Genomic DNA, 71,100 nt, shown 5'->3' on the forward strand with positions numbered 1-71,100 from the left:
GATTTCATATCTCTATAATCTTTCATTGTGTGAAATTAAACCAATATTGTAAATTTTATAAGGGTATATCGACACTATGGCGGAAATTGCTGAAATATCTGTACCATCTAAAGACAAACACACACGCACGTGTGTGCAAGTTTACTTATGTCACTTTTGGAGACATTACATAGACTTACATTCATTTCCTGGAGACTTACCCTAACCCTAACATTAACCACTGACCCAAAAATCATGCAAAAGCATGTCCCCAATTTGTTGGACAAGCTTTCCCCAATTAACTGGTCTTTAATCTGAAATGTGTCCCTGAAGGTAGCCTAAGTTGAACACACAGCCAACTTTAAAGAAGGTTAAGTTACATAGACGGTGGGCAGTATGTGGGATGTTGGCATTGAAAGGTCGGCTACAATATTCAGAGTTTGTATGCAACGGTCAGTGATTGTGTTAAGGTGAATGTGTGTGTGTGTGCTTGCGCTTGTGTGTGTGGGAGGGAGGAATATCTTCCCAGAGCTACTTGTTCAGTGTTTCAAATCATGTTATCCTCCCACAAAACATCTGCAGGAAGGATATTTATCCAACAGAGGTTTCAAAGTTGTTACAAAATTTAAATTACGTTTGATGATGATGATTCCATTCACACCACGACAAAATATTTATTTTGTATTGTTACATAGTCACTGCTCCATCCTTATATCACTAATATCAGTTCCTCTGTGACTTAATTGCTCTTGGAGAGTTTAAAGGAAAAGTTCAACCTTTTGGGAAATACGCTTATTCGCTTTTGTGCCGAGAGTTAGATGAGAAGGTTGATACCGCTCATTTTTGTCTGTTTAATATGAAGCTAGAGCCAGGAGATGGTTAGCTTACTATAGCTTAACATAAAGACAGCAGCTTATTGCAGTTTTTAAAGTCACATTCAAGGGTAGCACAGCAATAAAGCAGTGACATTATTTTTGTTGTAATGGAATTGTGGTTTATGCTACATAAATAAATAAAAGCTAATTTTACAAAGACAATGGTGAACGCTAATTGTAATGCTACCTGCTGTTAGTGATTTTTATGGTCAATATATAATGAGTGACTAAAGAGTTGAACCTGAGATGTGTATGAAGTGTTTTGGTTCCATTAATGCATTTTGGATGTGAGATGAACTGTTGTGCTGAGATGCATGTCGGTAAAGAGAACTGTGTGACGAGGTTTGAGAAAGTGAATTCCTGTAGAGAAATGTGACTGAAAAAAAAAACTGCAATTGATATATATATATATAAGCCGCTAATCTGTCACCATCCTGATGCATCATCATCATCTTCACTACCAAAGCTGCCAAAGAGCCATTTGACTCCACTAATTTAATTATTAACAACATCCAAGGCACAAACCCCAGGGAGATGATGCTGTAATTGTGTCTTGAATTCCCTTTTCTATGTGGGGGTTGTTTTCCCCTCTAAGAGTCAGTCAAACAGAATATCTTGCGTATTTTTTCCTAAAATTGTTTTAAATGTCTCACACTTGTTCTCCAATAGTTTTTCTGCCTGTGAGTGTTTACTAAAAATGTGACAACTTCTCAGTCACAGTACTGTAGACAGACTGTCAGCTCTCTGGCAGCACCTCTGACTCCTTACTGGCTGCTGAACATGTGATGTCACTGCCATCTGTCATCAGTACAGTACACTGCATACAGTCAGCACTTCAGCAGTTAGATTTACTGATCTTAAATCACAGTTTTGAGATAATGAACATGGTTCAAAATGAAAGAACGGAGCTGGTATTGCAATTTAGCCCTGCAAGCCTAAATTACCAAATGAGAAGAGCAGGCCATTATCGCTGTAGATGTAGTGTTTCCATGGCGATGGCACAATGGTTTTCTTTGAAGTGTTTGTGAGAGAAAGAGCACCTTATTACAATAGAAAAACAAATACAATTGTTCAAGGTTAAAACAAAATGAAGACATAAAAAGAATAAACCAGAGAACACACAAACACAATCTTAAGATTTAATAAATGCATATTTTTGTTGTAAAATAAAAAAAAGTCATTTCACAGAAGATAAGAAGGACATTTTTCAAACTTTGAACTTTTGGAACAATGAATTTTAACAAACCATAGAGGAATATGAGCGTGAACGTTCATTCTTGACCTCGGAAACACTAGTTTGACACCAAAATCTTAACTCTAGTTCCCCTTACCATCTAGTAGAAAAGGCTAGTAAGTGGACCTTGAGTTAAGAGTTTTTGTTGTCAGAACATGTTTGTCTCTAATTACAGTTAAAACTGAATCCAAAACTGGAGATACAAGGTTTTCACATGACAACAGGGAAATCTAATCATGTACACAGTATAATGTAGAATTAACTTCACTTCACAGTCTGTCCAGAATGTCATTTACTGTAACTTTTAGAGTTTACTGAATACTTCTGGTACCCTCACTCTTTGCTATTCTTTGCCGACCATATTTTTTTTTTCTATATTCACACTTTTGAACCTCCTCCAGCTGCTTCATTGGCACGTCAGCATTAATGAGAAGCCTCCCTTCGTCCCATCAGGCTCTGTCAGGGTGAAATTTTCCATGAAACCACTTAAAGGCCTGGCACACCCCTCAGGGTCTCTGCAGGGGGAGCCTGGTGTCGGTGTGACAGTATAAGCAGGGAAGACATGCATGAAAATATGACTCTCAGGAGGAATTTGTGATCATTCCTGAATTAAATAGAAAATAGGGGCAAGTGACTAACTACAGTCGCTGTCATCACATAAGCTCCATATGTTAGAGATCAACTTTTTGAACTATGTGAACCACAAAACCTATAAATCATCCTCACACTGCTCTTAAGTCAGAGGAGTCTCTGCTGCTCAGAGACAGAATTAATAGAGCAAGCAGCGCTGGAGGTGAATACTAAATCTGTGTGTGAGCCGTTTAAATGCAATATGTATGCTGACAGAACAGAGATATTTCTTGATGTTTAAAGAAGACAAGTTGCCTCAAAGATTTCCAGTTGTTTCTAATGTACCTTAAAATCTGAACAGCATTGTACTGTAACATTTGCTAATTCATGTTCCCCAGAGGATGCATCCTTTAGATATGATATTTGAGTAAATTCAAGCTCCCCAAAGGAATAACCCTTTAAAATTTTGTGGCCCTCACCAGGGGTGTACTGGAGGATAAATGTAATGCATGAAAATGCCAGTTTCCCTCCTCTCTAAATCTCTCTAAGGTGAGTAAGCTGTCTCTAACACTTAGGGCTGCTACCTTAAACATAGATTTTTAGTTTAGTTTTAGTTTAGTTTGCTCAACTTCCTTCAGTAGTGTTGTGACAAAGCTTTACTGTCCAAGTCACTGGTAATCCTCTTCCTGTGCTTGGCAGCAACAGGAAATATTAATACCTGTCTGGCTCTGTTGTGTTTTACGGTCACGGGGGATTCAGCTGCTTACCTCCGCCCCTCTGTCGCTTTCAGAAAAGGAATTGAGTTTTATTAGTTCAATTTATATCTGCTGTACTTTGTGCTTTTTAATGTCACAGTGTTTGCCAGTGATGTTGATCTTTCCCATGTGTTGTCCAAGTCATATAGGCTTGGGGAGGTTTGCATAGTTTGGTCATCATTACAGCCTTTTCTTCAAAAATACAGTTGCTATATGAAATATATAGTTCATTTATAGTTCATTTGTTTCACTTTTTCAAATTCACATGATTGATGTTGGTTTCAGTTTGGCTTGGAGGGCATCTTCATTACTTGGAGTCTGCTACTTGTCTTGTATTTTTTGTACTTAGGATGAAGTGACATCTCTCTCTGGTGGCCTCTCATCCTTAATATGACTATCCATCTCTCTTTTATTGCAATCTACGTACCTTCCATCCCTTTCAAGGAATTTACCTTCCCTAAAAGGATCTAAGTGCCAAATACAGTCCGAGATGTAAGTAAAGGATTGGGTTATTACTGCACCAGGCTCAATGTCACAGTCTGCATTTGCGTACTCAGTTATGGCGGGGTGAGTCATTAGTCATGTTGTTTCACTTCTGAAATAATAAGACATTATTCTCCTGTCTTCTTTACGGCGCTATATCAAAGCAATGTGTAGGATTTTACTGCACAGAGATAAAGACTCTGCTTTATATACAGAAATGGCAAAGTCTTGCATACAATGTGGATGTCCAGGACCGACTATATTTAATATGCAAAAGCAGTTTGAATTTTCAGCCAATTTTCTGCCAATTTAAAAATGCAGATGCAAAGTCCATCTCACATTAAGTTTCATTTTACATTATGCTGAGCTAATGTAGTACATGTAGTCTGTTTATGTAGTTACATTGCAAATTATAAGTCAGTGGAGTTCACATTTTAATTACAATAATGAGCTGCGAAATGGAAATGAAAATGTATTATTTAATTTTGATTGTGTAGAACATGAATGAATTAATCTTACTATAGACAAAGCTCGACTTCCATAAAGCAAATGCCTTATAGATTTATCACATGCTCATGTTATGAAATGTTATGTATGATCGTGTTTCCACTGTTCCTTTTTAAACTGTCCAATGAAAAGCCTCCTTTGCATGCAAACAAGCAGAAATCCCATCATTGAAGTAAAAGCCCGCTCCTTCTTTGAAATGTCTTTATTTTGGTTATTTTATTGCATTCAAGATAAACAAACAGTGGTAAAAAAGTACTCAGATCGTTTGCTTAAATTAAGGCAGAAACACCAGCATGTAAACCTTTTAGTGTTAAATATATTACATTAGAGGATTATTATTACGCAGCATTTCAATTTAGCTTGTTGAGTAAAACGAATTTGAACTATTTCAAAACCCTACGCACCCATGGTCCACCCCCACAAGTATTTTTTTAACAACATATTTAATATTCTTTGCCTTATGCACACACAAAAATACATAAAACTGTATAAAACAAGTTGTTTCTCTGATACAAAACATTATTTTCATAAACTGGTAATCCCTAAGAGAACATGTCTAAATTGAAAATAAATTATCAAATAATATTTCATTATTTATTTCAGTTACTGTCTACAGAGCTCATAGGAAACATTCTGCAGGGATCATTCATTCTTCTTCTTCATAATTTATCAAGTCCATACATTTCACAAAAGCTTTTCAAACATATCAGGTTTCCCTTTTAATATATAAGTAATCTTTTCTAGCAGACGTATGTGTGTGTGTATGCAGGGCCTTTAATCTATACATATAAAATGCATCATGTATATATAATTAGATATATATCAGTTTATCAATTGTTTTCTATGTGAAATCAAAGTAATTGGTAACTGTAGCCGTTAGGTAAATGTAGCAGAGTAAAAAGTACAATATTTCCCTCTGAAATGTAGTGAAGCAAAAGTATAGAAAGTTATACTTACGTATATACTTGAGTAATTGTACTTAGTTACTTTCCACCACTGCAAACGAGCAACTGGTCAAAGCTGAGAAATTAACTTTTGACCCCTTTAAGGTATTCGCTGCCTGAGCGACCCATAATTAGCTGTTTCTGTAACTGGGAAGAGGTAACTTTGCGGACATACATTAGTCAGCGAGCATGTATGTGGGTGGATGGATAGGTGAAAGGTTGGGTGAATGTGACCTTTACTTTGACAGAGTACAAGTGAGGTCTCTCTTTCTGTCTGTAGTTCTATTTTTGTACAGAAACACATCATGGCAAAGGGATGAAAAGAAGTAAGAAAGGAACAAAAAAGAAAATTAAGGAGGAAAGGATGCAAATGCTTCTCTCATATATCACCATTTCAGCACCTTTGTTTCTCTGCTCTGTGTTTTTGTGTTCAGGGCCAGGATGAAACCTTCATTAGTTTATGTCAAATGACCCAGCAGAGTATTTCAATGTAGGGAACAGCTCTTGTTCAGCCTCAAGAGCACAACACCCACAATACTCAATACAAAAAAACGTTTGTCTTGTGAGTTATAGTTATTTGCTTTATAATGTAATATCAACACATTTCCCATAGGTCATCAATGAGGTCACTGTAGGATTGAGGGAGAAGAGAGGCACTAACACTCACTGTTTGTCCACCTCATGATGAGTGTTAAAGGTCAGGGGAAAATAGTGTCCTCCTGTGTCATCTCGAAATATATAAAAACAGGACAGTCACACACTCAACTTTAATGAAAATGTGTTTTAATGCATGCCAGTATTAGTGCTGAGGAAAAGTGGCTCTGTGAGCTCAAAATGCATTTAAAAGAACACTGCACTTGAAGCTTTTAAATATTCCCTCCTGTAATGCACATTAGGTGTATCTTTCCATTTTCACATAATGCTGGAAATCAGTGTTGCCACTGTTTGTTTTCTGTTTATTTGGAATACAGAGTATTAAAAGTTGTTGTGGTTTCGACAGAGCCGTGTGATGTGATGTGCTCATACTTACCACATGGGCTGGAGTATCTGCGGTAACATCAGAGGCTAGTATTTACTATAAATGTTCCTTCTGTTCAGATCAAACAAGCACAGTCAACTTAAAATCCCCTTGTTGGACTCCACAGCCTGCTGGGGAACACACCACCTCAGTTCAAATGTTAACCCATTGAACTGTTTGCCTGATGCAGAATGTGTTGCTTTTCATAACACGCTTTTCACAAAAAGGCCCTCTCGTTCTGCTGAGCACATTTTAAATCCACTGGAAATTTTACAGCCAAGGATGAAAGTCTGTCTCGGGAGAACACTGATTAACATTTTGCCCGCAGAAAGGTCATCAGAGCTACATTTCAATAGACATAATCCCATCTGAGAAAAGACCCATCTTTAGACCATCTCCAGTACTCAAAATGACAAAAACTGATTAAAGCTGGGGCCAACAATTTCAAATTTGTATTTTAAAATGGAAGTACATGGAGTGCATCTATAGGGCTGCTCCAGCCAAGAATATTCATTGTTATTTTATAAAGAACTGTGTGCAAAAAAGGGGAAAAGAGAAACAGAAAGAGGCGGGGCGGGGCAAGTCGGTGTGTGTGTGGGGAAAAGAGAACTGAAGGAAAAAGCAAGGTGAGCAGATTAAAGTAGTTTGTGAGTAAACACAACAATACGGTGGAGGAATAAGTAGAATTAAAATGGCAAAATAAAAAATTATTTACTAGAAATAGGGTAATGTATTCTTTCAAATATATATATAATATTTTCAATAGTCAAATATATATATATATATATATATATATATATATATATATATGAATATTTTTCAGGATTTTTGTCATATCGTCAAGAATATCGTTATCGCAGAAATACCCTGAAATATCGTGATATTATTTTAGGGCCACATCGCCCACCCCGACTGTGTAATGTGAAAGGGGTCACAGACAGACAAAGTTAGCAATCAGCTGGTGAAGAAACACCAGTGGGATGATGTTTCTCTGTCTGCCCAGAATATGTAATAACGATTTTATAATATATTATATATATATGTCGAGGCTGTGTGTCTGTCAGCCTGTTGAGGAGTTTTTCTGCCCCCTAGTGGCCAAAAATCCATTCAAACAGCTATTAAATGAGATAGGCTTTTGAACAATATGCACCACATACAAAAAGGGAATAGATACGTTTCTAAATGGTATTTTTCTGTTATTTGAAAAATATTGCTGTATTTAAAGTTGGATATTATTTTCATGGTTCATTTGAATGTTTATAGCAAAATATACAAAGCATCACAGGCGGGGATGAGATTATTATTTTGAGGAACTGCAGCTGTAAACATGAGAACAGTTTTCTATTTTTCTCTCTCCACATGCAGCAGCACCTACCAGCTAACCCGTGTGACAGGCTCAGGATGTGGAGTCTAATAAGCAGATGACTCAAGAAGCCAAAACTGTGGAATATCAGTGGCAGTCTGACTTGTGATTTGTACTTTATAACACACAATTTTCAGTGCAAGAAGTTTGTCTACATGTCCGCCTCAGATACTCTAAACAGTGACAATATTTTAAAACGTATAAAAGTTTGGGGTACATCGTGATCATGTTTTACTTGAAGCAACTTGCCTCATTATTTTTTCTTCCTCATCACCTTTTGGTTTCCAGAGACATCAACTAGATACCAGCTGATGGTTAGTGTGTAGGTGAGACTCTTAATTACTCCAGATTCACACTTATCAAACGCCCTCACCCAGCCTCTCACAGTTCATTGCCACCCAGCTGAAAGATCAGGGTGTTAGTCACTTTAAAATGTACTGGGTTTGGTCAACCTTGTCTAATGACAGCTGCTCGACTGTGGATGTATGTTCTCCGCTCACACCAGGTTCTGGGAAGCATCACACGGTCGACAGAAAGTACAGCAATGTGAAAATGACAAACGGTTTGTTGCTATGTGGGATGCAGGTGTGTCTGTGTGTGTGTGTGTGTGTTTCATGTTCTTATATCCCGGTGGGGACTTTAACCTGAATGCACACTAACCCATGGGTAAGACTTGGTTTTAGGGTACAGGTTACAATTAGGTTAGAGTTAGGGTTAGGGTAAAGGTTAAGGTTAGACATTTAGTGTGTGTGTGTGTGTGTGTGTGTGAGTACTGTTAAAAAAATATTGAGATTCAAAAGAGGCGGACTTCTCTACGGCCGATATCTCCAAAACTCAGCAGCTCTCACCAAAACAATCTAGATGGATAAACAACACTACAGGTAAGAGGGGAAATATGTACTTTTGATTTTGGGGTGAACTGTCCCTTTAAAAGAAAAAAACATTCCAGTTGTGACCTTATAATATTTAAAAACAACAATAAAATAACCTTGTAGTCCCACGTCTTGCATATTTTCTAATTAGTAGCCTACTTTAATCCAGAGTTTGGCTGGAATAGGAAAAAATACTAAAAGGAATAAAATGAAGAGTTGGACAGTTCATTTCCTTTATGTTGTGCATTTTTCTACCCTATAGCATCTCCCACCATTACCCATCATTTCATTATTTACACATGGGCAGCAGTAGATCATCACTGTGACCTCACATAGAAAAAAAATGTTCTTTACATCCACAACCACAAATGCAAATTCATTGGTTCTAAACCATTCTTCCCTGTTTTTAAGAATGAACTCAATGACTATGCGGATGCTATAAAATATTCAAAGAACTCTAAAGCTATGAGGACTGTGATATTATACGCTACCTTTGTGATCTCGCATGACTGATATTGGAGCCTCTTTGACTGACGTTGGTGCTATGATTTAGACCTTTGAATGAAGAGCCTTGCAGTCCTTGGATACTTTCCTCCCTCTTTGCCTGAAGCCCGGGGCCTTATGTTATTGATGTTGTGTTTTGCGTGTCTTTGTTTCTCCTATATGTATTGCATATGCTAGGCTATATATCCACAGTGAGGGCGAAAATACAAGAAGCCGAATTATCCGGCCGATTTTACACTTCTGTGTGTAATTCATGTTGAATTTAGCTTGAGAGTAGTGCCGTTATTGGGAAAAAGTTTTCTATTTGCGGATGTGTTTTTCACACAAATATGACGTCGCCAGTCATAATACCAGCGATTGGTCAATGCAGCCACGGGGGCGTCCCTTCGCGTCTTCCATTGGATGCTGTGTTAAATGTCCTCCTCCTGATTGGCCAGCACCGTCGCTCAGCTATTGGCTGATTTCATGCACTGGCAATTTGAAAATCGGTGTTGGCGTTCATAGACAGGAGAACAGTAGCACAGGGTGAAGGAGAGAAAGACTAAGATTAGGACGTACTTTATTTAAAAACAAAGGTAAGAGCTGGATTAAAACGTTTCCCGTAACTACATTTAAAGTGTATGTTGACCATGTGGTCAAGTTTAATTGCTACATTATAATCTATCACGATGTTATGTAGCACAGCTGCGGTTACTTTACACTGTTCCAGTCCAGGCTGTTAAAACACAGTTTGGTGTTTCATGCATCGTCGTCGCACTGTAATGTTTTGTTTAAACCTTTATCTGAAACTGCCTGAACAAAATGCTATTCATGAATAAAAGTGAACTCTTGTATTTGGCAGAAAGTTGCTGCAATGTTCGCCGGGGAGGACGGTGCACAGCTGCAGTGCTGTGTGACGGTGGAGCAGCTAAACACCTCCGGCCAGGCCACCCGGAGGCAGGTCATCCGTAAAGCCTCCGTTATTCTGGGCCGGAATGAGTTCCAGGAGATCATCCTCCGGGTCCACGACGGAAAAGTCCCGCAAAGTTACCGTCTGAAAGAGTTCAAACTTTTTACCAAGTTCGCAAGGGATGGAAAGTGCACCGTCAAACTGCTCCCTGAAAACATCCAGGTGCTCATGTCCAACTGCCCCCCCGACCAGCTGAACCTCTTCCTCAAAACCCTGAGCATCAAACACCAGGCCTGGCAGAGCAGCAAGCCTCTGAGCGACCGAGAGAGGATCAAAGCCGGTCTGCCACGCAGCTTCGAGGCCATCAGCCCCCTGCAGCAGAAAGATGTCCAGAAAGTCAATGAGCTGAGAAGTAAAGTGTCTACCAAAGGACTGGCAGACAGCACCAATAAGACGACTGCCGCAGGAACAGGACAGCAGGTCAAGAGGCCGTGGAATGACTGTAACTTCAGTCCAGTGAGCTGAACACACACACACACACACACAAAACATCAAGGTGTCTTACCTGTAGCAGACTACTGCACCAACATCTCCCCTTCCAGGTCGATTCCATACTCTCTAATTTTTGTATCTAATCTGTTAAATGGTGTGTCACCGCCTGTGTGTTTGATTATTTCAGGTGAAGGCCAACCCAAGTAAGAAGCCCATCCTGGCTCTGCCATCACGTAAGCTGAATAAAGAACAGGCAGCTGTCCTCAGTGCTGTGCTGAGTGGCAGGAACGTCTTCTTCACTGGAAGTGCCGGTAAGTGTGCGACAATAAATGAAGTTACATTTTCAGTGTCGATACTCTTGCGTATGCATATTGAATAACTGTCTTCATATGAACATTTCCTCAAGAGAATCTCCTTTCATGACATGTTTTATGGTGTTTTTCCCTCTGGCGATAAACAGCTTTATAACGGTGTGAAACTGTCTGTTCTAATCTCATTTGAATGTGGTTTTTGCAGGTACAGGAAAGTCGTTCTTACTGAAGAGAATCATGGGATCTCTTCCTCCAAAGAGCACCTTTGCCACAGCCAGCACAGGAGTGGCTGCATGTCACATTGGAGGAACAACATTACACAACTTTGCTGGTCAGTCGTTGTGTCTCTGAGGAGATAAAATAGACACACAAGTGTGTCTCTGGAAATGGCACATAATTAGTGGTAAAAGGTGTTGTTTTTTTTTAATTATTTTTATTTTCCCCCCGACATCAACAAGTCATATTGTGTTATACAAATTGGTCAATTTGCTGGTTTCAACAAAGGCTTATCCTGAAATTAGGCAGTACTGTTGACTGACGTATGTCCTAATAAAGAAAAGCAGGGCAGCAACTAACAGCTTTTTTCATTATTGATTTAATCTGCTGATTATTTTCCTGAGTAATCATTTAGTGTTCAAATGAATAGTGGACAAAGACCTTTCACAATTCCCCAGAGCCAAAGGTGGCATCTTCACAGTTCAGAAACTGATTTAAAATCAGCAAATCCTCACACTTGAGAGACTGGAACTAGTGAATGTTTGGCATTTTTCCTTGAACGACTGAAACAATTACCAAAACATTTTTAAAATTAAATGAATTCATTAAATGAATATCTATCAATGGGGCGCCCGGTAGCTCATCTAATAGAGCGTGCGCCCCGTGTACAAGGCCAACTCCTTACTGCAGCGGCCCGTTGCTGCATGTCACCCACCCCTCTCCCACATTTCCTGTCTCTCTTTCGCTGTCCCGATCAAATGAAGGCAAAAGACCCAAAAATATAATCATAAAAAAACTAAATGTTTCAGCCCTACATATCAGTATCTTTAACTTCAATACAAAGAAAAAGGGAAAAAGGTCTATTGTATCTCTTTCTTGCTTGGTGCTTACTCTTTTAAAGTAGAGCTGCAGCCTTAGACTCTGTTACAGTGTCTGTGTGAGGCTGTATTTCAGATTATGAATCTTTAATATAATGGAGTAGGAGGTGTCAGATGTCTCTCCACATGAACAGATGTTTTTAATTAAATCTCAATATACAGTAGAGGGTGCGAATTGAGTATTTGGATGGGTGTTATTCATTTGTGTCTCGTCTGACCATCTGTCTTTCCATCCTCTGTACCCGTGCTCTTTCCAGGTATTGGCTCCGGCTCTGCCCCGCTGGAGCAGTGTGTCGAGCTGGCTCAGAGGCCCGGGGTGCTACAGCACTGGACGGGCTGCCGACACCTCATCATTGATGAGGTGTCCATGGTGGAGGCCCAGTTCTTTGACAAGCTCGAGTCGGTGGCCAGGTGAGCGATGAAATTCAAAGCTGAACATCGTGGCCAAAATCAATTTAAGAAAAATCACCATATGATGCAACAGTTTATCATAAGTTTACAAAGTCTTTAGTAAAGCAGTTACAGACTGTTTTCTGTTGGAGAGCTTTCTCGTGTGTGTGTGTGTGTGTGTGTCCAATTATCGCTAAAGGCAGGTGCATATTTGTTTCCTAGGTGGCCGCAGCTGTTAAATTAAATCACGTGATTTACAGTTGGTAGAATCTATAGACATAAATCAGAGGTTTCCTAAACCAAAAAAAGTCTTTCATTTATGCATAATGATGATGATGATGATGATTGAATGAGTATCATCCCTAAACTAACCACAGAACTTAATGATAAATTTGACAATTCTTAACAGATTTACACAAATTATACAAATAAATGTCTTGTCACTGGTGATTAATATGACTTAACTCATTAAAGCTCTTCCAGACAGCTCGTGTTGGGTTAACACGTAACCATTCATAATTCAGAAATCTGAAACAGTTTTTTTGACACCATGACGACAGTGTTTATTACTTTCAATTTGCTTTTGAATAGTTCCAGTTAATAGATAATTTCCTGGGTTTTATTTGTGAAGCTCAACAGCACTCTGATGTAAGCTATACTGAGTGACACATTGCAGATTTAATGAGACTGCATAAAATATAAAAATCCAATTTACTGTAGCTGTGCCCTTTCTCTCCCGGCCACTGCTGCCTTGTGATTAAATGTCTGTACTGGTGACATTGGAACAATTAAAACACCTTTTGTAAACCATAGTTTAAACTTATAAAATGTTCTTTAAGCCTTTTTTTTTCCCTAATTAATTTTTACAAGTTTATTTTTTTCAAATGTGATTTATATTATTAGTGTGATGTTTTATATTATTAGAAGCAGTAACAGTAGTCCGGAATAAATAGAAAGACAGCCACTTGGTAAGAGCATTGATGGCTCCGTGTTTGGGTCGGGGGGGGGGCTTGCACAAATGGACCAAAACCAACAAGTTATTGTGTCTTATGTAATGTTTTCAGGCTCTCAGACAAAAAACAGACATCACCTTTGGTCTTAGGAAATAGTGACAGGCATTTTTCACTATTTTGTCCTCCCTTTTTTTTTTTTTTATATATAGGTTAAAGGATTAATTGAGGAAATAAATGTCAAATTAATCGATAATGAGAATAATCCTTAGTTGCAGGCATATATTCACTATATTAATCTTCAGTCGCATACATCTTCTCACTGTGCTCTTGCAGGTCGGTGAGGAGGTCTACTGAGCCGTTTGGAGGCATCCAGCTGATCGTATGTGGTGACTTCCTCCAGCTGCCACCTGTTTCTAAGGGAAAGGAAAAGGCCAGATTCTGCTTCCAGGTCAGACCCTCGTGGATCCTGGAAGTTCTCTATTTGTTTATTAATTTAATAATGCCTGTGTCAGTTAGCTGATAGGGTTTAGGACAACTGGGTAATTCACACTGAAATACCAGAAAACTGCTCTATTGCAATTCAATACAATTACCCTCCAATCAATCCTGCTTTTTTTTTTTTTTTTTTAATAAAGCAGATTATAATGAAACTGTTCATTCAACTCTGGTATATTCTGAGATGTAGTTGTTTATGGGTAATATTAAAGTCTAATAGTTAGTGTACTCCACTTACATAAATAGTCTTGTGAGTCAGTACTGGACTGAGTTATTTACACTTACTAATGATGGTCATGTTGTTCCCATGAGTCAGCCTACAGACGATTTGCTTACTTACTGAAGAGCACTAATGGATGTTCTTGAACAAGACTCTCCCCTCTATGATCCTTCAGGCCAGGAGTTGGCGTAAGGTCATCCAGCTCAACATGGAGCTAACAGAAGTGCGGAGGCAAACGGAACAGTCCTTCGTCTCGCTCCTGCAGGCAGTGAGGGTGGGCAGGTAAAATAGTTAAGGATGCACGGTATTATTTTTATTTCTTCAGCCAATACCAATAACTGATAATTACCTGCTTCTCATGGCTGATACCAATAAGATAACCGATAATTTCCCATTTTTGTATTTTAAAAAGAAGTAAAACCTGCAGTTTATGCACACCTGAGGGTAAGAGAGGCTAAGATGTAGTGAACTAAGCTCTGACCTAGCCAAATCTAACTGACCTCACTATTGTTAATACAACAAAAACAAAGAACAGTTCTGACTCTTCAAATGTTCTTTTTTTTTTCCTAGTAAAGTACATCAAAATCTCTCTAGTCTACACTGTGTGGCTCTACCCAGCTGCAGCAGTTTGACGTCATGAGCGCGGTTACAGCTGCTGCGCTTGTTAAGTCATTGAAAGCAATGTTGGCTTCATGTTCTCGGCTCTATTTATCATCTATTAAGGTTGTCACGATAGCAGAATTTAAAAACGTCAGTACAATACTAGTATTAAAAACGATACTCGATACCTCTTTCGATACCACAGCAAAAAGAAAAAAATGCACACAAAGTAGGATTTTGTTTTTTTTGTTTTTTGTTTTTATATATATTAATCTGTACCCAGTGCTGGTACAGAAAGTCAGTGAGCACATTGAGGAACAGACAGATTTTCTTCCCCAATGTTTCATCTGTGCAGCCTTGGGTTGAAAATCTGACTATAGATCTGTTTTGTTTTTTTAGCTTGGGTACTTTCGATACTGTCGAACATATAATTAAAGGAGATCGTATACTTTTAAACACGTGGTATCGAAATATCAATACTTATTTATTACTTATGTATATCGTAAATCCTTAAAAAATGTGTCCATCTTTCAAGCAATTTCATTGCCAGAATGTATTTTTATACAGCTAATGTGATTGTAATGGTTTTAATAGTTTTATACCAAATGTACAGTATGTGTACATTTGATGTGTTGTCTAGCTATGTATTATTACATAAATTCACTTAGACATTGCAGGCCTTTCAGGCACAGCATTTTTTTATTTTGCAGAACACTTGTGCTATGCTGCAAAAAAGTTTTTCTAAATGAAAAGTTCAATCAAGTTCTGTCTTAACACCATTCAGGGTGACAGAGGAAGTCACCGCTAAGCTGATGGAAAGCGCCTACCATCAGATCGAGAGGGACGGCATTCTAGCGACCAGGCTGTGCACACACAAGGACGACGTGGAGCTCACAAACGAGAACAAACTCCAGCAGCTGCCAGGTCTGAATTCTTCTGTTTGATTATATCTATTTGTTCCAGCTTGAAACAAGTGTTACTTTGTTTGGTCAATCCAGGTGAAAATTGGCACAAAAAAAAACCTGTTAACCATGGCTTGAGCCATGTATAGCTACGAAAGCGTTGAAACCTGTTTCCTCTTGAGGTATTATCAGTCTCAGCTGGACGCCACTTGTTTTCTGACTCCTGTTGTTTCCTGTTCTGGTATACTTTTATTTTGCAAACCTTAACTGCATCAGGGAACTGTGGGGAGTGTGTTGACCTACTGTGGCAGCAGTTTAAAAGTTTTTATGTTTTGGGGTTTTTTTTGTTTGTTTTTTGTTTTTTGTTTTTTTTAGACTATGTTTCAGGCAAGGCTGAACTATCAACATTCATATTTTGTATATGACACTGCCTGCTTTAACATTATTAGTCACCTGTTTAATGAATCTCTCCCTGTCCCTTAGGGTCAGTGCGTGTGTTTGAGGCACTGGACAGTGACCCAGCCCTGGTGAAAACTATAGACGCTCACAGCCCCGTCAGCAGAATGATCCAACTCAAAGTGGGAGCTCAGGTGGGCCTGTGGGTGCAGAGTGTACTTTTTATTCTCCCCGATCCTCCGTACCTACTGCAATGTGGCACGCAGCATTGCACTTTGATATGTCGACAATACTGCGCTCTGCTTGAGTGTAGACGTGCTTTCACAGTTTTGGTGATGCTTGTTGTTTTTAAGGTCATGCTGACAAAGAACCTGGATGTCGCTCGAGGTCTGGTGAATGGAGCGCGAGGGGTTGTGGTGGCTTTTGAGTCTGGAAAACATGGTGAGTATTTTTATTTATGGATTCAATCATCTTGAAATATATTGCAGAAATATTTGCTCCGAAAAGCCAGAATTGATTGAAAATAATATATTGTAAATATAACCATAATGGCAAGAGGATGCAAAGGATTACTTAAAGGAATAGTTTGACATTTAGAAATTTTGCCATCTTGCTCAGTTGGATGAGAAAATTGACTCTGTACAGTAAAGATGAAGCTGGAAACGCTTAGCTTAACATAAAGACTGGAAACAGATGGCAAAACAGCTAGCCTGGCTTTAGTTAAAAAATGAATAACATGTTCCATCTCACTTATATCCATACACAAACAGAACTGAAAAAAGACACAAGGTTTTACAGGGTGCATGTGCAGGACTTTTTTATTAGTATTATTTATTTTATTTTATTTGTCTTTCTTGGCCAGGTGCAGTGACTTGTTCCAGTCTTTATGCTAAGCTAAGCGTCCCCTGACTCAAGCTTCATATTTAGCGTACAGACCTGAAACCTAGTATCAATCTTCTCGTTTTACTCTCGGCAAGAAAACAAATAAGTGTATTTCCCAAAATATCAAACAAATCCTTTTAAAGTGGAAATATTTTAGGCTATTGTCAGTTCTTTTGTTTTATTTGTAGTATACTTCTCAGCTATCATTTTTCAGTGTCTTGGTATGTCAACAGCCATAGCTGCTAACTAGAACGGTCTAAATGATCATTTCTCCAACACCTACAATTTAGAGCTGCCTTGGCACTGCAGCCACCTGTAGCTGCTTCCAGTAACATGAAAAACATCACTGGAGAATATTTAATTAAATTTTCATGTTGAATCGGCAGGTCAGGCAGAAACACGGTGATGAAAACGCCACAGATTTCAGTCTTTTCAGTAACAGTGGTGGTACATTTTTGTCCATCCATGTACTGACTCGTTCCCTATTTCCTCAGGACTCCCGCGAGTGCGTTTCCTGTGCGGCGTTACAGAGGTGCTGAAGCCGGAGCGCTGGGTGTTTAAGTCCGGTGGTGGGCTCCACCTGAGTCGACAGCAGCTGCCACTCAAACTGGCCTGGGCCATCTCCATCCACAAGAGCCAGGTTGAGTACAGGTTCAATCACAGCCACACGATGTATTAGCTACAACTCTCACAAGAATACTGAGACAAATGCTCACCAAACCTCTAGGATTGCCATTACTTTCTTTTCCTGGAAGACATTGTTCACTGTTGCCATAGGATGCCAGTGTTTTTTATGTGGGTTTCTCTTGAATGAATAACTCACTTGATGAATGACTATTTTAATTTAATTAACCTGAAACTAATTTATTATTTTTCTGTTGTATTGCATTTGTAGTCACCTCCGACAGCTAAAAATGGCTGACAGTTTCATTGAAGTGTCTGTGCTGGCCTTGAAGCTCAGTCATTGTCTACATGATTGCTTGTCATCCAAGGTTAAGATCAACAGGAGAGGGAAGATGAGAGCATTGTCAGAAATACAGACTGTGTTCAGATAAATAGAATCATCTCCTTATAACCTTTTACACAAGAGAAGTTTCTACGAATTCACTAGTAGTATTCTATTATCAATGACTCATTTCAAATGGATTTATTTCTGACACCAGCACAGTAGTGGGAACATAAAACTTGCAAGCATTAGGTCACTCTGCATCATTTAGCCTTTGTCATGTAATTTGATGTCTCTTTGAAGTTTAATTTGCCGTGGCTTTCCAAAATTGCTGTTTGATCATCATCCGACTTCACGCGTATTGTATCATCATTTTACGCGCATTACAAAATATGGTATGTTGTTGGCTTGTTTTTTGTATAATACCTGCTAAAACAGTATACTAGTGTGTGTGTGTGTGTGTGTGTGTACATGCACATACACTGTATAGAATCGGTATGGACTCTGGACACAGCTTTAGTCTTGTTTTAAACAGTTTCTCTGTTCAGTGTGCATGCTGCCATTTATACCACTACTTTTCCCAATCCTACTTTCCATTGTGATGGATGGCCAGGCACACTCGCTCGCTCTGCCATTTAACAGAGTGCAAGCATGTTAATCTGGTTTACAGGTGAACACAAGTTGTCGTTGGATGGTATTATCAAGCAGCACTGATCTACACTCAGTCTTGCCTTTTACATCTTAAATCGAAGTTCACACAAACACCTTTTTTTTTTTTTTTTGTTTGTTTAAACTAGTATATTGTATTAGTTTGTGATGGAAAGAACAATGGCACAATTATTAATGTTAGGAGCGTTTGAGCATTAATTTAGATATGCTGTATGTCTTTTTATAAAACTTGGCTCACTTTGTCCCCAGTGGAATAAAATGGGCAGTAATTTGGAGAAGTAGCCACATTTAAGAATTTAAGACCAGGGTACTGGACTGGGGACTGGCACCAATCTGTGTGCTATCTAATAAAGGCAAAAAATAGTATCCGGGGGAAAAAAGTTTCTACTGGCAGTTTCAAAATCATACAGCAGGCTGAGAGAAACTCAACAGTGCTATCTGATGAAGAATTGCTATAGAGGCCTGGTCAGGTGAACATGAACCCAGTATTACTACTACCCACAAATGAGCTATAATTGTGTCATCACCAATCACTCAGCTTTCTTGCCAGCAGCTTCCGGCTCTGCTTCCACAGCATCTTCTATATCCTGGTCTCAGACTCTGAAATTGGTCAGAGAGGAAAAAGGGTCCCTCTGGATAATTGAGTTCATTGGTCACGACCAATGTGTCACAAATGTTTGATCTACGACAGAGGAGCTGAAGCACTGGGAAATAAAAAAGAAATCCCACACCTGCATCCCTTCAGAGGAAATGAGTGGATGTAAAAGAATTATAACACCTGAGAATAACAGGGTGGGGGTGGAGATATTGCCTATGTGGCTTTGAGTCTTGAAATAACTGCCCTGTCAGCAAAAGCAGAGTTTTGATGTAGGTGACTGGTTTGCATTTAAAACTCATACATGCAAGTAGCTTAATTGGCTATCTGCGTGACACGGTACTAAAAAACATATTTTTCATATACTAAAGAGCTGTGAATAAATCCTCTTGTTTTTGGACACATTTTATTAGATGACAACAGTGACAAAACACAATGAAACATAGTCCAAAAAACACATGTAGAAAGTTTAACCAATAACATACAAGAGAAAACACACAAGACGGTGCAACATTGTCACACAAAGTAGGGAAATGTTGGAATAAATTTTAAAAAACCAGAGAAGTTGTCAAAGAGGAGAGAAAAAAAGAAACGAGAAGCGAAGAGAACGCAGGGCTGGATCAGAGATTCAGAGTGATGGGAAAATTTAAAAGGACTCGAGGAGAGACATTCATTGATTAGTGAACAACAATCAAATCAGTTGGGTTTCCTCTTTTTTTCCAGTTTTTCAGAGCGGAAGTGGAAAGCCTTTAGACTAACAGTGCACCTTGACATTGTAAGAGTTTCTATGAGAAATTTTTTATACAGCAGTTAAAAATGCCAGAGCACAGTATTTTTCAAACCTTACTGGACAAAACCAACGCAACTCCAGGGTTTTGTTCAATGTAATTAACAACGATTACTGCCTTCTTTGAGTCCTTTGACACTATTTATTGTCACACTCTGAGGTGATTAATAAAATGAAGCCCTCTTCGTGTGCTTTTGACATCCTGCCTCTGAGATTTATGGATCTGTCAGTCCCTATATTTTCGCCATAATTAACATGTTACTAGTGACTGGATCTGTCCCTGCTTATTTTAAGAATGCAATAGTTCAACCCCTTCTGGAAAAACCCTCTTTAGACCATAGCTCCATGGATAACTTCAGACCAGTTTCCAAACTGCCTTTTCTTTCTACGGTTGTAGGAAACAGTTGTTGCTGACCAATTGATTGCTTTTTATAACAGAAACGGACTCTTTGAGACATTTCAGTCTGGATTCAGGGCAAACCACAGTACAGAGACTGCACTCCTAAAAGTGAATGATCTGCTGGTTGCCACTGATGCTAGAAAATCTTCAGTTTTAGTTCTTTAGTACTGTATTTGATGCTGTTGATCTACCCCTGGGGCATGTCATCCGCAGGCATAACATGAGCTTCCATTCCTATGCAGATGACACTTAATCATACCTCTCTTTTAACCGCAATGATTATTTATTTTTTTTTATCAAATGAATACATCAACTGCATCCTTGAACTAAAATGCTGGATGGCCCAGAACTTCCTGCAGCAAATAGTAACAAGACAAAGGTCATTATAATTGGCTCTGGCACAGAGCTTCAAAATATTTGGGCTCTCTGTCCCAAAATATATCCCAAAACTGCACAAATCTTGGTGTCATCTTTGACAACAACTTCAGCTTGAACAAGCATGTTAATACAGTTGTCCAGTCTTGCTTTCTGCAGCTTAGGAGAATCTCCAAGATGAGTTAATTTCTATCAAGCAGAAATCTAGAGACCATCATACATGCTTTTATTCACTTTTGTTTGGACTACTGTAACTCTCTCTTCCCTTGCTGATGGCTTGTGCAGTAGGTTTCAGCACCTGATCGTGGTGCCAAGTGTATCGGCCCTGGCTGAGTGCTTTTGGGCAGGAGCTCAATATGTGCTCCAACAACCCTCTCGCTGAGCACACTTTGCCCCAGCTGAAGAGGTTTGTTGGGCTAGGCAAGACGTTGTACACCACCTAAATCAGGAAAGTGATGCGGTGCGGCTCTGCCTGCTAAAGATCCGTCCATGTGACTCTCCGGTCCGTGGCTTGCTCCCACATTGTCCAGGCCCCCTGCTGGCTCATACCAGCAGCTCTGCTCGACCTCCCTTCCTCCACTACAGCCCTCACAATCTCCTGAATCAGCCTTTGCTTCTCCTTCCCCTTACTCTTCCCGAACCATGGCGTTGGAAACATTTCCAAGCCCGCTCTCCCACGGGTCACTACTCCCACTGGTCACTACTCCCACCAGAGCTCTGTGGCGCAGTCGTGACTCCACTTCCAGCACCCTTTCCCCGACTCTCCACTTCCTTCTAGTCTTCACCACCACCTCTGCCTGGGCCACTCGAGTCCCTGTACATCAGCACCTCTCTCGTGTGTCACCTTGAACTCCTCTTCCAAAGACTTTAAGGGCAACTGGAGCTTCATGTTGTTCCCTTAAAGGGCACCTTGGCAATATACCATGCTGGTGTATATCCACGCCTCGAACTTTCCTGGGAGCCCCGACCGACTACGCTATGAAGGACAGACCAGTATTTTATTTTGTAAAGCACTTTAACTTTGTTCCGAAAAGTGTGTGTGTGTATATATAAATGTGTATGTATATTATTTTTAAATAAATTAATTCATTGTCAAATACTGGAATTTCTTTGCATGCTAGCATGTTAAGTCATTCTGACCTGTCACCATTCGTTCTTAGGGAATGACACTGGACTGTGTGGAAATCTCTCTGGCGCGTGTGTTTGAGAGTGGCCAGGCTTATGTGGCCTTGTCTCGGGCTAGGAGCCTGGAGGGTCTGAGGGTCATGGACTTTGACCCCCGCGTGGTCAGAGCAGATCCAGATGTTCTCCTCTTCTACAGGAGACTGAGGAAGGAGAGGCTGCTCATGCAGGTGAGTGAAGAGATCTTCCTCATGTCAGTGTCATTACCTATAGACACACACTATTGAATCTTGTAAAATAACTTCTTCAATCTGTCTCCATTGCTCTCTGCAGGCTTCAATGGATGATTTTGTTGGCAACCGCAACAAAGAGAACTCAATGAGAAGGTGAATTCATCTACATCTTCGGTAACATTATGCACTGTGTGCATGAGTTATCTGCATGTTATCCGGTTATATTTCTCTTGGGACAATTTTGGTTTTCTTCAATGACTGCAACCACAGACTTCTACATTCAACGGCTACCTCACAGTTCCTGTTTTAACTGGCAGTAAAAGTCACACTGCCATCTTCTGATCATTACTGTAATTTTTTTTTAAAGAGCTTATTTTTATAATTCCTTGAATTTTAAGTTATCATGATTGTTGGCACGTATTCAAATAAAGTTTTAGTCAACTTATCTCTGTGTTGAGTATTGTTTTGCCAGTGAACCTTCTGGCTATCCTGCCATTTATTAACCACCACAAACACAAGAGTAGGGAACTTAATGTCAGTACTGCCACAGATATTTAAAGTAGTCTTTGTAAGCCTACAGATGTCTTTTTCTTCTTAATTCTTTGTCTTTATCTCCCCAACCCGGAGACATTTTTAGTGAAATGTAAGTTGTATAAAGGCAGGAAACTACAGGACATGATTTCCTAAAGTAGGCTACAAGTCTTCTGATACTAGAGCATCACCTAATAAGACTGCATAATTCAGTTTTATCTCCCCATAATCATTTGTATAGTGACTCTTTTCAAAATAGGATGCTGCAGTGACTGTAACATTTTACTTTCAGTAAGACATTCATATTAATGAGATGAACACCAGTTTTATCATGGGATTTGGAATACTTTTGTATCAAATCTAATTTGTGCAATATCTTGTCCATTTTACCCAACAGTGTGCCTGTATCATCCAAATCTGACATTTTCTCACATCAGACCCACAACCAAAGAGCCTTTGGCGCTTCATAAAGTCTTGAGTATACAGTCAGGCAAACACTTCCACTTGTACCACAGGCAGAAGAATCAAATGCATCTAAATGATGCAACTCAGACAAACTGGAAACCAAAGAAAACCTTTATTTTCCTGTCAGAATGATGAATCCATGACCAAACCTGAGAAGTTCTCCGTTACTGGAGCAGCATACTTGTTTTGCATATGAACTGACCAACCACATTGCGAGCCTTTTCTTTGCACAACCTTTAGCAACTTGAATGCACCTATCACCTATACAGTAGTGATTCATATTCCACACACTGCTTCTGATGCTGTCTACAGTGTATACAGAAAGGGTAGCATGTATTTAGTCCAGGAACCCAAGAAAATTCATTTACATTAATACACAGAACAATAGAACTGTCCTGATTATTTTACAATTTTAGTTAAATTCTACAGCTGCAAGTGGTGGAAACTTGGCAGGCAGGTCATTTCACATTGTGGAACAGCTTGTGTGCTACCTATAAAAGACAAGAGAACACAGTTAGCATCTTCATCGGCACAAAAATGAGCTCTTTCAAAAATCAAGTGACATGCAGTCTGGTTTTTTATATGCGGTTTGGGCTCTGAAAGGCACATAACCACTTCAACCCTCTTTGTGTCTCACACACACACACTTACACAATGGTCCCGTGCATGCAGGAAGTCAAAGAGTTCTTCTGTGCACTCCTCCTCAGTGCTGGATCTGGAGCCGACCCGGGCTTCACAGATCTCCAGAAGCTCCTTGTAGTGCACACAGTGTTCAGTCTGCTCACACTTGGCTCGTATCGTTTCTAGAGGGTCCTGAAAGGGACAAAAGCAAATGTGGTATATCATTATTACAATAAATTAACCATCACCAAATCAACCAATCACATAGCTGGTAAAATACATGTGTATTAAACGCTAGAGCCAGCAACTTTGCACCAACATAATTAATTGTCTCCCCTTCTGATATCGAAGCCCAATTCTTCAGTCTTACACAAAACATTTCTTCGAGCCTTTGGTGAATCGATCACAATGCTCAAACTGATATATTAAAGCATGATGCACAGAATCATGATTGCTGTTTGTGAAGGTGATTTTGGAATAGAGTACTCCGAACTTTTACTTAAAGCTGGAGTGTGGAACTTCTGTCTCCCCCTTCTGGCAGTGAGAATAATTACACAAACAGTATTGACGTGTGCTGATGATGTATGCCTACAGTGAGCTCGCCCCAGGCTCACAAATAGTTACAAAAATACAGTGAATAAAATATTTTAATGTGTTCATCACTTAATGTTGCAGCTGGTGAAGATGGGGCTAATTTTAATTACTTAATATACTCCTGGTTAGCTTGTGAATTTCCCCCAGGATCAATAAAGTCTATCTTATCTTAGCCTTTAATAATGTATCATAATATATTTGTTATATTGTGTTTTGTGTCAATCTGAATCTGCAAAGTGACCAGTAACCAAAGCTGTAGTGCAGTAAAAAGTACAATATTTGCCTCTGAAGTAAGACGGTGTAGTCCCTCATTCGTCCAGGAGTGTTCTATCGTAGAAAAGGTTTCAGTCGTAGTCATCTGGACACTGTTTTCAGAATCAAGACGTTTCGGCTCTCATCCGGAAATCAATTGAGAATGACTTCCAGATGGGAGCCGAAACGTCTTGATTCTGAAAACAGTGTCCAGATGACTACGACTGAAACCTTTTCTACGATTTGCCTCTGAATTGTAGTAGAGTAGAAGTATAAAGTAGGAGAAAAAGGAGATACTTAAGTAATCATTAATATACAAGTACCTCAAAATTGTACTTAAGTAGAGTACTTAAGTAAATGTGCTCAGTTACTTTACACCACTGAACGAAATCTAAACGGCTGATTCTGTACTGTCTCATAGTGGTGTCCTAATTATCATTTTATTTGAATGTGGGCTCATGTCTTTGGCCCACAATGTTGGCCATTTATTTGAATTAGCGAGACAAGTTCTGCATGATGAGGACCTCCCATTTAACATTGTTTCAGACCATTTCACCTACTTAGGAATAAAAGTAACCCGATCATATAAAAAGTTGTTTGAAGCTAATTTTCCCCCTCTTCCTTGAACGTACAAAAAATGACTTCAGCAGATGGTCACACCTTCCATTATCTTTAGCTGGTCGTGTTAATTCTGTGAAAATGAATACGTTGCCTAAATTCCTTTATTATTTTCTCAGTGTATTCCCATTTTTATTCCTAAAAAATTATTTAATGTACTAGACAAAGCAATATCTTCTTATATTTTGAACGGTAAAACCCCTAGGATCTGCAGGGAATGCATGCAAAGAACAAAGGCTAGCCATGCCTAACTTCCAGTTCTATCATTAGGCTGCAAATACATGAAATGTACTCTATTGGCAGCTCTGCTTCAGACTCCCCAGGTTGGGTTACTATAGAATCACTATATTGCAGACCTCTCCGCGTTGTACAGCACTCCTGCTAACAGTTACACCTTTTAGTAATAATCCATTAGTGTAACACTCCCTAAGAACTTGGATACAGTTTAGGAAAAGGTTTGGTCTGCAATCAATGTCGAAACGTGCTCCAATTAACAAGAACTATATGTTCTGCACAGGCTCATGCAGTTTAAAGTGGTACATCACCTTCACTTTTCAAATGAAAAGCTTTCTAAGATTTATCCTGATTTAGACCCTAATTGTAACAGATGTAAATCACTTAGGCTCTCTTATTCACACTCTCTGGACTTGTCCAAGGACCTCTGTTCTTGAGACATTTACAGTATTTTGAATACTATTTGAACCCTCCCCTCTAACAGCAATTTTTGTTGTCCAAGAGGACTTACCTTTATCCAACAACAACAACATGCTAATTCAGTAGCTTTTGCTTCCCTAATAGCTAAACACCTAATTCTGTTAAAATGTAAGCAGGAATCACCACTGTCACATATTCACTGGATTAAAGATCTTATGCAGTTTCTCCACCTAGAAAAAATAAAGTATACTCTTACAGGCTCAACTGACAGGTTCTATAACTTATGGCAGCCATTTTTATCTTATATAGACGCGCTCCCTCCCATAGCATAAGGGTCTAGACTTAGTCTGTAGAAACTCCATTAAGCCTTGACATATCATTTGGGTGAATGTTTTAATATTAATTTTTATTTATTTATAATAATTTCCCCCCCATTGTACAATGTCTCTTCTTAACTTTCTTTATCTTGTTTACTTTTATTACAACCACTAAGATTATTATGATTTGTAATACTCTCTGTAAAGGTACTTTTTTCTTTTTCTTTCTGTCTGTCTGTTATCTGAAATAGCACTGTTGATGCAATGCTTTTGTGCACAATTGTGTATTATATGTAAAATCTATAAAAAAAAAAAAGTTTTAAAAAACGTCTGTTTATTTATGTATACAGTTATTTAAGGTGTCCATACTTTCAATTTTTGTTCTTTTTTTCTGGGAAAGCTTTGTGTAATGGCAGGTGAGTTCCTTGTTTATACTCAAAGAATATTCATCAAATTTATGAAGAATAAACTTACCACCATTTCTTCCTCTTCTTCCTCCTCCTCCTCCTCCTCGGCAGGTGCATCTTCCTCCTGGTCAGTGAAAATAATATCATGGGGATTTAATTAGTTTGGTCTAATCATAAAAGGAACAAAGGCTGCATAAAAACAAACTTCTGCTCAAAATAACAATACAACTAAAACCACAATTACAATCCAACACATATTTAAATTTGATGGGCTTTTGTAACTTTGTAGTTTTATTAACTGAGTGATGAATATCCAAATAACCAAAAGGAACTAAGACGGTGTAGTCCCTCATTCGTCCAGGAGTGTTCTATCGTAGAAAAGGTTTCAGTCGTAGTCATCTGGACACTGTTTTCAGAATCAAGACGAATGACTTCCGGATGGGAGCCGAAACGTCTTGATTCTGAAAACAGTGTCCAGATGACTACGACTGAAACCTTTTCTACGACAAAAGGAACTAAGTTAACTTACCTGTGTTACAACTTACATTTACAGTAAAAACGAGCACGACATCTCTAAACACTTAAACTCGTGTACAGTTTGTGTTACAATTTCAGCTTCAATCCACGTTTGATACTAAAAGTAAAATTTAAAAGATATGACACTAAACTCATACGTTACTCCGTTAAACTGACCCGCAGAGTCGGGCTAACGTTACCGAGCAGAGTCAACGTCAGGTAACTTGGCCAAACACACATACAAAAAGCGACTAAAAGGTCACATATCCGTATTTTTCAGTACCTCGTCGTCGGGGTCGCCGTACGTGAGCATCTTTCTCTCGAAAACCATGATTACGGCTCTGAAAATCACCAAAGACTCCCGGCAGAGGACAGAAGTCCTAGCTTGTCAGCAACACCGCTTTTCGTTGAGGACGTAAGGTCGATCACACGAAGGAAACGACTACAAGGATCACCGGATAAAGTTTTCTATTGGTTCAAAGCGATTATTTAAGTCGCTTTAGTTCAATCATCTGCTTAGGTTTTGTGTAAGGCCCGCCCATTCAATTGGTCAATGCGTGCGGAACCTTTGTTTTGGCTGTCGGAGGCAGACGGACAAAAGAAACTGTCGCACGACATGATGGCACTGTTCTTGGATACCAGACTTCTACTAAGAAAAGTGAAAGATTTAAGATTTTTAACGCCAAGACGAAACCGAGTGAAAGAAAAATGGGTATGTTCTCAATGCAGTAATAGATAAAGCAGTTGATAATGGCCGCTATCTGTAAAAAAAAATAAAATTAGACTCACTCAGAGGTTTAAAAGATATTTATGTTTGGAGCTGCCACGAATGTCTTGCAACATAGAATAACGTTAGATATCCCAAAAAAGTATTTAATTTTGACAATAGCTATATGGCAGACTCTATGAATCAATGAGAGCTGGACCTAAAATGTTAGCCCCTGAAATACAGATAAATATATACAATAAACAGACAATATCTACAATTGTGACTTCTGTAGCTAAATGTAATCAGTGACACAATACAGTCATGAAACTGACAAGTACAAGACATAAATTAACTTAATGATGTTATTCTCTCATACAGGATAATAAAATGTATATACTTTTATTAGATTTTCATTGAAGAATATAAAATTGTACACTAACATGGCCTTTCAGTTACCCACGGCCATGTCCTTTCAAATTCTGCCCGTAATTGTAGCTGTTTACCTTGACAGATTAAACTCACACAGAAACAAAAGAGAACATCAAAGCAAGTAAACATTTGAAATCAATGACCATTGGCCTCCATACTTTCTAACAGGCTGCCACGCGCACCAAGCACCCTCCCACCAGTCTCGCCCTGCAGCACTTTGATGCCACCTACAGCGTCCAGTTGGGGCGGCTGTGGCCATCAGTCCGAGCCGCCCTGCTGTCAGAGAGGAAATACGGAGCCCTGCACAATAATTTCTCCCACGATGCTGTTCTGGCAGACTTGAAAGCCCAGGGATGCAGAGACTTCATCAGTGACACAGATCCAGAGGGTACGTGTGCATCTCCAGTGTTTACTGTAAACCTGCTAATGTTGGCTTATCAGTTACTGTGGTAGAGAAAGCAGTGTGCTTTCAAGGTGTGATACTGAGAGCTTACAAATTTAGAGTTTTCTTTTGTCACGACAGCAAAAGATACATTCACTTTCATTTTGAATGAAGACAGAATTGATTTTTATAGGGAGTGAGTAGTTCATAGGTTTAGGTAATATTAGGGTTCATCAGAGTTTTTATAATCAATAAGTAGTAGGTAGATTGAAGTGTCAGTTATGGCCATTTGTATTGCATAGGGAAACATTACAAAACACAATATTTTGTTTAAACATAACATTAGGCGTCACTTTGTTGTGGAGTGCTTTTACAGTGTGATCTACACACACCTGAAAGAAACCCTAAGGCTCACTCTGCTTGCTAATGCTGTATCAAGCATGGCACCCAGAACTTAAAACAAACTACACAAATGGTATTACATTGCATATAACTCAGTCAATGAGTCTTATGGCAGCCCCTTTATTTGCATGTAATTGCTTTTATTTTGTGCATATTGATTTTCATTTAGCAAATCTGCTACCTCAGAGATGTTTTGCCCAGATATAGGTTCTGGTGAACAAAAACTTATGGACCATTGGTGCTAAATCCTCTAATTAGTTTTTAACATTTAGTTTTGTTACAGTGAACAACCTCTTGATAACCAAAGTTGCAGGGAAGTACTGTACAATTTGAAATAAACATTCATGCATATTGTTAATTACTAGAATTATTTAAACCATAACATTGTGTGTTTTCCTCAAAAATACTTCAATAACATTTGTTGATCATTGTATTTAAGAGAAATGGCAAAAAACTGCAAAAAGTCAGTGTCCATCTTTTCTGAAAGCCTTAATGTTAAACTCTAGTTTTTTATGTCATTAAAAAGCACAATCTCTCTCCTCATATGATCAATTCTGCGTTCTTCATCATTACTGCAGCTCAGCCATGCTTGGAGAAAGAATCTGAGGTTGCTGCTGAGGAGGAATCCAGCGGTGTTTCTATGAAGAAATCTGACACTGATGGTCAGCAGCTCTCTCCTCTACAGCTTAGTCCTCACATCAAGTGCTTCGTGTTTCCAAGAGGGGACATCACAAGATTCAAGCCTGCTAGGTGGGTCTGTGGGTCAAAACATTTGCTTCAGCTGTCAGTTATTCAGAACGGATTGTTGACATTAGCCCTGTTGTTTAACGTCTTTTACAAGTCTGGTAGTTTGTAACATGATAAGCATATATTTTTGTGTTTATATATTTAGTTTCAAAATGGTTTAGTAAGCCCAAGTGGTTGAACATTTAAGAGGACCATGTTATCTTCTTCTAAGTTTTTACTCAAAGTGCAGTCTGATTCTCAGTTCTCTCTGACCTTCGCTTGTCCTCTAAAGACCAGACATGTGCGGGTTGTTGGGTTACTACCTGATGGACGCAGCGTCTGTGCTGCCTTGTCTCGCACTGGATGTTCAAGAAGGTCACAATGTGCTTGACCTCTGTGCTGCTCCAGGAGGCAAGACCCTGGCTTTACTTCAGACCCAGTCTATAAGTAAGAGGACTGCTCTCATCTTTCTGTTTTCCTTACTTAGTCCATGCTAAAACGTTCTTGGCTTCTCTGTCTGTGAGCATTAGTGCTGTTGTTCTGTCTGTCAGTCGTAGTTAACCCTCCATCGTCTGTGTTTATGCCAAAGGTTTTTTGTGCGTCAACGACACCTCTGTGTCTCGGACATTGCGACTGAGGAAGGTCCTCCACAGCTACGTTCCTAAGCAGTTTTTGACAGACGAGAAACTACGCATCACCTCCTTTGATGGCACCAAGTGGGGGGAAATCGAAAGGAACACTTTCGACAGAGTAAGCCAGAGTTATGTAATCATTTTCAGAAAAATTACAGATGCCTGAATTAATGATGTATTTATCCAAATACCACCACTTTGTCCACCTTGTCCTTTCTTGTCTGTGTTCAGGTCCTTGTTGACGTCCCCTGCACCACAGACAGACATTCACTCATGGAGGACGACAACAATATATTCAGTAAGAGCAGGACCGGTGAGAGACGAAGGCTTCCACAGCTACAGCTGGAGCTGCTGCTGTAAGTTTCAAAAAAGATATAACTATAGTGTGAATGGTATTATTACTGTTTATGTGATTACTTTAAAGCTACAGGTGAGCATTATTATTTTATATAAAGTGAACAAACCCTTTCTCTATCCTGCAGGGCGGGAATCGTAGCAGCTTGTCCAGGTGGGGAGATCCTTTACTCCACCTGCACACTTTCTCAAATCCAGAACCTGAGTGTGGTGGAACAGGCCATCTACTTGGCTCGAGAGAACCATGGCATCCACCTTCAGGTCAGTCAGACTCACACTGTAAACTGTATATTAGAGTTTTAGTGATAAACTCTAGAATAGTGGAAGATAACTATAATTAGGGCTCTGACCTCTGAAATATCAGGACTTCATGATTATGAACAGGGGAACCAAATTAATTATTTGACATTTTTGTTTTCATATCTACATTCAGGTCGTTGATCTGCGATCCCTCACACACATGTTTAGGAAAACCTTTCACTTCGCTCCCGACCTCCACCTGGGTGAGATGGTCATCCCACACTTAGCCGCTAACTTTGGCCCCATCTACATGTGCAAGCTAAGGAGGCTTACATAGACTGTGGACTGGTGGACAGCTTTGCCTAAAAGCTTGGTGAGATTTGAATGACTGTGTCACTGCTTTATGGACTAATGAGGTGATCCTCTTGACTCTTCAGCTTCATACTCATCTGTATGTATAAACTGTAGCTGTTGAAGGAGAACTTTTCATCATGGTGGTGGACTGTTGAAACACGAGACTACAGTTGGTTAAATGTGACTGATTTCAACCTCAGAAAACACAAAGAATCCAGTGGAAGGACCTGGACCACGACATTATAATTGTGGACAGCAGTGAACTACAGATATATATATATATATATATATATATATATATATATATAATTTTATATTTTTTAATTTTAATAATATATATAATTTTTTTATGGAGACCTTTGGACTCTGGTGAATCAACAGGAAAGCCAAATTCAATTTAGGGGATTTTTGGTTTTTAAAGTGAGCTAAAACTCTGATTTGACAAAAGTTTTTGCACGTAGTATGTGTCAGAATGTGCTTATGACTAAACTAGCTTTGCAATGTGTCTTTTAATTGTAATGATATTTTTGCCCTGTAGGTGGCAACGGTTGATAAATAATAAAACATATCCTGTATAGTCTGTGCCCACTAGAGGACACTAAGGACATGTCTGTGAAGGATATATGTTGACAGGAGCTCCAGTATGTATGTCCTCCTGCTCTGTGTCAGAGGCATATAGAGATGAATATTTCAGGCTGGGGAATCACATTACTGAAACACAAATTTCCCTCAGAATTACCTGCTCTCCTTAACTCTCCAATGAAAATGGGTTTGGCTTGTTCTATGGTTATTCATCAGGTTTGATGGCTTTGCCTAATAACGCGATATGTGGGTGTGTGGAAGGAAGGCGTAATGAACAGGCAGGTAATGACTTATTTGACCATTTGGCTTCTCACATCTGAATCTGTGCAACTTTCATTATTATAGCTGGATTGACTCTGTTTTGCATTGACATCACTCAGAGGGGAAGTGTTTCCTCTTATCACAAGCTAATGTGAGCAGAGAGGTGCCTCTTTTTCCATCACACCGCCGATGACCCTTTATGTTGTCCTGGCCAGGCAATGTAGCGTGAAAAAGGTGTGTGTGTGTGTGTGTGTGTGTCTAACGAGTCCACCATCCACATCCCACTGTCATTAAGCTGCTCCAAGTGCAGGAGCTGAGTCCCATCCCTGCGCTGGGATGGACGGCAGCCATGCGGCTCCCAGATGAACATTAAAGAGGCAGCAGAGAACTAAAATGGGACGTCTCACCCTGTTTTGCCCCTCCGCTTTTTTATTCCACAGATGAGTGCAGATAATTTTCTGTGCGATTGTGAGTGATTACTGTATTACTGCGGTAAAAGGGGGATGTATCTGGGAATGCAGAGGGAATTAATGACACATAAAAACTATTTTTGTATTGACTGCTTTCGTCTCCAGGGCCTTGAATGCCTCTTCGCACATCTTGTGATTACCTAAACGTATTGTAAATATGTGTTTCCTATGGGCTCTTACATAAATTTACATGTTTTAACACTCAGGAGACGGCAGACTGTTAGAGATGAGTTACTCTCTATTCTGCCTGTCTATAGACTCCACCGGCTGTCTGTTTTATTATTGAATTAGCCAATGAACCGCTGTGCGTTTGTGTGCCTGTGTATAAGCCTGTGTTAGGGAGACATATGCTGTGTATTAGAAAGATGAATATTATGGATTTAACTACACAGCCATGCTTCTGTTGTGTTTTCAAATAAAATTTAAATCTTGCATTTTAGCTAATAAACATGCAAAACACTGTAACAGTCTTGTGCTTTCACCTCGTACCACTCAAGCTACTGAATGAATGATCTTGTCCCCATTAGTAATGAACTCCATATATTAAGACTGAGCACCTACAGTAGTTAGTTATTAAATGACAGCAGAAGGAAACAGTGACTGAAACGTAAAGAGAAACATGTCTTACAGGTTTTACAGATCTTTAGTACATTAAGTTGTCTTAATGTTTAGATACACATGGTGAACTAGTTGTAGTCTGTGTATTTAAAGCAGATGCTGCTGTTCCTGCTGTGGTGTTTCCAGTCCAGAGGTGAAGATCAGACATGTGTCCCAGTTGGTGGTGGGAGAGGGGATTTCACCGGTGAGGGGTCTTTGTCGCAGATGCACTGTGTAGACTGATCCCAGCAGGATGCGCTCTCTGCTGCTCTCAGCCACAGGGCGGATAGAAAATGTTATATAGTGTTATTTTGTTCTTTTTTAGATTACAGCTGTTCATATTACAGTACAACGACACACTGAGAGGGTCGAGAGTGGCCAAGAGCAGGTGACATGCATAGGTTGACTTCTTCTCTCTCCCTCTCTTCAGTTTTCTTTTTTTTGCATAATTTATAAATCATGGAGGATTATCCAGGAAATTGCACTACAACTATAGATCTACTACCACATCAGACTTAGTGGATCTCATATTGTACCCTTTTCATAGATACCTTTCTTCATAATGTGGTTTAGTTGGGCTATATGATAATATAAAATTTGTCAACTGTGAGAGATCTGTACTTTTAATATTGTGGACAAAGTTGCATCACCCAGCAGGCACTCTTTTTGGCAATATTGTATCTTTATAGGATTTTTGCATTAACAATGACGTAGCTTTACTACTCATTCCAGTCTGGTTAGTTTTTTTCCAATAACAGTTCCTCAGTAGATTTTTCCAGTAAATGTGTTATCACTATAGATATTGATATGGGTATATAATATGCCGTGATTTTATCCATATCAGTCTTAATGTGTATTTTTTTCTGGTGCACAGTCCTGAGACTGTATAGTACATCCCATACTGTAGCCCAGTCATGCTTTTATGTAACATTTGATGATGTTGCGTGAGATATTTACGCACTTTGTGTTGCAGCTAATCGCTGTGTGTTTCCCTTCAGAACCGCAGACTGTCCTTTAAGTTACTTCAAACAAGCTTTGCAGCCATATACTTATTATGTGATCTAAGCATTCTCCGATAGACTCCATGAACTGGAGCAGAGCAGTCCTGTTTGGTTCAGTGAGGCCCACTTTGGAAATGCAACCGTAGGTTTAGGCTGCAGCCAGATTAAGAAGAGAGAGAATGGGGGTTTTCTTCTCTCTAAGAAGATTACCCGGGGAGGGGTGAGATGGCAGTCAGAGTGTTTAAGAAAAAAAGGACAAGAAGAAAATAGAAGATGAAGTGGAACTAAAGGAGGGTGGCTCAGGATACACCGTTTAGCCACCTGTTGTCTGCCTATTGATATCACTCCTTTCTTTGTTTCTCTGTCTCCATAACATCTATCTTTATTCTGTCTCTTGCCCCATTAATTATTAAACATATTAAGGTAAAAGTCAGAGTTTTAAATGGATTGTTACCATGTTAAATTTTGGACTCCCTCAAGCATCATGTATGAGTTGAATTTCTTTGAGCATTATGTGTTTTCAGGCAAGTTTTTTTGCTTTTTCTTGCATGTGTATGTGCAGCTGTGAGCCTGATTGTACTTGTGCTTCCCTCTCCTTTAAGTTCCTGCTGGTGGTTTCCAGGAGGGCTTTGATGTGTATCTGGCAATGCACTATTAGAGGGATTTCCCTGGGCCTGACAGCTCAGAGAATATGCGGCGAAATGGCAATGCCAGTGGGCTAAAAGAATGCTGGAAACAGGATTAGGATCATATTCTGGCAGACCCTGTCACCTCCTCAATGGGCCAAGGTTTCTGACGCTGGCACTTTTCATTCTCGCCATGGTTAAAACCTTTAAGAGAACCATGGAGTGGAGGGAGGGGGGGAAAAGCACTGATTGAATGGTACACTGTGATTTTTGTGTGGGGGGGCTTGCTCCGGGGAGCTGTGTGTGTGTGTGTGTGTGAGAGAGAGAGAGAGAGAGAGAGAGAGAGAGAGAGCAGTATTTACATGTTAGGGATACTTTTACAAAATACTTTTTAAGGTAGGACAACTAAAGTCTTAAAGATGAACTGTCTGACCTGAGTTTAAAAGTATCGGGTTCATGTCTTCATATCGCTACCACAAATTATTGGGCGTTTTCATTCTTTTTTTTGAGACCTCACACACACACACATCAATACACACATGTCATCCCTTGCTTAAAGGAAAGTAGATGGAGATACGTGTGTGCCTATAAATAGGTGCTTATGGCGGTATAGTGGTGAATATACAGCCCTGAGTGTTAGAGATGGCAACACCTGATCCAGCATCAAGGGCTCAACACACTTGACCCTGCAGCAGTACAATCTAGCAATCCCTGTTCAACCCCCAGGGCGCACATATATGTGTGTGTGTGTTTGGGGGTGGGTGTTAAGAAAAGAGAGAGCATTTGGAACAAGCGTATTGTGTTATGTGGTCCAGAGCCCTATGGGAGGAAATCCTGCCGTGTACCTGGACAGATTCCTACCCTGGATAACAAGGACATTCAGTTCTGCTGCATATCCACACCACAATCTTATCAGTCACACAATCAGGATGCCCTTGGCCGAGGACACACACATGTACGTGGTGTAATAAAACACAGCAAGGGTTAGAGTGAGGTGTTACACCCACATTAACGCTGCTAATCTGGTGAGATCATTATCCTCTATCCGATTTTTGGATAGTGGTCATTCGTAATGGTCGGAGAAACTGCCCAATGCAGCAGCCTGCATTTGTTATTTACACACACTGAGGGGAAAATATATGGTAAAGGTCGATTCAATTAACAGCAGAGCAATGTCACACAGCCGAGGCATTGCACTTACAGTGCATGTAAAGTTTACTGTGAGAAGAGCACGGGCACATTTTGGAGGAGGTGGCAGAGATGCCCAATTGCCCGTGTGTGTGTGTGTGTGTGTGTGTGTGTGTGTGTAGGGGCAGGTTTGGGTGGGGGTCTGTGCGTTTTGACAAACCATGCTGTTAAAGATATAATAGCAGCATAATCACCGCCCCGGGCCGTCATTCTTCAGGATAATGGCCTGCTTATTCATTGAGGATGGCTTATGTCTCCATGCAGCTTTTTTATTTTTCAGATTACGTTGTTCTTTTTCTGTCTGTTTTGCTCCCGTACTCTTTGTCTCCCCGCAAATTCTCATACATTTTATTTGTTTTGTTTTTTATTGTTCTTTTAATTTGACCTTCGTCTTATCCCTTCATTGTGTTTCTTTTTCCTCTCACCATCACCTCTTCTCTCATGAACTCATCACCTTAAATATATTTATTTATTAGTAAATATTTTTATATATTTAAGTTATAACTTATATATAAGTTATAACTTGAATTATATTTCACTTTTACTTATATTTTACATTTGCCAAAGTAGGAATTTAAACCAACTTTGTTCCTTCAGAGTTCTTTTTGTGCACTCGATCAATAGGTTTTAGAGTTTGCTTACTCACTGAAAGGCAGATTTACAACACTGTTAAAACGTAGGATCCTAAAGCTTATATCTATGTGTTGTATTTCTAAATTCATGCATTTGTATTGCAGATTTGTATTGCAGATTTAAACTGTGGCACACCACCCTTGTCAAGGTTTGGCCATTACCACCCCCATACTGTGTAAATATTCCGCAAAGATATAGATGTCTTCATTATAAAAGTCTCCAAGCAATGTTTTTATTTGCGATTATTTTACAACAACAAGTCTACATTGTTAGGGAGGAGTAAAGGAAACAACACTGCTGATGGTCCGCTCACTCTCTCCTCCACCATTATAAATCTATCTACCACTGGACCAAGTAGTTTGACAGAGACAGTGGGGGGGGGGACAGCATTAGAATAACAGCCACAACAGAATTCAAATAGAGTCAATAGAGAGACAGCAGTACACAGAGGACTCGGGTCAGTTATTCACTTTTCTGTCTGGATTGCAAAATACAGATGTTTTCAGTTTTCCCGCAATCCAAATTTATTTAATTTTTCTAGCCAAATCCAGAGAAGAAAGTGAACACATTTAAAATATTAATTCAACCCAGGACCGTTACACAGACAACCAGGAGAGGAGGGGTCGACGGGGCTGCCGGTGAGCTCAGCAAATACAATCTTACAATCTGACAGCTAAAGGAATTTTATCTGAGACAGAGTCCATTATCAATTATACAACATAATAGGAACTTTACAATTACCGTACCAGTAAACATTAATAGATAGACTTTTTTGTATTTTACATACTAAAATAATGTGCATTTTTTTCATATGCAGACATTAGCTTCCAGAACACATTAACAGAAAACATCAGGGACGCGTGTGATTCTCCTCATCAAGTGCTAACAGTCAGTCGGACTTTCAGTGAAAAGCTGCATGTTTCCTCAAGAGAATATTAAGGCGAGAATATGAGTCAAGACATTTTTCCAAAAGTCCAAATTTGTTTACCATATCATTTCGTATCCAAAGGAAATAGATCAACTCATGGTAAACTGATGTCAGTCATGTTGTGACCTTAATTTACCGTTTTAGTGCACAGACCTTTTTAATTTATAAAGGCGGTCTTAAATGTTATGCATGTTCATAATTGCATTTGCCCCAGCTCCCTCAGCCCAGGGCAAAATGTAATTAAAAGCTTTGAGAATTTAGTCACTGAAATCATTTTCTCATTATCAAGCCAGCCTCTGTACAAAGTGGCATATTACTGGCCATTAAACTGGTAAATTAGTCACTTTTAATTATGCTGTTGAGGACAACATGGCTTGAAGTTTATTTTTATTTATGTGCTGTTATGTAGTACATGCTATGTACATAACCGTGCTGCTTAATTGAAACGTCAATAGTCCTGTGACAGCAATGGTCTCTTTGCTGCTTGAGCGATACCTTTTTCCTCCTGGCCAATGAGCCTAATTCCTTCAAAAGTGCCTCATTTATTCACATTATCCTTGTAAACAGTATTTGCATTGTCTTTTAAACTGAGTGCATCCATCATCAGCTGTGTACATCATTTTCAGTTGTTCTTTTTTTTTATTATTTCAGATGTTAAGAAGGTCCAGCATTACATGTCGGTTGGAAACATCATCAAATGAGTCAGAAACACGTTCACTGTCCTCTGAGTCGGAACATTCACTTGATCCGTCGCATTATTCAAGCAGTGTTCAGTATCTTGTGGGTTTTCTTTTCCCGAGGTTATACTTTTGGATCTTGAGCTGCAACGGAAGCTTAGAGGAGTCAAAAAAGCTGCGTAAGTGTGGTCTGTCTTAAAAAGCTGTTAAATGAAGATCTGTAGGTCCAGTGCATGTTGGCATGTTTTATTTTTGGACATCTCTGCATGTCCTGTGCCCATCTACTCAGTATACGGTTCCTAAAGAACTATCACAGTCACACAGACACGCAGTAGGATGGGGTGATGTGCAGGCTGAGGCTCTGGCCTAGCTGACATTGTCCTCCATACGATCTGATTCTCAGTTAGACATTGTGTCCAGTCCCAGCGAGGCAGCGTGCTGTTTGGCCCTCAGACGCAGGTTTTCAATGCTGGTGGTCTTGTTGTTGTGGCTGGTGAGGCCGCCTGCAGCCGACGCCTGCAGCAGCGGGCTGTTCCACACCTGCTGGGCGTGATGGGACAGGGACTGGTAGTAAGACTGGCAGGGCAGAGAGCCCAGCGGCGTGGGGGGCATGTTAACATTCATTCCCAGGTAGGGGAGTGAAGATGGGGCAGCGAGGTCAAAGGCAGGGTAGTGCACCAGGTTGTTGGTGGCAGCCATGTGCTGGCGGAACTGCTCCTGCAGGCGAAACAAGCTGAGAGGGGAGGAAGAGTAAGAGTGGCTCTGAGAGAGAGGACCACTGCTGGCCAGGCCACTGCTGGAGGAGGAGGGGGTCACGGACGGAGAGACCAGGGGAGAGTCTGGACAGAGAGGAGAGGGGGTACATTTAATTGTTATCGTCAGCTGATGAGTGCATTGTTGCAGATGAGGGATTAAACAAGTTTGTGAAGGATCAAGAAAGATTGTTGTTAAAAATCAAGTATCCTATGTTCTTACCTGGTTTAGGGCTGAGTCTTTTGCAAACTGGAGAGACGTCCCCAGGTGTCACTGCTCTCTCACACCTCATCTCCTCACTCTGAGATTTACTCTCGTCCTCCTTATCTGTGGCATTATCCTCTGTCGCCGACTCGCTGCCAGAGTGTTCTGCTGACGTGACGTTCAGCTCCATGTCCAGCGGTACAGGCCTGACTACGGGGCCCTCTGTCTCCAGAGAAGAGGAGGAGGAGGAGGAGGAGGATGAAGGAGGCAGCTGGGTGTCAGGAAGGATAGTTGTGGATGGAGGTGTGTCCTCCTTCTCGCTTCCTCCTTCCCCTGAAGTCTCCTTCTGCTTCTGAAGCTGCTCCTTCTGGAGGCTACGCTGCTTCTTACGGAACTTGGCTCTGCGGTTTTTGAACCAAACCTGATGGCAGAGGGGAGAAGAGGGCGAGTTAGAGGGAGAACAAACAGAAAAGATGTACAACAGTGGATAACAACTGTAGTGGGGACTTCAACACCCTGATTTCAGTGAGCATCAAATGGTTGAGTGGCATATGAAAAGCCCAAAAAGTCAATAAAGTGCCAGCAATACAAGCGTGTTCACAAGGCTTAACAGAATTAACTTACACTTGAAAAGTAAATTATCAATCAAACTTTTAAATCAGTTTTAACAATGTTTATAGTATTCTAATTAGGACTAAATTTTAGCATTTATTGCATTCAGATGGATAACCTACATTTTCTTTTGTGCATGCATAAGTTAAGAGTTTCACAGATTGTGAGCAAGGCATAAGAAGTAGGCTACCGCCTAAAAATATACATTTTAATTTTTGTCTGTATTTATCAGATAGACAGTCACTATTTTCAACTCAAACTGTGTAAAGCTGTCAGGTTTTTATTAATGCAGCATACAAAAAATAAAATTAAGTAGGCTTATTGTTTTTTCTTTTTCTTTTCTTTTGATTCATCTCATTACTTCTTTACATCCAACCAAAAAAATGTCATCCCAAAAGAATAAGCTAGTCCACCCCACAATTGGGTTGATACTATACAAATACTAGTCCCCATAAGATACAAAACATACATTAAAATTACACAAATAATACAAATGAACAAAATGTTACTCGTAATGAAACTAAATCAAGCATTAAAAGCAGCTCTAAACTCACTATTGACTGCTACACACACACATCCATATCAGTGTATGTTTTGTCTACTGTACAGTGTTTTTCCGTTAGGTATATGCGTACCTGCACACGGGCCTCGGGCAGGTTGGTGCACATGGCCAGCCGCTCCCTCATTACCACATCCGGGTAGTGGGTCTTCTGGAAAGTCTTCTCCAGCGCTTCCAGCTGCTGTGCGGTGAAGGCCGTGCGGCTCCGGCGCTGTTTGCGGTGCTGAGAGCCGTAGCGAGCCTCCAGGATGATGTCTTGAAATGCGCAGCCGTTGGAAAGGAAAAACACACGGCAAGTTTATTTTACTGGGCACGATGGGATTATGACACCTTACTTTATTTGCGTGAATGTCAGCTGCCCAGTGTTTGCAAATGCTAAAATGGCCCCCGAGTAAGTAAAACAACGTCTATGATAACCCACCTGTTCTGTAATAACTCATATACGTTCAGGTTCATGCAGCTTTCATCATAATTTCATTAATTCACTGGCTGATTCCAAAACTGCCAAAATAGCCGCGGCTGATTGTCATTATTATTACACACATACTGTATGTCTCATGAATGATGAGTTCTGTTTCAATCTAATGTGTTTGGAGGCAGGGCAACAGCCTGCGCACCGCATCCAAAGAGGAGTTTTGTGTGTGTGTGTGTGTGTGTGTGTGTGTGTGTGTGTGTGAGCGTGCACTCAATTACCAGCTAGTCTCTCTGCCAGTGTGAGCGCGTGCACGGACGGCCGGTAGTCGGGCGCGTGCTGCGCCTGTTGCGCGGCCTGCTGGTGCAGGTTATACATGGCGCTGAGGGAGTTCATGGCGTGCAGAGAGTAGCCGTTCACCCCGTAGTGCTGCATGGTGAGAGGTCGCTGCCTGCGGAACGGAAGAGAGGACTGTTGTGATTTTCAGATAGAGGAAGGAAGGAGTTCAGTGTTTCACTCAAGGACATGTTGACATTAAGGGCGCGTGGCTGCTGATGGACACCTGCGACTATTGAAGATGTGATCTCAAAGCAAGCCTCCGTTTTGATGAGAGGAACAAAATCATCTATGGTAGATCCACTGCTAACACACGAGCTTTTTATTAGTAAATGTCAGCAGGTCCCCGCGCTCAAGGGCCAATAGATTTTAATGTGCGCAGTCAGACAAAAGTGTTATCCATTAACATCCAATTATCGCTCGGTTCAATCCATTAATTATACAAAAGACTTTTAATTGGGGTAATTATCACTCATTCTTATAATGGACCGTGACGGGTGCCTTATTCATGAATTTATTCACGTCGTTTCTGTGATCCCGGAGAAGCCAAATCCCCATTGAAAACGTTGCTTTGACCGATCAAGGCGTCATGAAATGTGTTGGAAAATGAAATAAGGAGATTTGTTCCGGGTCTCGGTGGCAAAACCTGCAACCTGATAGCAGGATTATTTTTAATAGGCTATGATTACGGAAATGCTTTTCTCAGTAAGTGCTGTTCAATTTTAACAGCAAGGCGTGCAATTTATTTTGGGTAATTTTATGTCATTTATAATTAACATATAGGCCTTGATACTTGCAGCTTTTAATGACACAAGCAGATTCAATTCTTGAAGGAAAACATCCATGTTAGAGTCTTTCACATGGCAGCAGTTTCCCAAACTCTATTTTGTAGATTTTCATAGATGAAACGCTGGAGGACACGATTAGATATGTATTAGTACGGAGGAGGCTGCCAGGAGGGAATATCTCGGAGGCCCAAACAGTTATTATAACTATTGCAGAGAGACCACAGGGAGGAGATATAAATCTTTCTGCTGTATGACAGGTACAGTATCCAGGGAACTGGCTAAGTTTTAGGACTTGGTACAGACTTCTAGGCCTACTTTTTTTTTTTTTTTACAAAACTTTCAGGTTATCTTTTTACTAATGTCGTAATTGTTTTATTGCATTTGACTAAATTACAACCATTTTTTTGTGTGTATGCTATAAATGTCAACAAATTAATAACCACAAAACCGCATTTGTTGTTACAAGTATTTGGTAGGCTAAGTAATTCCAGTATATTTTTGAACCGTTTGAATTGCTCCATGCTCTGAAATTATGCAGTAGGCCTATATTAGTTCTAATTTGAAACTTAATTGGTGTTAATGTGACCGAGGTCATACTCCTTTACGTAGCCTACTGGTCTGGCATCTTTTGATTATGACTTGATAGCTATTATGTTAATTTACAGCAATGGATTTCAGTATAGGCGGATATAGGTTATAGGGTAATTTTCTAATAAATTACTCTATAATAATGATAATGATAATAATTAGACTATTGTTAACCTATCTTGTGAAAAGACTGGGTGGTCGATCTAAAAGGCAGTTTTTTTCCTGTGTGTGTGTGGGGGGTGTGTATGTGGTGTGTGTGTGTGTGTGTGTGTGGGGTGTGATGCCCGCAGTGCCCATTCCCAGCCTATTAAGTGGCTGCGGCGGCTGATGAATGTGATCAGAGGGCAGTGGGGAATAGTTTAATTCGCCGGGACAGAAGGTGCTTCGCTAAACATTTACTTTACTCCCCCAAGTATTTGAGTTGAATGGGCCCCCCTCCCCGTCTCCCCCCCTCGCCTCTCTGGCGGCCTCTTATCCCATCGCCCCGGGGCAACGTTTTGGCTGAGATGTATGGCTTCTCCGCGGGTAAAAATATGCATGTTGATCCCCATTTGGCTCCCCGTCTAATGGAAGTGCAAATAGGTTTCGACTGCGAGGCCCTCCATTTATCATCAACGCTGACACGGACGGACGTACAGTGGGACTGGGTGGTTAGGTCTGAGTTGGAGTTCCCGCGTGTGCGCGCGCGTGTGAAAGTGCATGTGTGTTCTAGTAATAGGCAAACGATTTTTCTCAACTGCGTTTGTTTTGGGTTTTTTTTTTCCTTTTCTGCATGTTCTCTCTGAAAATAAAGGTGTACGTTTTAATCGGATTGAGTCTCAAATCACACAAAATGTATACGGGAAAGAAATGCTTCATGTATCTATAAACATTTCTCAAAATGTACACACATTTAGCCTATTTCTTTACACCTGCCTGCCTGCAAACACTGATGAAAGTTTGAGGGACTAAAACGTCTGCCACTGATTTAATCTCTTTTTGCACCATGCAATAAAGCTGCAAAGAAAAATCTTATCTTGATCTCAGCTGCATGTTTTTAGACTGTTACCCCCCTATTTTGTGCGCAGGTAAACTTTTTAGCTTTAAGTCTGTCTTCTCGTGATTACCAGCTTTACCCACCTTTTATATTTAGGCTACATCTCTGGTTATAGCCTGTATCCTCCTGCCCATATCAAATTCAACACAATAGCTCATCACTGTGAGCCTGTCAGTGCTGTTATTGTCATTCATAAGCCTCTCTGCTCCAGGCACTGGGCCCTCCTGGCAGCCCTGCTCAGTGCTTCGATTATCAAACCGTCATTATGTAAATTGGCATGTACAGTGCAACTCTTTGATCCGACTAAATTAGGAAAAATGTTATTTGCTAACAGCCCCCAGGGGCATGAGTCGACCTGACAATCTGCTCTTTGCTGTGTCACAGTGTAAACTGTCAGGGGGCGAGGGGCATGTCTTTGATTTTTCTCTTAGCTGTTATTATGAAGGATATTTGTTATGCATATGTCATTTCAGTGTCTGATATTTTACGGTCAGCATTTATCAAGTCTGTTTAAAGAAGCGAGAATTATTAGGCCTATCTTTATGTTGTAACAGGAATGCATACAAGACATAGCCGTAAATACAGGAGAAACACCTTACATTACTATGTTGTGTCTCTGTAAATTTGTATTACTTTAGAGTAATTTTGATTGATTGATTTATTTTTAATTGTAATCTCTAAAAGACTTCCCTTTCAGAAAAGACTGGCTTCATGTACCCAAAACAAGTGAAGAACCGGAGTCTCTCTTTATTCTGGGTGTGTAATTTTTGGGCTCGTGCATAAAAAGGAGGTGCTTGTTAAGGGTTAGCCTAAAACAAGCGTTTTGTTTTTAAGTGTGTATCATTTGTAAAGTGAAGGTTATGCATTTCAGTTCTCACGTCAGGTTACATTTTGGGTTGCACACCGAAACTTTAAAATACCAGATTTATGATAACAAATAAATTTCCAACCGAGGAACTACTTTCATCTCCACTAATATGCCTTGTATTTTACAAACAAACTTCATTCTGATTAAATTAGGCTACTTTAGAGACGCATTTGAATGATAAATTGCGAACCAGTTGAATATTAAAGTATTTTAAACACCGTTTTTTAAGAACTCAACATGTGAAAAATACGTTTAAGTGATTAAAGAGACGAGGTAAAAAGTTTTTACCTCTGGTAGGGACAGCTGTCTTTTCCGTCACTTCCAGACAGCACAGACAATCCGAGCTCTTCCTCTTCTTTGGGTTTCTCTTCTGCTCTTTCAGCTGCCGTGTGTTGCTTTTTTAAAGCCCTCTTTTTCCGTCCTTTTGTCCGACAGTGAGATAACAAGTCGGGGCAATGTAAAACTCATCCAGTCTGTTGCTTCACTTCAAGTCCGTCCGCTCGCGCTCCACCTGCCTATCTCGGGGTGAATTCGCCGTCTCGCGCAGGAGTGGGAAGCCGCCATCTGCTGGTGCGCGAGAGCCCGGTGGAGGGATTTTAAGGAGAGCTTCGCGGGGGTCATGCTAGCTTTCTATTGGCTCTCCATGCTGTCAGTCAAGTAAATAAGATCGCTGATCGTCCAGTGGCAGACTCTGGCGCACTGACTTCTGGAGATATTTCCAAATATGATCAATTTAAGCACATTATGTCCTCTAAAAACCCCCGTGTCTGTCTACACAGTTTTTTTTTCATTTTATGAAATTGATAAACATTACTGAAATATGAAGATTGAAGCTTTTTAATGGTTCAATTTTGGCAAAATGTGTAGATATTGATTTGTGGTCGACATAAACGAAGATGCATTTTATTTCTTGGCAAAGCTGCTGTAATTTAGTAAATAATGTTTGTAGGTTATATTCTAAAATTTAAAGTGAGTAAAATGATCCTGCCAAGGCTTTCTCTAGGCTAATATAAATTATACATTATCAATCATGAAAATATAAGCCTATAAATATCGAAGACACTTTGTCAACACATTTTAAACATTCACACCTATGAACCTGAAATGATTTTATTTGTTATTTAGTTTTTTTTTTTTTTTTTAAATCTTCTATCCTCAAACTGCTTGTATGCACTTAGAGCAGGAATCCAATTGCCTTTCCTTAGTTTTTGTGAGGAAAAGCAACCAACCTTTAGTTTGTTTGCTTTTCGGCTTTTTCTGCATGCCACTGGAGGAGAGAGAGACTTTAGAAAGATGGCTAATAGATGCCAGGGTGCTGCCTTTAGACTCTCTCCCGGCCTGGAAGGATTTGGGATGGGATAGGGAAGACAAGACGCCATCTCAGCCTCCAAAAACCCCTGTCTTAAAATGACTGCGGGTAAGAGGATTAGGGCAATAATGCCCTTCTCTTCTTGAAGGGTTTTTAGAGAAGATTTCTTCTCCCGGAGCAAAACCGTTTAGGTAGGGAATTAAGGGCAGCGCAAAGTAGTCTTTTAATGTAAAGCTTGCATATTTTGTTGGGAGATTCTTTGAGAAAGTGCTTGGCCTATAACGCAGTTTCATCTCTGACCATGTTTCTCACTCTGAACAAATCTGAACAGTAGACAAAAGATTTCATGGAATAGAGAATATTTATGTCCATGCGTTTTGACGCACATTAAAACAGAACTGCACCCGGATGCACTGTTAGACAATCAGTGGTTTGTGGACATTTATCATAAAGTGGAAAGTTATGAGTGTGTGAGTGTGTGTGTGTGAGAGAGAGAGAGAGAGAGAGAGAGAGAGAGAGAGAGAGAGAGATCAGGCGGAAGGTGAGAGAGGTGTTTTATTAAAAAAAAACGAGTTGTCATTTTTACGTCAGAAATCAGAAGTCTCGCAGCCTGTTTTAAATAATAAGCGCCAGTAGGCTCTATTCTAGTTTAAAATGATGACATTTATTTTGAGTGTTGAAATACAAAACTAAAAAATCAAATGAAGAGAAAGAAATGAAAATGTTAGGACTCTTGCGGTACACTCTTGATAAATTGTAACCACCAACCAAACCTAATAACGTGAGTCCTTCGCTGTTATAATAAAGCCTCCTGGTAACTTAAGACGGACTAAATATTCGTTCTGTTTATTTGCTTAAACGTTGAATTAAGTCTAACAACATGAATAAGTCTGTGTATTTTTAACTGTGGTTATTGGTAGGCCTATATTTAACAGGACGAGGTTTTTATATTTATAATAATGGCAATAAAAAAGTAGATTAATGATTATTATTATTAGTATTATTATTAACTGGTGTAATTGATGTCGACGAAATCTCCCTGGTGCGTCTTTCCTTCTAAATCTGTTTCTTTTCAACCCCCTCAAACTTTTTCCATGTGTGCTTCAAAGTCTTTCCCCTCGCCTAGAAAAGCTCGTGTGCCTCTGTGGTTCTGTCGCCTTGGTAGGCTCCTATCACTCGGTTTTTCTCCGAGGTCTGAGAAAGAAAGAGGATTAACTTGTGAACCAATGGAAATAAGAACTTAAACGGGAGGTAAATCTGGCCACTGTCTCTTTGTGAGGACCGTCTCTAAAGCAATTAAAGCGAGAAAGAGTTTCTTCTCAGCGCCTCTTCACCTAAAGCTCCTTAGCGACTAGAGCTGTCCAGCGCATCTGAAGGGCTTAAACAGCTCCCCTTACCCCTGTACCCAGCCATGCACTGCTGAATACAAGGTGCGGAAACAATGACCTCCAGTTCACGAACAACCCAACATTTTAAAAATGTTAATTTGGCAAAAGTCCCATAAACTCATGTAACCCCCCCCCCCAAAAAAAGTGAGTAAACTCTTTCTCGTCTGAGCCAGGATATGTTTCTGTTGTTTCTTTATTGATTTCCTGGCAGGTTTAACCCCTTTGGTCTCCTCTTTAATAATACATTCTTTAATCTATTTGCATTATTCATACAGATATCTGAAGTGAACTTGCTCCTCTTGTCTCAGCCTGCATTTCATAGAGGTATGAAGAACAAAATGATCTTTAATGCCAGTGAATTCTGCTCTCTAATAGCTAATTAATACTCTTAATGATGTTTCTGCAACTTCATGAATACATTAGGTCTGCAATCCAGCAAGCCTCAGCCTCCCCGGCACCATTCAAGGGTATTTCAGCATCTGTTCATCCCACGGCAATTAATCATTTTGATGTGTAGTTTAAAATCGACTTCTTGCAGGAGACCTTTTTGACAAGAATAACAAAGCAATTTGCCAGGAGCCACCTCTTAAGACACATTATTAAGCAGCACTTCCACAGTAAGACCCGCTTTCCTATTTATTTATTTATTTTAGAATATATTAGATAAATGAATTTAAAAAGACAGCGATAATTTTGCGGTTTATTGTCAGCACCACGCCTCTGAATCCTCCTGAAATCCCTTTTATTGGTGACAAGATCTCAGGATCTCCTCTGCAAATCCCTCCTCTAAAAGTTTTCAACCTGTCAGTTTCCTCTAAAAGCTGTATAATTCCCCCTCTTTTTCTCTCCATCCGTCCCCTCCTCTCTCTCTCTTCTTGCCCTCTTTTTCTCCCTTGTCTCAGTCCTTCTGTCTCATTTCTTTTCCTTGCCTTCTCTCCTCTCTCTCTTGCTCTCTCTGGCCCGGATCCCTCTGCACAAGGGGCCCCATTGTATAGTCCTAATCCAGAGGCAACACAGCTTTAGGGACATGCAGGGATAAAAGGCCCATTAAGCCCACAACTTTATGGGGGCAAATCTCTCCCTAATCCTTCGCTTTATCTAAACAAAAGCCCCTCTGCCTTAATCCACCTATGTGTTAAAAAAAAGAGGAAAAACTGGAGAGAGTGGCAGAGAAGGAGAGAGAATGAGAAAGAAAAGGAGAGAGAGAACAAGAGGTTGTTGGAGTAAAAAAAAAAATCTCACACACTGTAGGATTGAACTAGAGATCATACAGGGAGGGTCTAAGTTTCCTGAAAAGAGCTAAATAATACTGACAAGCTTTCACCTGCATGGAGGAACCTTCGCATGTGTTAACTATAACTGCTGCAGAAGTGGGATGAACCATGATCCTCGCTCATTTAAAGACAATTTTCACCACATAAATACACATGCATAATACAAATGTATACGTAATTATGGAGGAAATTATGACTAGTGTGATATTAAAATTGAAAGATTCTTTTCATGCATTAGAGTTTGAGGTTTATAAAGACCAGCACCATTTCTCAGTAGCCTCTGCCGAGTGCAAAGTCACAGAAGTAGATGACGAGAGTACAGCTGTATGCTCACTTATGCAAATATATGCACGTATATAATTTAACAGACATACAGATGAAAAACTGGCATGAAGTTTTCAGACTGATCATGAAAATATATGTTGCTGCTCTACAAATATGACATATGATGTAAATGTATGATGTGGCGTGGGTTGATCTTTTTGTTTACATTTAGTTGACATATCTTGTCATTAGTTGCAGATTTCCTCATTTTGAAAATCAAGCTGAAATTCTTGTATCTGTCTAACTGATCCCAGAAAATGATCATGTATTTACAGGCGTGCAGAAACACCTGACTAACCTCTGCTCTGCCAGCCTCAGTAGCCTTTTAATGTATTTTAAGGTTTTTTGTCCATATTCTATACTAAATGTGTGTGAACTATGAAGGCCTACTGGATGATAGAATTTGAATACGATTCAAACATTGTCATTTAAAAAAAGATTAAACACATTTTTTTCTTTGCATTTCAGAAACTGCAGCTCTCATGACGCTTTTTACAGCGCTGCTGTGTCTCCTGGGACTAATGGGATATGTTGTTTTTGAATGCAAACAATATTGGGTTGTTGGTGTTGAAGTGTTCACATTTACTCACCAGTACAATAGTTGAGACACATTTATCTTACAGTATGGGCAGAAAGGTCCAGTTCCATTTTGCACCTTTTTAGATGGCACATGGCATTTTTAGGACTCCATTGTCATGTCTACAGTTTGATACATTGTTATGTCAGTAGCTACATTTTTAATTACATTTCTGTCTTTTTAAAGTGCATAGATATTTGTCCTGGTTTGATTCCTGCTTTAAAAGTGTCACAGTCAAAAATTGCCCTAACTATCCACCTGTGATACTCCCCACAGACAAATTTGTATATTCCAAATCCTGTTTGACTCAGGTGTTTGACCCTCTTCTCATACCCTCTGCAAATATTGACACAGGGTGCGGCCTGCTTTGCCCAGATTCCAATTAAAGAAATAGGTTCATGAGGCCAAATCCTAACAGCGATGACAAAGCTAAAGCGCCTCTGTGGAGCCAGAATCCCTCCACTTCCTCTAAAACATCTGTCTTTACTACAGAAAATCCCACTGTATCTGCTCCACTGCGGACAATCAGACCCTAATCTGGAGCTGGGTTTAGCAGACTGAGAGCTCAAGTCTGATGGCTTTAGTCAGAGCTCTGAGGGATAGGTAGTGAGACTAGTTGATACCTGCTGCATTAGTGATCAATATTGACGTTAAAATATGAACTGACCATTCTATTTGTTGAATATGGCATTTTCCCGTGAGATTGATACGTTTTGGCAATGCTTTTCTTTCTGGAAAACCCATTTATTTTCCTTTTTAAAATGTAATCTATCCTTTTAGAATAAAATGCATCACCAATCTGTTAAAGATGTCAAAAAGAAAAGCATCTCACTCCTTTTACTTTTACTTTCAGTCACTTTCAGCATGGCACTCATCATGTTGCCTTCATTAACACTCTCAATTACCGTCTCCTCCTCGGCTCCGTTCCTTCCTAATAGAGCTAACACAGAGTTAATGAAGCAAATAGTTGGGACAATTTAGTCATTAGAGACAATTAAGGCAATCCAAAGCAATCCAACTCAGACCAGCAGACAAGCAGAGTAGTCGGGGAGAAATCGAACCACCAGCCACCCAAACCAAGCACAGTCCTCTGCCGAGTCAGCCAGTGTAAAGAAAGCTTTAGACTGGATTGAAGGAATTTTCCCTCTGGTGGTATCACTCATAATACTTGAACCATTATAAGGCTGATCAGCAGCTGGCTGAAGGCATCTCTGTTTCCTCCATGCAGGGATTACACCTGGCCTCAGGAGGAGGAAAATGTTTCCCAAAGAGGCAAGCAGACAGAGAGGCAGACACAAGGCAGCCTGGATGCATTCCACCACAATAAAGTATAAATCCTCCTCTTCACAGCGTATTACAGGAATGAACATAAGGGATTGTGTCATTGTTGCCCTATAATCTGGCTTTAAACCCCTTGTTTTACAAATGGTCCTCTTTAAAAAGCTCTTTCTTTTTGTGTGGGTCTCCCCCCCCTTCATCCTGTATTAACCTGCTGTTTCCTCATCAGCAGTTTTTTATTTTTTTGTTCCTATGCATGTCAGATTTGGGTTTCGAGTATTATAACTATCTATATTTGCAGAATTCCTAGATAATGTGTACAAATGCTGTTTAATTACAGACAAGGAAGGTGGATCCGCTCTCCTTCTAAAGGTCTTGTGTAAAGTACATCATATTTCCTATAGCCAGTGGTGATAGTATGTTCCTTATGTGTGTGTCACCAAAATAGACCATTCACACTGCAAGATACAGTACGTGCTAGGATATTATAATTTTCCAAATGCCTTTCCATGTGTCCTTGCCCTCAGAAGCTAAGGGTAATATCCTATCCTGCTTGGAAGTGGAGATGGCTGCACTTTTTTCTGTTCGCTGAACAGGCAGCCTGCATGAAATAACTTCTGATAGAAATGCTCAAGCTATCATCCTGATGTTGTGTCTTCACCTCTTCTACCTTTACTGAGCCTGAATAGATTGTATGTATTTGAGACCGAAGAAATTCAGACAGTTATCCCAATTAATGATTATAAACTGTATACAAAACATGTTTGCCCCGAGGATACAACTTTAAGGCACCATTTGTAAAGGGTTTATAGTTCAAACTAATGGCTAATGGTTTGTAAATCAATATTTATATATGAGTTAAAGGCTATTATATATATAAAGGCAACTTCGGGGTTGCCAGGTTGGGAAAAAAATCCCTTTTGATAGGGTTTATCATTTCTGGTAATGATGCGGTTGTGAGTATTCATAATGCATTAATAAATACTTTCTAATAGGCCATCAAGTCTGTAGTTATAAAAGTTAATAAGAAATTAAATGACATACTTCAAGACTTACTTCAATACATTTTTATAATAAATCATCAATAAGGAGGATACCAGCAAAATCAATTAATTAATTAATGGCTTAAAGCATAAAGCTTTACTTAATTATTTCTTTAGGCTACCATTAGTAAAGCTATTAGTTATAACTTATAAAAGCTTTATAAAGTGTGTCTTATTAGAAAGTGGTATCAAATTCTTTACTTAACCTAAATACCTGCTAAACATCAGCATGTTAGCTTTGTCATTGTGAGTACGTTAGCATGCTGTCGTTAGCATTTAGTTCAAAGCATTGCTATGCATAACATAGCTGCCTAGCATGGCTGTAGACTCTTAGTCTTGTTATTTTATAGTTAGCAGTTGAGACAGACAGGTAACATAAGAGACAGTGATAAAAATGACCTGTAGCCAGAATATATCTGGGAACACTGCAGTTATGTGATGTGCGTTTTAGACCCCAAGGCCACACGGATGCCCCATACATCTTCTTTTAGCCTGCCATAATGATTCTCCATGAAACAGATCTGTCTGCTCGCTCTGACTATTAGGCAGTAATCAAGTTATTTTGACAGGCATTCAGACAAAAGAAGCTCCTCATCAGTTTCTTATTAAGATGTGTTAGTTGTGGTGATTGAGTTTTTAGAGACAAGCAACTGTGACTGATAAGAGATGTGGCTCAGTGAGTGCGGTCTGAAATGATTTATGGAATATCAATGTTTTGGCTTGCTCGAGCTCAAGCTTCTTTCCTTAAAAAGAAATAGAAAATTAAAGTTTGATGACTTTGTTCTTTAAGACTGAACAGAATTATGGTACAAACACAATTTTAGTCACCAAATTAGCAGTTTCTTAGAACAGTAATTAACAGTTACATCACTGTTGAAACACTGTTGGGCATGATTGGTACTTCTCACACACACACAGTCAGACAGATGGGGGTGAGGCCAGGCAGCAGGTCTGGTTCCAGCCCGCTGTCCTCTAGTAGTCTCTTCACTCGTTCTCTCTCCCTTGTTTGCTTCGTCCTGCTCCTTGTTTGAGTCTCAGAGGCCCCCATCGCTCCCTCTGCTCCCTCCATCGCCTCTGAAAGGAACCTTGCTGGGCCCAACTGTCTGTGTAACGAGCTGGGCAGGACGGTCACAGTGGGTTATGCAATTGTGTCTGTCAGTATGTTTACACTTGTGTATATGTGTTTGCAGGGAGCGCAGTTTTCTTCTTCTTTTTTTTCAAGAAGTCTCCCCATGAAAACGTACTTTAGGCCGTATTTGCTGTCACCCATTTTTCCTCATCTCACACACACACATGTTCTCACCTCTCGGTGATCCTCCAACACTCTTACACAGCAGGGAGCAAAGGGAGGAGGTGGAGCAGGAGGCTAATGGATATGCTTGTTTACCTATTTGTCCTTGACATGATCAATTGATCAGCAGGCTAATTCACTGCCACCATGGGCTCATTACATTTCCATTTAAATTGCAAATGGGTTTCCACGAGGCTTCATCTTCCTTTCCCATTTCCACTGCGTGTGTGGTGTGGATGTACAGTAGAGGTGTGTGTCTGTGGACACCTCTGGAGCTCAAACTCTGCATGACATAATGCCCTCGCCTGCTTTCATTTATTTGTGAGCGAGAGACAAAAGTTTTATATCAGAAGTGAAAACCCACCTCGTGTCACCTCTGTCTTTGTCTTCCTTATTTTCATTTTACAGTGTATGGAGTACAACAGGGATAATTACCTTTATCATGAAGTGGATGTCAGTCATTAAATGGCTGTCATCAAGTCACACACACTCACACACACACAGTCCCCTTGGGGCAGTGTGAGCTAATTCCTGGGCAGTAAAAGCCCATGATTATGTGTTGCTGGGAAGATTACAGTGAACAATTACTGATGTGGTATTTAAACAGTGGGGAATGAACAGCCAAATTCAGCAGCAGCAGGAAATTGACATAATCGCAGAGGAGCTTCTGGTAAAGCCGTTTGCGCTGCAAAGTTGCATTTTGAATATGTTTAAAGGGCAGTTCTGGACATTTGAACACTGTGGGATGGAAAGTTTTATTTTTATGCTTTTTTTTTTCAACTCTAAAGGATTAGTTCAACATTTTGGGAAGTCCGCTTATTCGCTTTTTTGCCGAGAGTTAGATGAGAAGATCGATACCACTCACATGTCTGTCTGTTTAATATGGAGCTGTGAGTGAGGAGACAGTTAGCTTAGCTTAGCATAAAGACTGACACCACAGGGAAACAGCTAGCCTGGCTCTGTCCGAAGGTAACAAAATCCGCCTTCAAGCACCTCTAAAGCTCACTAATTAACACGTTGTAACAGTGTTTGTACGAATTAAACAAACAAGATATAATGTGTTGATTAGTCTGTGCTGGTAGGTGGATCTTATTCCGTCAGACAGAGCGATGGTAGCTGCTTTTCCCTGTTTCAAGTCTCTTTGCTAAGCTAAACAACAGCTGGCAGTAGCGTCATGTTTACTGTACAGACATGAGAGTGGTATTGATCTTCTCATCTAACTCAGCAAGAAAGGGAATAAGCATATTTCCCAAAATGTGGAACTATTATTATATGGAATTATAGTTATATGGAACTATAATTGTGAGATTTGTACTGAGCTCTAGCATTATTAAAGTTGAAAATCAACAGATAGACAAATGTATGGAAGGACAGAGGGATACATGAATGGCAGGGCCATGACATTTCATGGGATTCATTTGTTTCATTGGGTTGTTTGGCCATAATGGGCTTTATATGATGACTCCTCACCCCTGTCAGATTCCACCATGATCCAAACAAACACACACATTCATCACCATCTAACACACACACATAGCTCCGATCAATGGTCATAAATTTGATCCCTGACAAGCCTGACACTTGCACCCATGAGGCCTTTGGTCACTCTGTTTCTCTTGACCACTCCTTAAGCAACACACACTCATATACTCTTTTTCCCCTCTCTCACTCCTTCCTTCCCCTGACACACTTGTCAAGGACCTCGTTGACCCCTGACCCCGCCCCACTTGGCACCGTTATTGATTTTTCCTCCGACCCTCTCAATCTGGGATGAAGAAGGGCGAGAACGGGAGAATTAGTCGCCATAGTCAGGTATAACGGAGGGGACGCTGAGGATGAAGGGGAGCAATCAATGCGCACTGATGGCTGAGCTTGCAGCAACAGAAACAACAGTCAGCCATGGAGAAAATCAAAAGGGCTTGAGGCAAGATGTGGGAGCAACACTGATGGGGTTGAGAAAGGGGAGACAGGGGAGACTGGAGGGAGGTCTTGGTTAGTGTCTTGTCATGTTTTGGCTTTTTACAGAGTATTGATATTTTACTAAACACTTGACACAAAAGAATAGCAAAAAACTACTAAAGATGGAAGAAAGGAGAGAAATAGTCATATACTGTAATAATTACAAAACTACAGCATTCCATATATTGTAAAATACGGTTTGTCAAATATAAGTATAAGTCTGGTAAGATCTACTCTCCAAGCCTTGCAGTTTACAATCATTCATAAGGGCATAGGTTTGACCCTACCAATATTTTGGGAGGACAGAATTGTCCCTACCAATATTTGAGCAAACTCATTCACATTTACTTTGGAGTGAAGTCATATTAGATCATTCCAATGTGCCCTCCCAGAGGCTATGTCAAATGTGGCTATGTGGGGGGTAGGGGGTGGGTTGTTGTGTCCCTACCAACTTGAGACCAAACCTACACCCTTGATGATGCTTTCAGAAATGTAACTCCCTCTTCCTGTTGTAGCATTCAGGTGCTTGTTTCCTCTCATCTCTCTACTGTATACTCCCTAATAAAGGCATACAATTGCCTGTCTTTCTTCATATGTGTTTGTCACTGAGAGTGTACGCAATATGTAGAGTATCTTTGTGTTTAGTGGATCAGAAGTCAGATTCCCAGCAAGATGACACGTTACCTCCCTTTGTCTTTGCTTGCTTTTGCAAGTCACACACAGATACATCACATAGATGTTTGATATGTGTGTGCACTCTCTTAGTGGTAAGCAAAAGCTTTTTAAGCAACCATGGGTCCTTTTTTAACGCGGCTTGCAATAATCCATTCTTGCTCCTCCACTCCACTACCACCTCCTCATGGATCAGGTTAGAGATTTCACAGCAGTGTTCGGAGGTGACACACTTAGACATAATCTTTTTTTTTTCTTATTTAATTTCCCACCACCCTCTCAGCTGATTCTCCCCCTGTCACATTAGACGCAGCTGAGAGACTGATTTGGCTTCCATAATCTCTTCTTGCATTCCCCCCCTCCTCTACTTGAAGAAACCTCGAAATATCATAAGGAGATTATTTCATTCGTAATTGATTGAGTGTCTCCTCACCACAGACCACGATACTTCAAAGTGTCTGAATTAAGACTTGGGGTGGGGTGACTGAGGAAGGGAGGGGTGCGAGGAGGCAACGTGGCTCCATGAGGCTACTGCCGGGGTCGAGCAGCTGAGCCTCTTTGGCTGGCAAATAAGAGTTGAGTCTGATCCTGTGATGGCAGCTAACTGGCTCAAGCAAAGACGTATCGGTCAGGGGAACATTTAGATGAGGCTCCTCAGCTCCTACAGACTGGTTTTCAGGCTACAACTTGGTCCAGATGCTTATGAGGAAGAAGTTTGTAAACTTCAGACACCTTTAGCCTTTTCCAGACAAGTTTTGATGCCGTTTTCTGTCTTGCGCACATTTTCTGAAGATTTTGCTGTTAAAGGAATAGTTAGACATTTTGGGAAATATGCTTAATCGCTTTCTTGCCAAGAGTGAAATAAAAAAAATGAATACAACTCTCATATCTATATCTATCTATTAAATATGATGCTAGAGCCAGGAGACATTAGCTTAGCTTAGAAATAATACTGAAACAGGGGGAAACAGCTAGCCTGGCTCTGTCAAAAGGTAAAAATCCACCTACTAGCACCTCTGAAGCTCACAAAGTCTCCTTTGTATAATAGTACAAAAACTGAAGTGTAAAAATAACAAGTTGTGGTTTTACAGATCTATATGTGCAGGACTATTTCTTAGCCGGGAGCAGTGACTTCCTGCAGTCTCCTTTTTACAATAATGTGTTAATTAATTAACTTTAGAGGTGCTGGTCGCTGTTTCCCCCAGCTTTATGCTAAGATAAGCTAACCATCTCCTGGCTGTAGCTTCATACTATTCAGACACAAGAGTTGTATCAATCTTCTCATCTACATCTCAGCACTAAGAAAGCAAATAAGTGTATTTCCTAAATTGTCTAACTATTCCTTTACAAGGCAGGTGGGGTCCAGAATTTGTGTCTGTTATTGACCACAGGAATGCAAATTCTGTTTCTGAATATAAAAGTCATTTGTGAAAGCTGTATTTCAGACTTCACTAGCCTCTAAAGCTCCTCATCCTTCTCTATAACCTTTTAAATGCTCGATCCCTGCAGATTTCTAGCTTCCTGAGTGCTCAGCATTTGAACTCCCAGCCTGCTCATACCTTCCTACAGCCTTCATGCTCTTCCCTTGTCAGTGGAGATGCCGTCGACCCCCCCACCATCGTCTGCGGAGTCAATCCAAGTATCAGGTTAAGCATTATCCTGCCGCTCCCTATCAGGGGGGACACACAGATCCCAAATGATCACTTATGAGTCTGAAGCAAAGTCTTTGGGACCTGAAAAAGAGAGGACAGTCTCCATTTCATATCTTTTCACCCCAAATCACCCATCTCTGTCTAATTTTCTCTCTTTCTCTCCTCTCTTTTTTCAACCTTTTCCTTTCTCCTCTACTCAGCCTTTTGTCCCTCCATCACCCCATTCCTCACTATCAGTCCTGACCCAATGCTGATCTTAATCCTCTTACCTCATGGCTCCATTACCCACTTCAGCCATTTTTGCATATACACCAAAGAAAGAGGGGCTCCTCTCCTCTTTCTCAAACCCCAAAGCTCAGTCCTCCAATCCCCCCAAATGTAGACACACACACACACACACACACACACACACACACACACCCAAACCTCTGCCACATATACCATTTCTTATTGTATATGATTTCATTTTCAATCAAATGTGGATGTTTCCAAATCTGAGGGGACAATTTTATGGGGGGCAATGAGGCTTTGGAGGGAGGGGGTAAATTATCTGTGCCCCTTTTCTTCTTTCAAGCCCTCATCCAATTTGAAAATGGCGTAAATCAGTTCCCAGGCGGGTGTGGCCAAGCTGTGGGATTATCCCCTGTTTTGTGTTGTTTTTAATCCCTAAATGCCACTTTTGGTCCCATCGCTGCTGATAGGGAAATGCAAATGTAGTGCTACACTGCTCATTTGCTGTATCGTAATTTACCACGTCATTGTTGATAACGTAAGTGAACAAGAAGTCATCCATCAGGCAGTTTCTTTATTTATCTATCTGAAACATGCTTTTTCATGCTCTGTAATTCATCATGTCAGCTATCTCCCTTTCAACGCGGCCGTTTATGATCTCTTCTTTTTCTCCCCTTTCTTTCCTTTCTAATTTACTGTTTCTCTCTCTCAAGGGAGAGATTAACCCCTAATCCCCTGATGTCCCATGGTTAATTGATATGATTTAACTATTACAAGGCCCTGGGTGGTTCCACACTGCTACCTCCAGAGAGCACGCACCCTCTGCTGAGAACCACGACCTTCACTCATACCCCCATCGGACCCTCCCCTAGCCCCCCCACTCCAATCCTTTTTTCCTCCTTTTTCTCTGCCGTCTTTCTCCCATCTATCTCTTTCATCTCCCATCTTGTTATGCCTCCCCCTTCTCTTCACCATGTCCCCACTTCTGTTCTCCCCTGACACCCCTCTCTCTCTTGCTCTCAAGGGTCACCATTCAGAAGCAGTTAGCGGAGCAGGGTGGGAGTTTGTCTGCACCTTGAGACCAAAGTTCAGTTGAAAGACTTTATAGAGCCCTAAGTGCCTTGGGATGGTATGTATTGTATACTGTATATAATTGGAATTATGTTTATGAGTATGAAAATAAAAGGAGCTCAGGAAAGGTTTCCCCTTTCCATCATTTCACCAATGTGATTTAAAAAAATAAGGCACAAAACAAATCACCATAACACAAAACATTTCTCTATACAATATCAGACCTACATGTGAATATAATATTCAGTGAAAGAAATGTTTGAATGATGATGTGAAAATTACTTTCTTACAGTGATTTTATGTTTTTGTCTGCCTATTATTAAAAAATGTCAAAGCTTTAACCCTAGCAGTGTTTATGCCATAGCTTTACCAAATGAGCTCTCAGGCTCAAGACAACTTTTATTATTGGTATTGCCGCATTCTGTTAAGAACCACTGGTGGCTTATCGTCATGAAGGCAAAAAGTGAAACTGCTGTGTATCTCAGAGTGGATTCAAAACCAAAGCACAGTGGAAAATCCCAGGATTTTCAAGCATTTCCCACAACAAATCCAGCGATTATTGTGCATCTCTGTTGCTCATAATCTTCAAATCTTGTTTGTGCAGTAGCAAGATGATGCCATGAAAATCCCATAAAAAGAGACACTCAAAGGTTTTATGAGTTATGCTTTCTGTATTTTTGTTGTTTTAAATAAAAAAATAAATCAGTTTGTTATTGTCTTTCGCCTCCCTCACACTGCCTTTTACTTGCTCATGAACATTTAAGGATCAGAATGTGGAATATTGGTTCACCAGAGAACCTATACTCACTCTGTAGTTCTTTGTAGTTTAACAGTTCCTGATAAACGTTCTAATTTAAAAGGACTGTGCAAAAATTTGGAAAATACACTTTTTCGCTTTCTTGCAGAGAGTGCGATGAGATTGATGCCACTCTCGTGTCTGTACGGTAAACATAAGGCTACAGCCAGGACACAGTTTAGCATAGCTTAGCATAATGACTGGAAACAGGGGGAAACAGCTGGCCTTGTCCAAAAGTAAAATAATCTACCTTTCAGCACCTGTAAAGCTCACTAATTAACGCATTATATCTTGTTTGTTTAATTTGTACAAAAACCGAAGTGTAAAAACATCAGTTTTTGGTTTTGCAGGGGGTAATGTGCTGTATATATATTTCATTTATTTGTGAAATCTCCCCTGGTTGCCTGTTGACCACAAATGTTTTCTCCGTACAGTTTAAAATGAGATATAATGTGTTAATTAATGAGCTCTAGAGATGAGCCGCTTGCCATTTCCCCCTGTTTGCAGTTTTTCTGCTAAGCTAAGGTAACTGACTGCTGGCTCTAGCTTCATATTTAATGTACAGACATGAGAGTGGCATGCATCTTTTCATCTAACTCTGCAAAAAAGCAAAGAAGGCAAATAAATTTTCCAGGTTGTCGAACTATTGCTTTAACACAACCTGCATGTTATTAAGTAAATCAGCTGTATTTTCTGGCCACTCCAATGTTTTATACAGCTCTGTAGAATTTCTTGAAATTAGTTGAAAGCATCAAAGCAACTTAACTTTATGCTTGTGGCTCCTCTTCTTGCCTAAAACGGCATTCCTACGTAGTTGAAGTGTTCTAAATTATTTGTGAAATACGGGTATGGACACTGAATCTGATACTCATGTGTGGTTGACTCTCTTGTCTGACTGGGTAGAGTGTATTTGAGTGACTGTTTGTGGCGAAGAAGAGCTTTTATTTGACACCCTTACATTCCTCATATACATCCTTTTGCCCCTAAACCTGTGCAGAGTGTGTTGACTCTATTATCAGTCCGGTGCTGAAATGTTACACCCCGACTGCAAATACGTAACCTGAACTTCCTTTCACCACACCTCCTTCTTCTCTCTTTCTTCTCTCTCATCTCTTTCTCTCTTTCCTTCTCACTATATATATATACGTAATCATTTTCTGGCATTCATACACACACACTTGACTCACGCATGTCCGCCACACACACATATATCCCTGCCTACCCGCATTGAAACCTGAGAGTGTGTCGGTGAAATCACTGTCATATTTCTCAGGCTGATGGAACATTCTTCCCAGGTCCGAAAACATAATAAATAGAGGGCCGCGCTGTCTGCGTTGGGCTTTAGCATGTATTCGTAATGTGATCATTCTCGAACCCGCAACCTCCTCGTGCACTTTTATCGTCAGCTCAGATCACAACATCCTTTCCTCACCTTTCAAAGAAGAAAGAAACAATAAAGACCAATGAGCTGTAGGTGACAGACCAAAAAATACTTACTTCCCTCCTAATGTTGTCCCAAATTTAGAGAAAAGGGTTCTTAAAATTGTCTGCAACCTGCCAACACAAAGATAGTAACAATGTGATGAACAAAGCCTTGTGTTTTTGGTGTGTGCGTGTGTGTGTGTGGTTGTTGTCAGCTGAGGACTTGGCTGTATTTTCCTCTGTGAGCTCTGTGTAGGTGTTGAGTGAACATGTCATCAGAGGGATGGAGGTGTTTGGGGTGTGGAGTGTTAATGGGGGGAGGGCTAAGTGTGTGTGTGTGTGTGTGTGTGTGTGTGTGTGTGTGTGTGTGTGTGTGTGTTTTCAGGGTTATGTGTGTGCATTGCCCTGCCGTTTACCTTTTGGCTCACCTAAATGTCTGCGTCCACTCGTCTTTCTTCTCCTCCCACTCATCCTCCTGCCCTGCTCCTCGTAGCCCCTGTAAGTCACTGAGGTATTTCCACAGCAGTGTGTCAGTGTTAATATTTACTCTGATCTCATGGTTGGACATAGGAGCTCCTCATCGTCGCCCAGCGCACACCTCTCATAACTCGTCGGCCATGTTTACAACACCGAATGCCAAAACTAGATGTATGAAAATAGAATTGGCTAAAATAAAACTCCTGTAGATTATTATTGTTTTATTTTGAGCATTCAAATGCAGATGTTCAATTAAAAATTTAAGTCTGTAACTCAGAAGAGGCCATCACTTTTATGTTACATTTGGTGTGGTGTTGCATGATTTATAATTAATCTATCAAATAGCAAGCATTGCATCGTGCAAACAGTAATATACATGCTGCAGAAGCTAGTTTTTGTTCCATTTGGGGGATTTTAACTTAACTGCTCCATTCCTTTTTGATGTTTTAATGCAGGGTCTGTGTACCAGGACCTCTGCACCTGTTTGGAATGCAGCCATCATCAATGTTACACCTATCACACAGAAAAACCTGCTTATTGTCTATCTATCCAGGTCCATATTTCTTTTTGGCAGAGGTTGAAATATGGATATAGAAACCAAACCATACTGCATATTGTTGCTGTCCTGTGAAAACCATGTATTTCCACATTGTCAACTTTTAATGAGCGGACAAAAACAGCCCTGTTGTCAGCTTTGTGACAATGCATTTTTAGACAATCCAATGCATTTTAAAATGGTGATCTCAAGAAGTAGGTCACTTTTCCAAACCTGTAAAGGAACACAATTCATCTGAAAATTTGGATTTGCATGGTTTTATTTGGACTGCAACAATGTGGAAATCTGACAAATACAGTCACAGTGTATGTTATTCATATATTAAAGTGAAATCAGTTAAGCCTTTTTCGGGTACCCATTTGAACTCAAACTGTCTTGTCTGCTTCTTCAGTTAGCAATTGGCTCTTTTCCAGTAATGCCTTAAGAACCTGTTACATTCAGCAGCTGTGAAGTACTGTAGTAAGAATGTGTCACTATAGTCATTACTCACTAGAGGAAGTTCTGTATAGAGGACTTTATACAGGTAGTGTGTTAGTTTAAATCAAAAAACACTTTCTGACACTACTTAGGTCATTCCTTTAATCCAGCATGTGTTGCACAGGCAAGTTTTTTCCCTCTGGCATTGTGACTGCAACGCATTGTGGTCTATTAAGGCTCCTGGTCCTTCGGCCTCTTCTGAGAAGAGATCCTTCTTGTATGATTGTTGAACATTGGAGCAAAGTGGTAACTTTAGAAAGAAAGAAATGTAAAAAATTAAACAAAACTCTGATATCTTATCCATGAAAATACGCCACAGCAATCAACAAAACAATCCCAGAAAGTCGTGTTTTGTGTTTTAGGGTGAATTTTTTTCTTTAATCTAGCCTCATGTCTATGTGCCTGTGTGCTTCTCTGTGCAGTAGTATGTGTGATGTTAGACTGTTTATCTTTTCAAAGCGGCGTCTCCATGGAGCTGAGTTGTCTCGGTCAAACCTCTGGGTCACAGGGTTGTGAACCCTGGGTAAACTTCAAGCTGCTGCCTCCCAGCAGGAGAGAGAGGCCCAGTCAGTCTGTTCAGCAGATCAGCTGCAGATCAACTATAGTGCCGCACTGAACATAAGGGGCGACACCACAGACTTCACTAACTGTGTAGGAAAACTCACACAAAAAAACAAGAACATTGAAATTACACCAAATCAATTTTGTTGCAATATGTGTCGAGATTTAGGTAAAACTTAATTTGTAGAAATTTTTCACAACTGGCCTTTTTCATTATTTTAGGCTACAGCTTAGGCATATTTCATGTTGGCAGACCTGTGGGTTGTAGACTTGCTGGGTTGCTGAAAAATCCCCTTCACATGAATGCCACAAAAGACGCTTGTTAGTATGATATTTATATTGTTTATTGTCTTTTATCCCTCCCTAACCCTCATCAGAAAGAGTTTAAAAGTACTTTATCAGTCCTTCGGTTCTGTCTTGGGTCTTGTGTTTCTCCAGATTCATTGTTTTCTCTGCTATTACAGCGGACTTTCAGACTTTTAATTGGCCCCTGGCAACAATTTGACAGTCGATAGAGCAACGACCCTCATTATACACCTATTTCACTTCCATTTGGTATCAAGAGGAAAAAACAGAAGGGAAAAAAAGCAATCAGTAGAGTCTGACTGTTGATTGAGAACAATGATGATTTAGTTAAACTGAGAATCCAATGCCTCCCTCCCTCAGCCCTGCCATCAGCACTGAAAAACACCTTATCCAGTCGATCCTACGCGGAAAAAAGAAAAGCTGGCTCCTTTTCTTTATCCCCAAAGCAGGATAACAGCCCGCGTTAGGGGAATATCCACGCCTGCCAATTGCAGTAATGGCCCCTAATTCCAAATTAATTCAGTCTAAATGAACTGTCAGAGGGAGATTGATTTGTTGGAGCTGCTGTCTTGATGAGTGCTGTCGTGGGAGGGGGTGATTAGGCGCTGAGGCCTGCGTCGCCCTCCCTCAGCCTGAGGCTATGAGGCAAGTTTTTTTTTTTTTTCAGCAGACCTGGACCTGAGCAGTGGCAACACCAGCTGTTTCTGAGATGACAGGTAAGGGGACACATGGCCACTTGGGGATGACGTCCACTGAGTAGGTGGAAGTGGGGAGCAAGCGATCTGGGGCACATTTTCTGTTTGAATTGATGGGACAATCTGACGCTGAGGGGGAGGTTGATAAGATTTCTGAACACTTGAGTGTGTGTGACTCGTATAAAGAGAGAACTTCCCACAAAAAGCTCAGAAATACCCCAAAAAGACCACCTCATTTTCAATTACCTCCACAGTCTTGTGTTTTTCTTTGTGTTTCATCTATAAATTGAATTCCAGCCTCATCCACACCAAAAAGTTCCTTCTGCATATAGTTTCAGGCTTTTTCTCTGAAGACAACCTTATTAATAGGCTCTCTTCAAAGTTAATTAGCTGTGGAAACGAGGCCAGGGGCACTGGCGTTTCTACCCCAGAGGACTTTGCTATCCCCGCTGATTCCCGGGCTAGGCTAATTATTTCCCAATAACCTTACTTACTGGCCATGCTCCCTCCTCTGGGCCTGAGCCTAACAAGCGTCACCCTGCGAGTCGATAGGCTGTTCTGCTTGGAAGTTTTTAGCCACCTGCCTCCCTGCATGCCCGCCACCCCAGAGATGATTTCCTCCGCTTCCTCCTTCTGAGAGGAAGTGAGTTCAAAAGCTCTCAGAGCCCCAAACATGTGGAGGCGAGAGGGTGGTGGCTTTCTAAAGGCGCTGCTGTTTGATGTCGAAAATTAAATTCCTTCAAATTCGCCATTAACGCTAGTACTTAAAGTATTGGACACACTCCTAAGTATCCCAATGGCATTATGTCTGCTGTCATTAATTTTGCCCTCTCCTGTAGCTCTCCCTGCAAATATCAATATCAGAAAACCTAAATAGTTAACCTTATTACTGTGGCTGTTTATTTTGACTGTTTATTTACTTTCTTATTTATATATTTCCTCTCCCACACCCAAAGCAGCTGCTCTCATATGTACTGCACATATGAATAAATATGGGCCACATACATATTCTGAGGGCTGAAAAGCTGTTTATCATGCAAAGAGGGAACATCAGAGGCTAAGAGGGGAGGTGGCTAAAATAGGCTGAGCTATTAGAATAGATATTAGAATATATTATAATATTGGAAATTAAATGTGAACTTGTGATCCTTTGACATACTTGAAGATGAAAGGAGAAAGAACTCTTTAAAGACCGACATTTAAGATAACAGTTAGGCTAACCATATAAAAAAGCATTTTCCAGGTGAAAGTCATGATAATTATTGAAATATATAATATATATATTGAAATAGCATCTCACCATTTAGAGCAGACATAAATAAAGTCAGTCTTTAATGTATAATATATTTTTCTGACCCTTTCTACTGTATTTGTCCTATTGATTACTGCATGTGTTGGTTAGTACAGGAGTGTTTTTCTCATTCGGCCATACTGCATTAATCCCCATTTAAAGCTGTCCCATTACAATCCTCACTAAGCACACAGCCTGAGGCCGCCGCTCAAAAGCTGTACTGTACATATACTAACAGACCACATACACTAATGGTCAGAGAAACATGTTTTTCTTCTTCACTGATACTGATCATAACAGATTAAATGTGAGGTTTCTTCATAATAACTGAAGGATGCATGGCATGTTTCTTTGGTATGTTGGTTGTTTTTTGCAGACTTGTCATGCATCCAGCTTTAAGTGCTGTTAATCCCCGACAGCATCCAGAACAACACAATCTAAGAGATGTTTGTCGGATAAGAAAAATATTGATGGTTAGACATGAGATGTTACACTGTTGTTCCTGTAATCTTTCGCCACTACAAATATTTTCATCAGATCAAGCACAAAGCGTGTTGAGAGTCAGTTACCTTCATGAGGTTTTAGTGGAATAAATAGCAGATATTCAGAGAAAAAACACATTCAGATCATGTACAGCTATTAGTATCAGCACATGTAATCTAAAGAAGATCTAAAAGGATCTTGACTATGGTATTTGGTGTCCTTTTTGAAGAAGGTTTGCCTTTCTATTTGCTCTTCTTGTTTGAAATTACCAACATATGATATGATGTTTTTTGAAGTTAATGGGCTAAAACATATAAAACCATTAGTATGGTCCTGTAATAATAGTTTTTAACTGGTTATGAAACAGTCTCAATTTAATACTGATGCCTCTATGACGTACATAAGCAAACAAGACAGCTATAATATAGTTATTCTTATTGCCTTGTCACAGGGTCCGATTCCCCGCAAAGTCAGACAAAATGATTTATGGCATGCACCATGCAGACCGGAAGAGCCCATGTTTACATTTTCCCAGGCAAGTTTCGCAGTGAGTAGTACCTTTGCCAGTTAAAAGGATGCAGGAGATTTTTCTTTAGAGAATTTTACAGAGGCAGTAATAAATTGTCTTCAGGGGAAATATCTTGGACTACAGAACTTGTGCTTAGTGGCAGCTGGTTATCTGTATTGCGCTGTGGGACACACTGGCTTGTATGTGTTAAACCGCAGTTTGGCTTGCAGTCTCAGCTTGTAGCCTACAGCTAACCAAGGTGGTCAGTCTTTTGTGATGGTTAAACTGGATAAAATGAAACTACTACCTTTCAGGTGGCCAGCTGAATCATCGCACTGATTTTCATTCATTGCTCTGAGTTTCGCTTTTTAACAGAAGTACTGATTTCACTGTTAAATCTGATCAAATCTGATCATAAGCATGCTTACGACACTTTCTGCAGATGTTTCTAGTTGTAAGCCTTCCAGGGAAGGGTAGGGATTAAAACCTCTGAACCACCGTAAGCAGGGTGTGTACAGTACCCCCCCCCCCCAAAAAAAATAGGGCTCCCTCGAAAGCTACGGTGTAATTCGAACACTGACCGTAAGTGTTACAATGTGAAAGGATGGAGGAGGTGCAATAACTGCAAACACCATCAACAGCATATTACTACAACAAATGGAAGCAGACCAAAAAACAGGTAATCTTCTCACTGAAATGTTGATAATATATACTTACAAAACACTGGAAAGTAGAAACAAAAGGTCTGTCTCAACAATTGTCTGTTTTAAATAAAGGCCTGCTTCTCTTATCAGGCTGTAGTAAACAAAAGCCCCAACGACTATATGAGAATTACTTTACTTTACTTTATAATCTGCATTCATTTGCTGATAAATACAGATTCCAGCATCATTCATGCATCAAATGCTTAAAGTTGATTATAACATTCAGAAGGCACCAGACTTTCCGCTTAAAAACAGATTCAACACGATGCAAGCCGGTTCTGTATCCACAGAAAGACAGAAATTCCAAAAAGACATGAAAAGGAGTTACAGTTACAGTTATTTTTTACAAATTGAAAATAAAAACCAACATCTCAGAATAAAATGAATATGTGAATTCTCTTCTGTTCTTTTCATTGCCTAAAATCTATTTCCACCTAAAGTTTCCTTTTGTCCTCCCATAATGCACCTGGGGCCATAATAGAACCCGGGCGTCTCATTTCCCTGATGGACCTCGACTCTGCCTGACACCACTGTCCACACACTCGTTAACAACTTTACTCCTCCTGTTGCCCCCAGCGATTGCGCTGGATGGATGGACGGCCCCGATGTCTCCTTGTCTAACTCACACTCCGTGTCTCTCCACATCGTTCCTCTTCCTCCTCCCTTCAGCCTCTTCTACCTCCTGCGCCATAACAGTCACCTTCTCTCCGTCCACAGCTCTGACCTATCTTTCCATGCTGCTATTCTTCCGTTTCCTTGTTTTTTCCTCATTTGTTCACGAACTCAGAGCTATTCTGCTTTAAGCTCATTCTGTGATCAATACAGAGTGGGGCTTTCTGACTGCATACATCCTACACCATGGCAGCTTAGCCTATCAATACTATTTAAATTCTCCTTATGGCCCCAAACAAGCCGCTGCATTATTTAGCAGTCGTACGGTCAATTGCACATTATCTACACAACATTAACAGGTAAATGGTGTTCGTGTGGAATCTGTCTAACAGTAGTCATTGAGCGATGTGGCTACTTGCATCTTTGTCACACTGGACAGTCAATATGGTTGGTTTAGTCTCTGAATCCAATGTGTGGATCTCCTTATCTGTCTAACTTATATGACATTTTCTTAATTCAGTGTAAGACAGAGAAATGCTGGTGTCTTTTAGAAGAATAAGTAAGAAAAAATGCTTCAGAGTACAGCTATTAGGGAGAAAAACATCAATAACATACAGTTACAAACTGCAGGTAAAACCCACTCTTTTTTTATGCCCCCCTACTAAATGAAACAGCCTTGTTCAATCCAAAGCAGCAACACAACCATAAGTGTAATGTACTTCTAGATGTAGGAAAGAATGGGCTACAATAAAAGCCGGGTCTCATTTAGTGTGGAAATGTTTTCCCATCTCCTGAGTTGAAAGGGGAAATATTCATTAAGGAATAAATCAAATGAGCCATGGCTGCGACAAGGTTGCAGTGGAAATTCAATTTGTATTCATAAACAGCCACAAGCAAGGAGGTGATAATTCAGAGTTGGGTTACTGAAGCTGTTTGCTACTTGTTATTTAAAAGACCCATGTTGTGTGTGTGTGTGTGTGTGTGTGTGTGTGTGTGTGTGTGTGTGTGTGTGTGTGTGTGTGTGTGTGCATATACAGTACATCCATATGTGCAGTTGTGTCTGCCTGTGTGTGTGTTTCATGCACTCGAGCCCCTCATAAAATAATGAAGTCTGCTGGATCTATTAGTGATGATCATTTTCCAAGTATTGTTTAAACTCTAAACTCAATCACGCTAAACAAGCACCAGAGCTAACATTCTTTCATTAATGTAATGAAACACAAGGTGTTTGTGAATTGTTTTGAAATGATTCTTTATTAATGACATAAACTGCGCAGAGGTGCAGACTTCATTATTAAAACTATTGTAACACTGGTTTAAATGAAAGTCCTTCACACGTGAAGTAAATAGTTTTTCTTCTGTTCATGAAAATTAGCACTTATAAATATAATAATAACAGAAAATATTAGTATGAAACACAAACTGTGTTTTCGCATTGGGGAAAAGCTGAAGATGTGGTAGCCGAGCAGGTATGCTGTACAGGGTTGGTGGTTCAATCCCTAGTGTCCTTGAGCAATAACTGTGAAGACCCGCACTACTTTTTCTGTGGGATGTAAGTGAATCACTTTTGGTATTGCAAGATTCTAGGCGATGGAAAGGGAGGGGGCGAAAGTTTAACATTTTTTATTCTGTGCAAACGAAGGCAAAATTTGCAGAGCGTCTCCGCAGTCATTTGCCAAAAAAAACTGACATAAAACTTGATGCGATAGGGGGTCAGGAAGTTTAGTCCTGCTGTGGATAAATGTCTGCAGAGGAGAAGATCATTATTGTAGTTTCTGAGATCCCTGTTTTATATGTCCCTCGCCTCAAAGATTACAGATACAAACAAAAACAAAGTGCTACTTGGCACAAAGTCTCATGAGCTGTTGGAGAACATTGTAGGTTGCTTATTTACACAATAATAATAATAATTTGTTAGCTTCGAGTGGGTAATTTTTCTCCCACAGTCCCATTGGAAGAAAAGTGTTGTGTCGGGGAGAAACCATGTGTTCTATATATTGTGTGTGTGTGTGTGTGTGTGTGTGTGTGTGTGTGTGTGTGTGTACACATGTATGTGGTGTAGTTTCACATGTGTCCGATTACGTCTGCAGATCATTGCGTTTATTGGATATTCATGTGATATTAGATTGGTTTTGGGGGGATTTTAAGGAAAAAAGAGTTTCATTGCTCGTGTTCCTTGTTAAAGATTTCCTTTTGTTTGTCCCAACGAAAGAAATGTCTAGTAGTTCTTTTGTAGTATGAAAGTACTACAAATCCGCCTATAATACTACACAACACTTATGCCACCTTACATATACTGTAGTTGGAAAGCACATTAAACCAAAGGCCAGGGTCTGGTTGGTGCACAACTCTTTTGTTACTTTTTAACTGCTCTTCTTCAAGCTCACCCCTCCACCCCACATAAACAGCTGGAGCCTCCTCTTTTCTCAGAAAGTGTCTGCTAGAAAAAAAGAATACAAACATATTTAGAGCAGAAAGAAAGGGGGAGAGATGAGAGATGGAAAGAGGATGAGTTCTCTGCTGTGTTGGAGAGGCCGCCAAAATCCATTACCTAAGTGGTCTTTATCTTTTCCATATGCTTTTGTTGTCTAATCTATCTCTGAAAATCCTGGATTCAGAAAACAAACAAATGGATCAGTCCCGCCGCTTGCTGCAACCAAATGCGCCACTGCAAACACACCACAGAGGCACACAGCTGCAGCGCTGCCCAGAGGCTGGGGGCAGAAGTACAGGGAGATATGCACAAAGTGATGGGATGGATAGATTAATAAAAGACATAAAGGCATAAGTGGGAGGAGATAATCAGAGACAACAGCTGGAGGAATTCAAGGACAGGAGACGGAGTTGCTAACTCTACTTTCTGCTCTGTCGGATCCTCTACTTTGGCCCTTGCATGCTTGATCCTCTCGGGTTTTACTCCCCCCTCCCTCACCCCCTCTTCCCTGCTCTGTTCTTTTAAGGAGGATTGGAGTTTATTCCAGACAATCCACCCCAGTTCAGGAAGTGGAATGAGAGGGACTCAGGGAAATGCAGGATCATGGACGGACTTCCAAGGGGGGAAATCATATCTCAATAGTGCTGTTATTCTTATCAGATTTAAGTGAAGGGGTTTGGGGTTTATAAAGCCAAGAGCTCGGGCTCAGTGGTAAACTTTCAGATATAGGGAGGATGGGGGGGTAATGCATTGATTATTGAAATGGGTTTGAGCCTTAAGGAAGAGAGATCCTTAAAGGCCTCTAAGTTTCTCAACTGGACGAAAAACATAGAGGCACATCATGTGTCACTACTGCAGCACCCTGATTAGCTCTTAGCTAACACTGAAACAACAGTAAAGGATGGGTTATTATGAATCCCACTGTAGTTACTGGCAGAGAAGGAAGTCCCTCCAAAATTCTTCCACCAACTTTAATTACAGCAAACCCAAACCTGATCCCGGCCTTTAAAGAAATAGTTTGACATTTTGTGAAAAAAAAACTCTTTCGCAGTCTTGTTGAGAGTTAGAAAGGGTCAATACAACTCTCACGTCTGTGTGTTACAGTGTGTATGGAGCTAGGGCTGGGAGGTGATTAGCTTAGCATAAAACTGGAAGCAGGTAAGTAACAGCTAGGCTGGCTCTCTCCAAAGTTAAAAAATACAACACAGGCTACTCTACAAACTACAAGCACCTCTAAAGCTCACTAATTGACATGACGCTTGCTTGTTTAATCTGGACACAAACAGAAATGTCAAACGACAGTTTGTGGTTTTAGCAGGCGTTACATGCTGTGTGAGGCTTACTGTTTCCAGTCTAGATGCTAAGCTAAGATAATTGCATCCCAGCTTTCCATGCCTAAAACAATACTTATTCAATAAACAATACAAATTCACTTATTTGCTTTCTTGCCAAAAGTTAGATGAGAACGCCTACATCACTTTTCACTTAATATGAAGCTATAGCCAGCAGCCGGCTAGCTTAGCCTAGCACAA

At 40.2% G+C, this 71,100-nt stretch overlaps 4 protein-coding genes across 5 annotated transcripts; 2 read left to right on the forward strand and 2 right to left on the reverse strand.

Annotated features, from left to right (window-relative positions):
• Positions 1 to 9,521: 9,521 nt before the first annotated feature.
• On the forward strand, positions 9,522 to 22,300 carry pif1 (PIF1 5'-to-3' DNA helicase homolog (S. cerevisiae)). Of its 2 annotated transcripts, none has more exons than XM_044220305.1 (13): positions 9,522 to 9,679; positions 9,946 to 10,509; positions 10,673 to 10,796; positions 11,002 to 11,127; positions 12,148 to 12,301; positions 13,567 to 13,681; positions 14,124 to 14,230; positions 15,333 to 15,472; positions 15,934 to 16,040; positions 16,200 to 16,287; positions 17,223 to 17,368; positions 21,661 to 21,852; positions 21,956 to 22,300. In XM_044220305.1, exons 2-13 carry the CDS (start codon positions 9,958 to 9,960, stop codon positions 22,010 to 22,012), a joined length of 1,908 nt encoding a protein of 635 aa, XP_044076240.1. In that variant the 5' UTR covers positions 9,522 to 9,679; positions 9,946 to 9,957; the 3' UTR covers positions 22,013 to 22,300. The 2 variants fall into 2 exon arrangements, with proteins under 2 accessions (XP_044076240.1, XP_044076241.1); XM_044220306.1 differs by having other exon boundaries at positions 9,541 to 9,679; positions 9,950 to 10,509.
• Positions 22,301 to 22,944: 644 nt separating this feature from the next.
• LOC122887263 (cytochrome b-c1 complex subunit 6, mitochondrial-like) lies at positions 22,945 to 27,273 on the reverse strand. The gene is made up of 4 exons (XM_044220309.1): positions 27,114 to 27,273; positions 26,382 to 26,438; positions 23,503 to 23,664; positions 22,945 to 23,342 (listed from the first exon to the last, which is right to left on the reverse strand). The coding sequence occupies exons 1-4, from the start codon at positions 27,159 to 27,161 to the stop codon at positions 23,310 to 23,312; spliced, it is 300 nt and encodes a 99-aa protein (XP_044076244.1). The 5' UTR covers positions 27,162 to 27,273; the 3' UTR covers positions 22,945 to 23,309.
• Positions 27,274 to 27,383: 110 nt separating this feature from the next.
• Positions 27,384 to 32,833, forward strand: nsun4 (NOP2/Sun RNA methyltransferase 4). Its single transcript, XM_044220308.1, has 8 exons — positions 27,384 to 27,542; positions 28,137 to 28,356; positions 29,331 to 29,502; positions 29,771 to 29,925; positions 30,068 to 30,228; positions 30,342 to 30,466; positions 30,593 to 30,725; positions 30,898 to 32,833. The coding sequence occupies exons 1-8, from the start codon at positions 27,384 to 27,386 to the stop codon at positions 31,039 to 31,041; spliced, it is 1,269 nt and encodes a 422-aa protein (XP_044076243.1). The 3' UTR covers positions 31,042 to 32,833.
• A 3,801-nt stretch (positions 32,834 to 36,634) lies between these two features.
• On the reverse strand, positions 36,635 to 44,760 carry dmbx1a (diencephalon/mesencephalon homeobox 1a). Its single transcript, XM_044220310.1, has 5 exons — positions 44,466 to 44,760; positions 40,843 to 41,012; positions 40,226 to 40,404; positions 38,997 to 39,399; positions 36,635 to 38,860 (listed from the first exon to the last, which is right to left on the reverse strand). The coding sequence occupies exons 2-5, from the start codon at positions 40,994 to 40,996 to the stop codon at positions 38,421 to 38,423; spliced, it is 1,176 nt and encodes a 391-aa protein (XP_044076245.1). The 5' UTR covers positions 40,997 to 41,012; positions 44,466 to 44,760; the 3' UTR covers positions 36,635 to 38,420.
• Between the last annotated feature and the right edge of the window lie 26,340 nt (positions 44,761 to 71,100).

Source organism: Siniperca chuatsi, linkage group LG13 (assembly GCF_020085105.1).
Source record: "Siniperca chuatsi isolate FFG_IHB_CAS linkage group LG13, ASM2008510v1, whole genome shotgun sequence".
Lineage (NCBI taxonomy): Eukaryota > Metazoa > Chordata > Actinopteri > Centrarchiformes > Sinipercidae > Siniperca > Siniperca chuatsi.

Bases quoted from the DNA above. Each gene is read 5' to 3' on its own strand.
- dmbx1a (XM_044220310.1), bottom strand. From the start codon at position 40,996: ATGCAGCACTACGGGGTGAACGGCTACTCTCTGCACGCCATGAACTCC. The intron at 40,405-40,842 runs GTAATTGAGTGC...GCGCATTTCAAG, and splicing joins ACTGGCAGAGAGACTAGCTG to ACATCATCCTGGAGGCTCGC. The intron at 38,861-38,996 runs GTAAGAACATAG...CTCTCTGTCCAG, and splicing joins AAGACTCAGCCCTAAACCAG to ACTCTCCCCTGGTCTCTCCG.
- pif1 (XM_044220305.1), top strand. From the start codon at position 9,958: ATGTTCGCCGGGGAGGACGGTGCACAGCTGCAGTGCTGTGTGACGGTG. The intron at 11,128-12,147 runs GTCAGTCGTTGT...TGCTCTTTCCAG, and splicing joins AACATTACACAACTTTGCTG to GTATTGGCTCCGGCTCTGCC. The intron at 17,369-21,660 runs GTTGAGTACAGG...ATTCGTTCTTAG, and splicing joins TCTCCATCCACAAGAGCCAG to GGAATGACACTGGACTGTGT.
- LOC122887263 (XM_044220309.1), bottom strand. From the start codon at position 27,161: ATGGTTTTCGAGAGAAAGATGCTCACGTACGGCGACCCCGACGACGAG. The intron at 26,439-27,113 runs GTACTGAAAAAT...TTCACTGACCAG, and splicing joins ACGGCGACCCCGACGACGAG to GAGGAAGATGCACCTGCCGA. The intron at 23,665-26,381 runs GTAAGTTTATTC...TGTCCCTTTCAG, and splicing joins AAGAAGAGGAAGAAATGGTG to GACCCTCTAGAAACGATACG.
- nsun4 (XM_044220308.1), top strand. From the start codon at position 27,384: ATGCGTGCGGAACCTTTGTTTTGGCTGTCGGAGGCAGACGGACAAAAG. The intron at 29,503-29,770 runs GTGGGTCTGTGG...TGTCCTCTAAAG, and splicing joins ACAAGATTCAAGCCTGCTAG to ACCAGACATGTGCGGGTTGT. The intron at 30,726-30,897 runs GTCAGTCAGACT...ATCTACATTCAG, and splicing joins ACCATGGCATCCACCTTCAG to GTCGTTGATCTGCGATCCCT.